This window comes from Eubalaena glacialis, chromosome 5 (genome assembly GCF_028564815.1).
Source record: "Eubalaena glacialis isolate mEubGla1 chromosome 5, mEubGla1.1.hap2.+ XY, whole genome shotgun sequence".
NCBI lineage: Eukaryota > Metazoa > Chordata > Mammalia > Artiodactyla > Balaenidae > Eubalaena > Eubalaena glacialis.
In genome coordinates this window covers 43,826,049-43,898,137 of record NC_083720.1, presented here as the reverse complement: position 1 = coordinate 43,898,137, position 72,089 = coordinate 43,826,049, and the positions used below count along the sequence as shown (strand labels likewise).

Genomic DNA, 72,089 nt, shown 5'->3' with positions numbered 1-72,089 from the left:
CTGGAAGAGGCTATTGCTATAGTTCAGGCCAGAGGTAATATGTAAGTATAAGAAAAGCAGAGATGGATGGAAAGTCAGGAGAGAAGAGAAAAATGTTGTAGATATAGATATTGAATTAGAACTTGGTGATCAACTGAGTATGAGAAAGAAGTCTGGTATAACTATGAGGTTTTAAGATTGGGTTCTGGATGGATTTCTTCTTCTGTAAGCCAGTTATATACAGTTCCCTATTCATGATGCAGCAAATGGCTTCAAATAGCCCATCTTAGCCTTATTAGTGACACAAACAACTGAATACAGATGATGGCAGAAAGCAACACAATTTTCTCTCCCAACATACAAAGAACTGTTTTCAATCATTAAAGCCCCTTGGCTTTTTCTACCCAGTGATGAATTTTCTGCTCAGGTCAGCCTAGTGCATCAGTCCTTAAGCCTAGGCTTTAAAGTTTGAAGGGGGATTATTTGCAGAGTTCTGTATTCTGAGTTTGCAGTTTCTCAGGTGAACATGCTTGTGATGTTGTGTCTTACAGAGAAGAATTCACCTTCTCCATGTGGTTTCTAATTATTAACCATACACATTTTAAAAGAGTGCTTCCCAAAGCATGGTCCAGATAAGCTGCATCAGCATCACCTGGGAACTTGTTAGCAATGCAAGTTCCTAGGCCCCAACCCTCAATGTCTGTGAGGACAACCCTCCTGAAACAGAAATTCTGGGAGTGGGGCCCAGCAATCGCATTTTAACAAGGGCTTCAGCTGACTTAATAGGTATCCATTGTCCTAGGGGAGTTTTAACAGAACATCTCTGGCTTGACAAAATTGACTCTCCCAATTCTCATCTGATATACAGAATTGATTACTGAGTTAGAGGTGGAAATTTTCTTAGGGGGCCAAGGAGCTTCCTGGGAGAACAGGGATATAGACTTGAAAACCTTCCTTTTTGAGACTCAACATCAGTAGAATGCATTTGGTGGTTGGAATGATCTTGGCTGAGCTTAAACTTCCAGTGGAGAACTCAGTATGAGAAAGTGGGAAGTCGGGCTCCAAGCTGAGGTTCCATGATAGAAAGGCTGATTCTGTCAGGTCTGTGCCTAAGACTGGAACCCCACCCGACCCCAGCATGTTGGCACCAAGATCATGCTTCTGGGGACTTGTTAATCATTTGAATTTAAACAAAAGTATTCCCACCATGGGGCCCCAAGCATGGGCCCTGTTGTCCAAGTATAACAGTAAAGAGTAGGACCCCCTTGATGAGTTACTGTAACCCAGACAAGACCATTGGGATTCTTGGATGATTGATGGAGAGAAGATTGGCTCCATAAAAGTTCCCCTTCCTGCTCTCGATAGATTACACTGGGCCTTATCACCCTCAGATTTATTCTTCACTCTGCCCTGTTCTAATCTATATCCAGGGCAGCTGACTCTTGAGGACTCCCATGTCTTCTGGCTTCTTGCTGAATTCAGTTAGTGGAGGAGTTGGTGGAGACTGGAAGGTAAGGAAAAGGGAGAAGTGGGTGCTACCATCCCACCCTCTCTACTTAGGTCAGCCTTTCCTTCAGCAGGTTTGTCATCTCTGTGACCCCCACACTTCTGCCCAAGAGGTCCATCATGGTCCCATCTCTAACCAAGTGACATGGCCCCTAGGTCCTGGTGACACATTCTCCTCCCTTTGACTTTCCAGCCTTAGGGTAGTGATGGCTTCCAGCTGTTACTCCTCTCTAGTCCCAATTTGGCTACTTGGCCTCCTTCATTACTGGTGTAATAAATCCCTCCATTAAATTCCTTCTGTTGTAAACAACTAGAACATTTTCTGTTTTCTGATTAGACCTTGATGATGTGACTAACATGGCAATTGTCACAAGAGGGTAAACTGGACTTCTCAACTGAAATATCCAGATAAAGTAGACCTAGATACCAACAGGAGTTGTGAGCCTGATGCCTCAGTCCTGAGAATTTGCAAAAGAGCAGGAGACTAAATGTTGTAAACCCCTCACAGACATTGAGGGTTGGTCTCTATAGCACACATGGCCTGGGTTCCCATGCCCTCTGGCTTTTGGTTGAGTTCAGCCAATAGGAGTTACTGACAAGATATGGAGTGCAATAGGAAGGGAGAGAGAGGGTGCTTAAGCAAGTTCCCTGAAACATAGTCACGGTGACAGTATGGTGAGGCCAGGCAGGGGTTCTAGTCTTAGCCACATACCATCCAGAATCAGCTGGTCTATCATTTCTGCTCCTTTCTTTCAGGCTGATATTTTGGCAGTGGCTGCTTTCCTCACCTATGACCAGTGTTCTTGGCATGTGGCTTCTCTCTAATGACCACAGCTCTTCCCAGGTTCCAGTTACACTCATACCTTAGGGGTGATGACAACTAGGTGCTTCACCATCCCTTATTGTTCCATGAACCCTGCCCACACCTTTGGAAATGACCCTTTTAAACTCTATTAATTGCCCTTTGAGTGTGCCATCTGTTTTCTGCTAATAAACTGGTTTATACAGGGTATACAAGGACTAGGAGTTGGAGATCAGAGGATCTGTGAAGAGGATTTCCTTTAAGAGCTGAACTGGGAATTCAGGAGGAGGGATGCCATGTGTGCCCAGGGAAGATAATGAATTAGGTTTGAAACACACACTGGAAGTTCTGAGCACAAGGGACAGGAGCAAGGGTGCTTATTGAAAGTGGGCTTCACTATGGGGTGGTCTGGCTCGGCTGTTTCATTGAGCAAACCCATGATATCTTTGGCTGGTCAAATTTATTAGAGGAGATACTTCAAATCTCTTGAATGGCAAAGCCACCCTTCAATTTTATGGTGATTGAGTGGGAAAAGAAGGGTAGGAGCAATGTCTCAGCATTTAGAATGTAAATGTTACTTAACCCTTCATTTTGTTTTTTGTATTGTACCACCTCTTTTTTTATCTGACCATTGCCACCAGTCTAGAAATCCTTTCTATTTTATCCTTTTCAGAAAGTAAATCTCCATTCCTCAAAAAACTAAAATTAGAACTACCATATGATCCAGGAATTCCACTCCTGGGAATATATCCAGAAGAAACAAAGAGGCTAATTTGAAAAGATAAATGCACCCCAATATTCCTAGTAGCACTACTTACAATAGCCAAGATAAAGAAGCAACCCCAGTGCCCATCAACAGATGAATGGACAAAGATGTGAAATATATATAGATAGATAGATAGGTAGATAGATACACACACAATGGAATATTATTCAGCCATAAAAAAAATAATGAAATTCTGCCACTTGTAGCAATGTGGATGGACCTAGAGAATATTATGCTTAATGAAATAAATCAGACAGAGAAAGACAAATGCTGTATGGCATCACATATGTGGAATCTAAAAAAAAACACAAATGAATGTAAGTGCAAAACAGAGACAGACTCACAGATATAGAAAACAAACAAGTGGCTACCAAAGGGGAGAAGGAAAGGAGGAGAAGCAAATTAGGGGTATGGGATTAGGAGATACAAACTACTATATATAAAATAGGTAAGCAACAGGATATATTGTGCAGCACAGGGAATTATAGCTATTATCTTGTAATAACTTTTAATGGAATATAATCTGCAAAAATACTGAATCACTATACTGTACATCTGAAACTAATATAATATTGTAAGTCAGATATACTTCAACTTTTTAAAAAAGAAGAAGAAAAAGAAGAAAAAAGAAACCTCCAATCATTTCCCAGGGTGGAGAGGGGTAAATACAAGGATTGAATACAGGGGTTTCAACTACTTCTTCTACAGATATTTAAGGAATCCTCTGGTCTTACACACCACTCTCGCTTTACTTCCAGAGTTATTAGTTTTCTTCAATTCCTTTTGAGGGATTGGCAGTGTCATAACAAAGTGCCACAGCCCAGGTGGCTTAAACAACAGAAATTAATTTTCTCACAATTCTTGAGGCTAGAAGTCCAAGATCAAGGTGTCAGTAGGGTTGGTTTCTCCTGAGGTCTGTTTCCTAGCTTGTGGATGGCCGTCTCCTCTCTGTGTCCTCACATGGTCTTCCTTCTGTGTGCATCTGTGTCCTAATCTCTTCTTCTTATAAAGATACTGGTCCCTATTGGATTAAGGCCCATTTTGGATGGGTCATAATGGATTCATCATATCAATCCATTACAACCATAATAGATTAAGGCCTACCCTAATGACCTCATCTTAACTTAATTACCTTTTTAAAGGCCCTATCTCCAAATACAGTCACATTCTGAGGTACTGGGGGTTAGAACTTCAACGTATGAATTTGGAGGTGAGGGAAGATACAATTCAACCCATAATAAGCAGTGTAAAATTGGATTATTTTGGCCTCCCCCTGTGCTAGCTGAGATTTAGCTTATTTGATTTGCCACATGCACTCAGCCAACTGCTTCACACTTTCGAAAATGCAGTTGCCATTACCTCTTCTCCCAAAGTCTTTATCCTGAAAGGTTTATGTCTTTCTCTAAATGTCTCACTTATTCTCATTTGGTGTGGTTTTGGTAGTCAGCAAAAGTGAATGCTTGTGTTCCATCCATCGTCTTTCAACAGATGTCTCTAGCCCACTTTATAGCTCTTAATATGGCAACACAAGAATTTTCCAAATTATTGAAAAATCTTCCTAAAGATAACTTTTATGGCTACATCACTGAATCTTTTAGTAGGAGGGTATCATGCTCTATTTATCTATTTGATCTGTGGTTATACTTTCAAGTTTTTAATAGAAATAACATGACAGTAAACATCTGGGTCAAGAATATTAATTAACTCTTTAGTAAAGTCTTTTGATATATACCTCAATTTATCAAATCTAAGACACCATCCATTGTAAGATACAGCAAAAGAGTTGAACGAGTTTGCTTCTGTAGTAGAGAAAGGGGGGTTGGTGAAGTCAAGAGACTGGTTGTTTACAAGTCTTTTAAAACATTTTGACTCTATGTGCATCTACGAAATCTGATAAAAATAAAAGCTGAAGGGAAAAATCAAGCCAGGAAATTATACCTATAGCATGGTTTTAATTATTTAAAACCAATAAAAAGTTTTCATAGAAAAATACTAAAGATCAATAGGAGTAAGTTTATAAATGAGTTTTATATTCATTGTTATCTATTTCTGGGTTTTTTAAAATTGTTAGAGGTGAGTAGCTATTTTCTAAAGAACAGAAAAGTTTACTTTTTTTTCTTTATTCTAAAAAGAAATATGATCAGAAGGAAATATACTAAGCTATAGTCCTTGAATAGTGAAACTATGGTTGTTATCTCTCCTTAGTGTTTCCAGATTTTCTCTAATAAGCATGTTTGGGGTCTTTAAGGACCCAAGAAATAATACCCTGGTTGAGAAATTAGAATTAAGACAGATGTGGAATAAATTATCACCCTTATACTTGGTAAACACTAGGTCAGATGACTTGCTTAAAAATCAGATTTTTGTGTTGGCTAGCTAATTAACCAAATTAACTGGAAATCTACCAAAAGGGACACTCCACTTCGTGCTATGAGGACCATCCAAACGTTCACTTAGAATCACTTGCTGAAGTATGACACAGCCTTTGGGATCTTTCATACTCCTAAATATCCAGGGAAACCCCAAGGAAATGTTGAGTATTCCCAGAGGTGTTATCAAAGGGTGGTTATATTTCTGTTGCTAAGTGACAATTCACAGTATTTAGCACTGGGACAATCTGAAATGGGAAATGGAAACTCTTGTTAACATGACTGATAAGTAAGTTTCATAAATGATCATTAATGCCCTAGACTGAAAATAAAATTATGGAATAAAAATGTAAATGTGTACAAAGGAAGCCTGAGTAGTTTCCAGAGTACACTCCAAGGGGTAACTAGAATTTCCTCCAGGTTTCTGGAAATCATGTCTTGCTATAAATCTGGGATTGCCTGACAGGTGGGTGTGTGCATCTTACTGGTGGAAGATGAGGGCTTTGATCTTGTAACTCAGCTTGGATGGAGCCACAGGAGAGGCCTCTCAACCTAGAGCAGGTCTTTGCCTTCTCGTCCTGTGTGATCATTGCTGTAGTTTTGCCAGAACAGAAAGCCTTCTCTTTATTTATTATTTTTTTAAATAAATTTATTTATTTTATTTTTGGCTGCATTGGGTCTTTGCTGCTGCACGCGGGCCCTCTCTAGCTGCGGTGAGAGGGGGCTACTATTTGCACAACCACGAGCGGTGCACAGACTTCTCATTGCGGTGGCCTCTAATTGTGGTGGCTTCTCTAGGCGCACAGGCTTCAGTAGTTGTGGCACGTGGGCTCAGTAGTTGTGGCTTGCAGGCTCTAGAGCACAGGCTCAGTAGTTGCGGTGCACGGGTGTAGCTGCTCCGCGGCACGTGGGATCCTCCCGGACCAGGGCTCGAACCCATTTCCCCTGCATTGGCAGGCGGATTCTCAACCACCGCGCCACCAGGGAAGCCCCTAACATACTCCTATTTAATATTCACCAAGGCAACATTCATATCTGAAGAGAACAGTGGAAAACAAATACTGGGTTATTTTTAGAACCAAGTAGCCTTTGGATGGGTGGGCCCAAAAGTGTTCTCATGTCAGCCACAGCCAGTAAAATGCACACAGGTTTTCACCTTTACCTGCTTAAATTATGACCATCTATTTAAAGCAGATAGACTGACTTCAGGACCATGGGACAATGCACACTTTTGCCAATGGTGCTTTATAATTCTAGAATTATTGCTAGAAACTGTCTCTCAGAATTTCATGGGGATTCAGATTTTTGGCCATTAGAGTCAGCCATTTATATTCCTTTAAAGTCATGTCTCATTTTTCTGTTTGTTTGAGCCCAACATGATCACTTTTCTTCAGCAAACAGGGAGTGAAAAGGCTTAACAAAAATCATGTTCACAAAGAGTATTCAAAGGAATGAGCCAGTAGCATTTGGGCTATAGCCACAAATAGAAGCCAACAATTTGAAGGGGAAACAAGTACCAACGTATTCACACCCCACTTGCTAGCATATATTGACAGAATGCAAAAGGTATTAATAAATAGAACATCCAAAGAAATAATAGCTAAGATGGACCCACAACATCCTTGGCATATGTGGCACAGCCCAGCGGGCGCTCAGATGCCCTGCAGGCCCCAGACACTCATTATTCACCTCCCCAGCTGCTAACCGTGCTGGCAGCTATTCTCAGCTGAGCCCCCTCCAGAATTGCTCCTGATGAGGAGACCCAAAGTCACGACAACCTACCTCTGATGGCTGTTCAATGTTCCGGCCCTTGCCTCCAGGACAGACCACCTGAAGGACCATCCCGGCTCCTTTTGGGATCAGCTGAGGCCTTTGCTGGGGCTGCATTGCAGCTTCGTTTCTCCTTTTGCCCAAGCCTGCTTCTTTTGCTTCCCTTCCTGGAGGGTTGATCCCAATAGCACCCCGATAAACTTTCTACTCTCAAATCTCCTTCTCTTTCTGAGTCTATTTCCCAGGGATAACCTGACCTACAACACACATATGCCTTAGGCTGGTTCAAAGATCATCCACCAACTTGTTTTAAGTCATGAAAGTATTTCCAAGGGCACTGTTTTGAAACAGAAAACTTATTCCGGCTTGTAATTTTGAGGTATATGTTAACAGATTACAAAACAGTTCACATGCTTTGATTGCAATTTTAAATATATGTAAATACATGCATTCATAATAATAAAGACTTGAGGACATAGGCAATGAACTAATACTTTTTGAGGACCTACTTTTTACCAGGGATTAAGCTTGGCATTACACCAAAAATATGAAAATGGTGATTATCTCTGAGTGATGGAATTAGAAGTGATTTTTATTTTCTTCTTCTTCTTTTTAGCATATTTCTCAAATTTTGTTTTGTAATTAGATACAAAGTTATGAAAATTATGTATCAACCTTACATAAATAAATATTCATTTTATCAAGTATTTCAATAAACATTTGCTATAATTTTTATATTACATGTAACCCCAAAATCTTCTCTCTATTCTCTGAAAAACCCAAGACCTACAAAAATAAAATGTGTCAGTCCAACGGAAGTTGAAGAGCAAGTTCTAAATTTCAAAATTTGGGATATGCTGAGTTGTCATTAATTCTCTAGTACTGAAATAGCCCTAGTGTTTTCTGAATCATTTGCATTTTGAAGCTAGAAAAGGGGACTTTTAGGTACTTCCTGATGATGTCATTACATGACATGACATTCCTGCTTACATGACAAAAAGAACATAAACTTTTCCCAGCACTGAGTCTTTGATAAAGACACCTCAGACATCAAGAAGGGCAAAGCCTGGACTTGAGAGTTTGGGACCACACCCTAAATGCCCTGATATTCTTTATCAGTCCAATCTATAATTTGTCATCCAAAAATTATATCCATTAGTTTTTCTTTGCCACATGTTTATTTAGAATACATTTTTAGCTGACTATATTTGGTCTTCGATTCAGAGAGAAAATTCAATATATTGTCACTCTAAGACTAAAAGGACAAAATGTAGGCAAAATATTTTAGATATATATTATTAATAATTATATTAATAATGTATTGCTGTATTATATAGCCTCACCAATATAGCATGTATTATATTAATAATATTCTATGTTATTATTAATATAAAATATATTCTATTATTGATAATATAGAATATATTATTAATTCTCTCCAAATCCATTTGTTTGGGGGCTTTTTGGCTCAAATAAGTATATTTTATTACACCTCTCTGGCAAAAAATTTTGACTGAATTCAAACAAGGGTACCTAAAGATTAACTGAAATGGGGACATATTTTTACATAAACTTTTCCAGTTGTTTATGAGTTTCTGCCAAGCTAAAATAAAGGGTGAGATGTAAAGATAAACTGACACTTTTCAAATTATGAGTCTGGCCAGTACGGTGACTGCATGCCAAGTCACATCCAGAGTGTCACTGTCTGATCTACTTGAACATGGTGTAACGAAGGAGACGGAAGTGGGAAGCCTGGAGAGTTGATCCCTTTAAACAGTGTCTCCGATTTTCTCTGGTCTTGGAACAAACAAGAGTATAGCAAGGACTTTGGGGAATTAGTGATATTCATGGATTTCAAGGAAGTCATTAGAGAATTGCTTAAGCTAGGCTGCCATTACTAGGGAGGGTGAGAATCATAGCTTTGAAGAATGCTAATTCCTCATCCACTCTCAACTCACTGGAGATGCCAATAATTTAGGGATTAGGTGAAAAGTAATGAGGAAAAGGATCACTGAAAGTTTACTGGACCCGCATCCTCACAAACCACCATGTTCTACTGCCCTGGTCTCCAAAGTTTCAAGGACTGGCAAGGCACTTAAAAGGGACATAACTGTGAGCTGAGATGAAACAACCCAGAGAGGAGAAGAAAGGGAGGATCTGCCTGCCTCCCTGCCCCCAATGGTCCAAGATAAGATAATTCATTCACACATTTATCACCAACAATTACTTACTGAGTCCTGCTGTGTGCCAGGAAGAGAGAAATTAATACTGACTATGACAATGAAATAGTCACTGTTTACAAAGCATTTACTCTGTGCTGGGGGCTCCACTGAGCACTGTCATTTCATTACTTCCTTTGATCCTCAGAGGGACACCATGGTAAGCGTTATTTTTAGCACGATTTCACAGTCAAAGACACTGAGCCTGGGTCAGTAAGAGGGGTGGCTGGACTTTAAAATCAGGTGGTCTAAGTTGTGAGCCCACATTTTTAGCTACTGCTCCTGTCCTTCAGGAGATAACTGTGTAGTAGAGGTACAGACATGTAAATATATCATTTCTGCTTACTCCTTCATCCATGCAGACATTCAGTAGGCATTTATTGAACCCCTACTATATGCAGGCAGTATGCTAGGCTCCAAGCATATGAAATCCAGGGAAAGGTCAGGACCCCAGAGTTGGGGGGACTGACAAACAGGTCCCTCTTCTCTGGCTCCCCACCTTGCTCCATTCACAACACTGCATTTGCTTTATTCCCTAACACATCCACAGCAGCTTGATGCCAAAGATATGTCTCACACATCTCTGTATTCACAGCCCCCAAGAATTATGCCTGGTATGCAGAAAATGCCCAGGAAATATTTGTAGGATAGAATGTAGGAAAAACCTGAAAAAGACCCAAGTCACAAAAATGATTCCCTGGTTCATTAGGCCCTGACTTGCCTGACCCAAGGAAGGAGGATTGATGATGTAGTCCATGTAAAGGTAACTTGAATGACAATATTCCCTTGTGGAGTGCTCCCTGGGTGTCCAAAAAGGAGCTCTGGGTTCCATAGTCAGCTCCCTTGATCCTGAAATCTATCAACCTTGGATCTTACCTTTATCAAATAGTAGCATTAATATCTAGAATCATGATAGAACTGTGTGAAGAGATGAATTTTGAAGTCAGACGACAGGTTTGAATGCCAGCTCTGCCCCTAATTGTTTTTGTATAAGTCATTTAACTTCTCAGAGCTTCCTCATCTGTAAGGAGTTAGTAATTGACTTCATTGGATCATGGTGAAAACTAAATGGTATGATAGCTAACTTTATGTGTCAACCTAGCTGGGTCACCTTATCCAGATTTTTGGTCAAATATTATTCTTGATGTTTCTGAGAGGCTGTTTTTTAAAAAAATGAGATTAACATTTAAATCAGTGGAGTTTAACTGAAGCAGATAACCCTTTATAATGTGGGTGAGCCTCATCCAAGAAGTTGAAGGCCTGAGTAGAACAAAGCCTGACCTTCCCTGAACAAGAGGGAATTCTGCCAGCAGGTGACCTTCAAACTTGAACTGTACCATTAGCTCTCCTGGGTCTCCAGTCTGCTGGCCCACCCTGCAGATTTTGGACTTGCTAACCTTCACAATTACATAAGCCAATTCCTTAAAATAAATCTCAATCTCTCTCTCTCTCTCCATGTGTATTTTGATAGTCTGTTTCTCTGGAGAATCCCAACTAATACAAATGGTATGATTCTTGGACATCCCTGACATAGAGCAGATGCTCAGTGGATATTAGCTTTATTCCCCCTTCCCTAGAGACTTTCAGCATCTTCATTCTATGGAAAGAAGGTGGCGGCCCAAAAAGGTACCAGGACTTGTCCACTATCCCAATGTAACCTTGAAAAGTTCTGAGATCAACCAGGCAATCAATCAGCTTTGAGCGTCACAACTTAAAGCATGGAACATCTGGTCCGTGCCTGAAGGGACCATTTCGTTTTCTACAAAGAATACCCTTGAAGGGACTTCAGAGTTTATCTGATCCAAAAATTTCTAAGGTGTTGGCCTGAGGGCCACATACGGGTTGCTTGGTTGGTTTGTTTTTCTGATACAAGTTTTTTTTTAATTATTAATTTAAGATTTGGAAAATGTCACATAAGTCTGGATTCCTGGCTTCTCTTGAGGAATTGGAAGATCAGGTGACCTCAGGCCTGAACTCCTGCCCGGCAACATTGGGCTGGAGGTGAGAGGTCACCACCACTACCATAGAGGTCACCACAAGTCATGGGGGCATTTCACTCATTTGTGTTACCTGTTGACCCCTGCAGACATTTGAGTCTGTGACTCCTTGCGTCCTGCAGCTCCTTTAATACAGAAAAGAGGAAAGAGTGACCCAGAGAGTTCTGGTGTACTTGCACAGGGTCACGGAGCTGGGTTTGGCAGAGCTGGGTCTAAAACCCCGGGTTTTTCTTCCCGGGCCCCTTAGAGTATGCTCTATGCCAAATGAGCACAAATACTTTCGTTGATGAATTAGGTGATTCCAAAGGCATTCCCCTGTGAAACTTATTTATTTCAGTAGTCAGATCAAGTTTATTGTTACAAATGAATGCAATGCTTTAAGACAGAGCTAAATTATGACCAGTCTTACTCATCTCTGTGATTATAAGAACAATTTGGGGTCACACCACACCTAAACTCTGCCATTATCATGGGCAAATTTCTCACTTTTTTTTTTTTAATTAATTAATTAATTAATTTTTTTATATTTATTTTTGGCTGTGTTGGGTCTTCGTTTCTGTGCGAGGGCTTTCTCTAGTTGCGGCGAGCGGGGGCCACTCTTCATCGCGGTGCGTGGGTCTCTCACTATCGCAGCCTCTCTTGTTGCAGAGCACAGGCTCCAGACGCGCAGGTTCAGTAGTTGTGGCTCACGGGCCTAGTTGCTCCACGGCATGTGGGATCTTCCCAGACCAGGGCTCAAACCCGTGTCCCCTGCATTGGCAGGCAGATTCTCAACCACTGCACCACCAGGGAAGCCCTCTCACCTTTTTAATAATAGTTGTACAAATCACAAAGTGCAGTGGTGAAAATTAAATGAAATATTTCATGTAAACTGCTCAGTATAGAGTCTGGAATATAGTAAGCATTCAACATATGTTGTTGAATTAGGACCTCAGAGAAATTAAAATAAATATGGCAAAATAGCAAAGTAGCTAAACAATTTTGCATCTGCAAATATGTATGAGTTCACAGTGATCCCATCAATTCAAATCCAACACCAGAGTGTTTTCTTTATCTTTTTCTCTATCTTTACCACTTTATATATTCATTCTTTGTGATATTTCGTCTACCTACAAAACATGATATATGTCAATACAAACTTATTGATTAAAGTTCACGATTTAGGGACTTCCCTGGTGGTCCAGTGGTTAAGACTCCCTGCTTCCAATGCAGGGAGCGTGAGTTCCATCCCTGGTCGGGGAACTAAGATCCCACTTGCTGCACTGCATGGCCAAAACATTAATCAATATTTTAAAATAATTTTTTTTAAAGTTCTAGATTTATTTGTGGTTATTTACATCCTTAGAATATACCCCAATAATAGTGCACAGTCAGGATGTTATGTTCAAACAAAACTTGAATTAATCCCTTATGCTTGGGTGGTTGAGTTATCAATAAGATGTACAGTTGGGTCAATTTGCTGCTGTTTGTATTGATTTTAGAATCTGTTTTATTTCATCTTTTATGATTTAATTTTGGTTTTTAATATGTTATACTTGTTTCAACCAATAAGTACTATGTTACTGGGATTAAAGTAATGAAAAAGACAGAGTGTCTGTCTTCTAAAACTTAGAGGTGGTAGAGGAAACACATATGCAAACAGACCATTACTATAAACCGTGTCTTGGAGGTAGGATGGAGAGCTGAGGGGTCGTAGTGGTTTGACTGGTAGATAATGGGGGCTTAATAAAGCTTGCTGAACGAATCAATGAATGATTGAATCAATGAACCAATTTTTCCTTTTATTTGTCCCCTCTAGACTATGAGTTCTTCAAGATGAGGACTCAACCTAATTGATCTCTGTATCCCAGGGAGGGCCAGAATTGGTCCCAATCTATGCCTTTAGAATAAAAAGCAACCATTCTAGGGCCCTGCCTTCAGCACTAGGACTAAATTAATTCCATGAATGCCATATATTTCACTTGTCAGAGTAGCTGTCCCAGTTCCTCCCGTGCTGTCCCAGCACTTTCCCGCTCTTTTCTTTTTTTTTATGGTTATTACATTTTAATATATATTAAATGTTATTATTATTTTTTAACATCTTTATTAGAGTATAATTGCTTTACAATGCTGTGTTAGTTTCTGCTGTATAACAAAGGGAATCAGCTATACGTATACATATATCCCCATATCCCCTCCCTCTTGCATCTCCCTCCCACCCTCCCTAACCCACCCCTCTATGTGGTCACAAAGCACTGAGCTGATTTCAGTCAAACTCATCACTTTCTTCACTTGTCTTCATTCTGTGGCTGGAAAACCATGTTTCGGTTTTAAAATGGGGGGTGGGGTGGGGTTAGGGAATACTATTTACTGAAAAAGAAAAAGAAGAAAATAATGGAGGGACTTGCCTGGTTGCGCAATGGTTAAGAATCCACTTGCCAATGCAGGTGACACAGGTTCGATCCCTGGTCCTGGAAGATCCCACATGCCGCAGAGCAACTAAGCCCGTGCGCCACAACTACTGAGCCTGCGCTCTAAAGCCCGTGAACCACATATACTGAGCCCACGTGCTGCAACTACTGAAGCCTGCGCACCTAGAGCCTGTGCTCCGCAACAAGAGCCAAGCTATGCATGCAGAAGCTTGTGACTTCTGTGGCCCGGGGCCAAAGTCAAAGACTCCCAGCAGCTAAGGGTGACCTGAGACCTAGTGGTTCCCAAGGGGCTTTTCTCCCTCCAGCAGTCAACTTGGATCTGATTATTCTACCCATTCCAGGAAACTCCCTGGAAGGCAGCTCTGTGGAACTGAAATGGGAGATTTCATAAAGGGAGATTTGTTCTTGCACCAAAGGCTCCAGTTAGCTACCTTATTTCTTCCCAGTCTTACCATTTTCCAATGCCCTTTCAGTACAATATTCACTGGGAGGGAACTTGTCTTTCCAGCACATTTTTTTTTTCTTCCAGCACTTTTGTCTTCTGATTTTATTCTAGCAAGGAGAGCTGCCCACCTTTACAGCCACCAGAGAAGTGTGTGGTCAGGAGAGCAGGGGCTTGGATTTGCAATGACAGCGGGGGTTGTTGAACTCTGGGTGGGCTTGAAGAATGAAAATTATAGTTCTTAGATTGATGTTTGGGGGGCGGTGGTCATGTTGATACCTTTTGTCAATATCCAGCTTGCGATGGGAGCCAGCTCTTAGTGAAAGGTCTTAGGAGGATCCCTGGTCCAGTCCTCTCAAGTGGGCAAGTATTAACCATCTAGGATGATTCAAAACTCACCTAGGATGAGAGAGAGTGTGGCTGACCCTGCTGATTGGCAAGAGGGCCATTCCCTACCCTCTTCTCCATTGCCCACAGGGTCACGGGGTCTCAGCTTCCAAACCAAGTAGGCTCGTCAAGGAATTTCCTCCAGAATAAAAACAGGTTCTAACATTTTTTTGAATTTAGAAAACTAACCTTGATGGTGCTCTATGTGTTATGCACTATTCTGAGAACTGTACATCTATTATCTCACTTAAAGCTTAAACAACCCAAAGAGATGGGCACAATTATCACCCCCATTTTACAGGTAGAGAAACTGAGCTCCGTTCTAAGCATTTTACATGTGTCAGGCCCTCGAGATCAGACGGATCTGTATGACTGTCAACGTGAGGCTAGCAGACCTGGGAGGCAGGCGCCATGCTCCATGCGCTTCCACCATGCGCCATTCACTTCAGTTATTTCTACTCCCAGAAACAACAATGGCCGCGTCTGACAGTGACAAAGCGACAGCTGAGTGCCCTTAGGGCAAGAACGACTCCTCTACCTGCCCGGTCTGTGGAGTCATCTGGGGTGCTGCTCTTGACTAAGTGGCTTCCAAGCTGCTCTCCTGCCCTCCCAGAGAACCCGTCAGCCTCTGAGATTCCGTAGAAAATGTATTTCCAGCCAGAGTTGTATTCAGCTGTTGCAGCTGAAGTCACTGGTTGATACATGTGTACAACAAGTGTTAGTTTTCTCTTCTCTGCAAGTCTGCATGGTATATCAAGATTTTAAATGTTGTTTCACACTTACATCCCTTATTAAGAATCACAAATTTCACTATGTCATCACATAGACTCTTGGAAAGTCTCAAGTGAGTTTTCTTAACAGAAAAAAGGTGTGTCATCATGTGATTCTCCAAGCTGAGATTCTTGCTGGAAAGCAAACAGCACTATTCCTTCTTTGATGTCTCCGAGGACAAAGAGGAATGGGTGAGGGTTTTCAGGTCTTCAACAGACCGTGAGTTTGGACTCCTCTGGGCATCTATTCCCGCCTCCCCCACTCACGAGACATACCCAGGATGATGATGCATCCTCTCTTCCAGTTGCCCAACTCACTTGACCTTGGGGTGGGGTAGGTGAGAGGATGTGTTGCCTTTGGAAGTCCATCTCCAGCTTGTTTAATTCTTCCTCCAAACCCATAGATAATTGTTGCAGGTTTTTTCCCAGCTTCATTGAGGTATGATTGACAAATAAATATATATTTGTCATACATATTTGTCATGCATACAATGTGATGTTTTGGTATATGTATACATTATGAAATGATTATCACAATTAAGCTAATTAACATATTCATCATCTCACATAGTTATATGTGTGTGTGTGTGTGGTGAAAAAACTTGAGATCTACTCTCTTAGAAAATTACAAATACACAACACAGTATTGTTAACCATCGTCACCATGTTGTACACTAGGTCTCCAGAACTTATTCGTCTTATAACCAAAACTTCACAACACCCTTTGACCAGCATCTCCCAGTTTCCCCCACCCGCCACGCCCTGGTAACCACCATTCTACTTGCTGTTACTATTGATATAAATTTGACTTTCTTAGATTCCACATATAAGTGAGGTCAAGCAGTATTTGCAGACACAATTGTTGTTAAAAGAATGATTCCACAAAGTCCTTTATTACTCATTTATTACTTTTACAGTATAACTCATTTATATCTGTTATAAATATATTCCAAACTGGAGATTCACAGATGTTAATGAACTTGCTCACTGGGTCACTTGTCTCTTAATGCCACTACCTTGTGCTGTTTGCACGTTGATTAAAGGACGAAAAAGACAATGTGAACCCATGTGAATCAAGTTCAAGGATAAATGCTGTCAGGGACCAATTCCAACCCTTCTGTGCTTTGTGTGTGTGATCTGAGGGCCAGCCAAACACTGCCTCTCGGGGTAGCAACTGACTCCCTGATGGATTGATAAAAAACACATATTAAAATGATGACTCATGTAGTAAAAATAAATTGCTTCCTTATTTTTAAAAAACTGTGAGAAAAACGTTAGGTTAACATTGCATTTATAAAATGCCTCTTAAAGTTATACTCTAGGTTTACTTTAACATTTTACTTCATACAATTTTAATTTGCCATACAGAATATTTATCTATATACATAAGTACTTGCCTTTTAAAAACCCACAAAAACAGAGTCATTCTGTGCAGTACAGATTCTACCTGAGATGCTCAAGTCACAGTCTTAGGAGCTGTCCTCAGGAGGAATGGGACGCCAGGAAGTAAGACAATGTGGCTCCTGCTGCATCCCTTCCATCGGGGAGTGTGCACTTCTGGGTTGAGCTTGTTTCCAACAAGAGTTAAAATGCACAGAAAGCTGTCAAGCCAAAGAAAGAATGTGTTTTGCCAAAATATTTGATATATACTTGGCTTTGTCTGCCAGGTATATAAGAGACCCAGATGTGGCATGAAACAGGTCAACATAATCAGTGACATGGGGCTAAAGAAAGACCCACTGAATGCGGCATCACTGTGGATTGAGAGACACTGTTTTTTGTAACACAAAAGTGTGTGTACACATACACACACTTATACATACATATGTATGTATGTGTATCCTTTCAAGTATCAGAACTGTATTTGAAAGTGTGCCTCAAATATTATAAGGTCATAAACCATTACAGAAGGAAAATAGAGAGCCTTTAGGAGTTGGAAAAGGGAAATTAGGTTCTGGGTCATTCCCATACTCAGCCTTTGAGTGAGTATGATGGTGGGTACAAGTTGGCATAGTAAGAGGATTTCCTAGAACAAACAAGAATAAAGTGGGGAGACAGGGCATAGCAGGTTTATGAGTAAAATATGAGGTTCATAAGCAATCAATAATTCAGTAGAGATGTCACTTATAAGAAGAGGGATATGGAGGATCTATTTAGATATGTAGGCCAGAAAGTGCTTAGGGCTAGAGGCGCATGGTCAATGGCAAAGGTGCAAAATTGGAACTACAGAGAGAGCAGAGGCAGGGATGAAACATCATGGTAATGAAGATACAAAGGTGTTGCAAGAAGAAAATAGCACCTCAGCCCCCAGCCACCTCCAGGGCTCCTCAGGGCTCTCTGCAGTATCGTGTGAAGCCTTGGGACCAGCCTCCTCTTTGGTCTCCACCAGCTTTGACCTTAAACACTTAAATGAGTCTCCTTGGGGGAAGATTCTCACAAACTGATTTTTACTAAATCCATTTCATCTTTGAAAGGGGACATAAAGAACAAAATTTTCCTAACACAGGGAGCCACTTCATGGGGTATCCTGGTGAACAGGAAGGTATGTTAAAGGATCCAGAACTCAGCAAGCAACCCCAACAATAAGGCAGAGTCTTGAGAAGAAAACAACCTGCTTACCCAGTGGATTAGCAGGGAGCTATTTCTGAAGACATTCTGCAGGTAGGCAGGAGGCAAGCCTGAACCTTAATCAGAACTGGTCCCTAGCATCCATTCTCATGTCCAGCCAAGACTACATCCCACAAGGATGTGCCTAAGAGGAGAACAGGCTGTAGCCGTAAGGGCTGCTGAAGAAAACAGGATTGTCAACCAGGGGCAGGCAGAAAGGAACCAACCTTGGTTGAGTGATTTCTTACATATGAGACACTCTGCTAGACTGTCAATTTTTGTCATCTTTTTTAGTTCTTACCACATTTTGATGAGGGTAAGTTTATAATCTTTATTTAAGTGACAAAGAAGCTGAAGTTCAGAGAGGTTAGGTACTTCATTCTAGACCACAGAATGATGCCAAAATATGAACCCAGAAATGTCTGACTCCAAAATTTATGCTGTTTTCAACAAACCTAGTGGGTTCTCTGAAGGATTCTCAAATTAGCTTATTAATTCTTCACTCAATGCATCTATATTTTAACCAAAAAAACTAGAAAATCTCCAGATGTTTAAAAATTAAGCAACACATTTTAAAATAACAATTAAATCAGAAAATATTTTTAACTAAATGATAATGAAAAGAGACATATCCAAAAATTTTAAGAGCTGCAGCTAAAGCAGCACTCAGAGAAAAATTTATAGTGCTAAAATGTACATATAAGAAAAGAAAATGCACTGAAAAATCAATGATCTAAACTTCCATCTTAAGAAGCTGAATAAAGAAACCCAAAGAGATTAGAAGGAGTATCTATATCTCTAATAATAATGAGAAAAGCAAAACCCAAATAAGTAGAAAGAGAAAATCAACAAAGTTAAAGGTTGGTTCTTCGAAAGAGTAATAAAAGTGATAATCCCCAAACAAGACTAATCAAGTAAAATTCAAGTGAGAAATAAATTGTCACATCAAGAACAAATATATATATATTTTAACTGCCTCCTACATAAATAAGACACTGAGAATGAGGAGGAGAAGGAAGAGGAAGAGGACAAAAAAGTATCTGTTTTGAAGCCGTCCAGAAAATCACATTTCAGATTCTATTGTATTTAATTTAATCCAACATGCATTTATTGGAAGAGAACATAAGGGCTGTCCGTCTGGTTTTATCAGTCTAGAAAGAGAGAGCACATGAATTTTGGAGTTGAATAAAGCTGAGTTCAAATTCATTCTCTACCTTGAACTAAATGTATGATTTTGGGAAAAGTATATAAACTTTCTGAACTTCCTTTTTCTCATTTGACAAATGGGGGATAATACTATCAACCTCATAGGGCTATTGGAAGGATTAGAGGTAAAGTACCAAGCACGTGGGTAGCTTATATCCTACAGAATATTTTTCCCAACATGACCCATAACCATGGCATTTATAGTTTATCTGTAGGAAGGGTACAAAAATATTTCCTGAGACAAGGTCATTCATTTGGAAATGTAACCTTTTCTGAAAAGTCTGGGCATTTACTTTTCTTGACCTGCCAATAAGAGGCTTGGAGTGGTCATTCTTCAACGGAAAGGATGTTACCAACATATTAATAACATAAAGCATCATATGAAAATTAAAATGAAATAATATAAAATTTCCACTCTAATTTTATACAATAATTAATTTTTCTTGACTATTAGGAGATCGAAATAAAAACTATGCCAATAACATAAGTTATTTTAAGACTTTAGAGGAAAAGGCTCCCATCTCCGGTGTTGATATTATGACAGAGAATTCCCCCGCATCCTCAGCTTTCCACCAGCGTGTCTCCTGAGTCGTGCATGTTGATGTATACTGCACGGCCTCAGCCACACAGACTGGCTCATCTGCAAGATGAATCCTTAGGCTTTTTCACACACTGAAGAAACTTGACAGAGCTATGACGAGAAAGGAAAAAAGGAGATCAAGAGGCAGTACAATACACCTATGGTCAACTCACCAATGAAAGAAGCCCCTTTGTTAACAACAAAACTATGCATGGACCACTTAGCATCCACACAAGTTTCTTTCCTGCAGTGACAACAAGGAGAAAGGTCAAGTCCAAGAGTGAATGACTGAAAGTACAGCCCAATTTAGCTTCATTTCACTTGTAAAGCCATAGAAATAAATAACTGATGTTTGATGATAATATGTGGAGATGAAAATGTCTGGCTCACACAAGTCACAGATACGCGCTATGAATGTCAGCTGATAGTCAGGAAGCAGCAGAAGCAGCAACCTAAGAGGAGGGACCTCCATATTTTCTGTTGAGGATTTGCTTTCTCTTCAAAAACTTCCTGAGGAAGTGTTGGGTCTAAGCGTCAGGCAGCAAGAGGTCATAGACTCTCTGGGAGATGGCTGGCGGCCATGAGCAAAAGGACCACAGTCCTTGGCACAGAAAGAATCCTAGATAAGTATTAGCAGGTGAATGACTCTCACTTTCATAAAAATCAAATAACAAAGCAACAGGGTCCAATGGGAGTGGTTAGCGCATGGAGGAGAGGGGTGGATAGCAGGGTAAGTGGTTCCTTAAATTGCAGCTGAATCTGATTTTGTTAAATGTGAGTCAAGAAAGAGAGCGAGAGAGCCTTAGAAGCAGCTACCAGTACCCCTGGATTTCTAGGATAGGCCATCTCAGGCTCGTCTCTAGCCAACTGTCATGACCAGTTGGGTATAGTGGCTCTAAGTAGAGAGTCAAGCCATCCTCACCAATACAGTGATCTGAGATTCCTCACATGAATACATTCTAGGAGGGAAAAGTATCTTCTTCCTTAAGGAAATAATGCTTCTGAAAAGGAATCTTCAGAGGACTATTTAGGATTTTTGAAGCCACCTTTGCTTTACAGTAAATGAAGAGAATAGGAAGACATTTCTTAATTAGTTTCTCATTTATTGGGAATTCAATTTTGGTAAAGGAGCAGCAATTGTGCTGTTAAGATAATCTCTCTCCAATAATATATAAATATCCACATCCAATGTTCCAATAAAATGGACACACTTGTGATATGTTGGATAACACATTGAGGATAGAGACAGAGTATCTTGAAATAACATAAAAGGAGAAATGCACCTTTAGGGTTTTTTAATATGCCACTAGGGCACACTAGCCAGAAGAAGCGTTCTGACTATTTGTTATTTTTAAAGTAATCCAAAAAGTAGTCTTTTAACTCCACTGGTTAAAACATATCTTAAGAAATTCTGGGGACATCCCTGGTGGCGCAATGGTTGGGAATCCGCCCGCCAATGCAGGGGGCACGTGTTCGATCCCTGGTCTGGGAAGATCCTACATGCCGCAGAGCAACTAAGCCCGTGTGCCACAACTGCTGAGCCTGCGCTCTAGAGCCCATGAACCACAACTACTGAAGCCCACGCGCCTAGAGCCCGTGCTCTGCAACAAGAGAAGCCAACGCAGTGAGAAGCCCATGCAAGGAGTGAGCCCGTGCACAGCAACGAAGACCCAGTGCAGACAAAAACTTAAAAAAGAAAAAAGAAAAAAAAAAAGAAAATCTGTGTATATTTTATAAAACTGAGTGTGTGTATGGAAAACATGACTTAAAGGAAATACAGCCATATGTTAATTGTGTTTGTCTCTGAGTAGTGGGATTTATTAAAAGGTAATAGAATCAGTAGAAGGTCTAATCCATGTAAATGTAATTACAATTCTGTTTGCTTATTAAAAAAATCACACTGAAACAGCGGGACAAATTTGGCTAAATTGGAAAGCATCTTTGGGATGGAGTGATTTAAACTACAGTCTACATCTATATCCATGACATTCACTTTGGGCTCCCCTAGAGACAAGCAGCTTGCAGAGCCACAGAACTCTTAGACACAACAAGGGCTCCTGGTAATTCAAGGAGGCATGCCGAGTATATCATGACCTTATGGTTGGAGAAAAACAACAGTGATTTCAAATATGATCCCCAAGTTTAAGGTCACATGAGCTGGTGCTCCGAGTGACAGGTGCTGGCTTACAAATCACTTCTTCCTAGGTGGGCCACTATACAAGTCCAGGTGGGAAGGTATGCTTAATTATTCTTCCCAGGTGGAGAATGAATGAGCTTACCCAGAGCCTGCAGTTTGGGCCATTCATTAAAAAATGAGGAATGCTTAATGTAAGAAAAGAGATAAAAGAGTGTTGGGGATGACTCATCTACATTCCCCAATCTTGTCCTAGGTTTTAGCATTCCATTTTCTCAATGCAAAGTATCTTTGAGTAACTTAACCTGGTCAGATGTCTGCCATGTTTCTTTTATAGTTGTTCCTTTGTTCTGTTTGTTTTCCCATCTAACTGCTGTAGAAGGCTTCTGTTATTTTCTGGCAGTTTCCAGAGAGAAGCCAGCTGACTGATGGGGAATTCAGGTCATTTGAGAGACAAAGGCCTCAGTGACTGTTCTTTGAATCTGTCCTTCCGTTTTTCTGACATGGTTGGTGGGAAAGGGAGGTGATAGGGAAGTGATGGGAAAAGTATCCTAGCGTTTCAGCTTCTACATTCTTTGAGAAAAGTTTTCTCTCTGCATCTGTCTTGTTCCAAGCTATCACATATGGGAAAATTTCCAAAGAAGCTTTTAGTAAAGATCCCTGTCTATATTAAGTATTGGCCATAACTTCTTAAAAATAGTGAGGGGAGAGGGATCCCAGTTTTGATAACAGAGTTGCAGGTGACTTTAAAAATATATACCTATCTGTAATTTAAACTTTTCTCCAATAAACATGTATTACTGGTAAGTATTTTTTTTAAGATTTTACATTTTTTCATTAGAAAAATGATAAAGCTTGGTAAACTGCCATTTGGCAACTCACCAAGTGTTAGGCATCTACACTGAGACCCAACTAAAGAAACCTCACCTGCAAAATTATGCCAAGTCACAAGGATTTTATAAATCCTTTGCATATGGCAAAACGTGCTTCTACTCCTCTGAAAGCTACGAGTTTTGGGTCAGGCCTCTCATGTGGGAAACCAGGAAAGATACCCTCAAAGTCTGGGTCAGCTTTACAGGAAAATAACTGCTTGAGTCAGGTGTGGAAGGAAGAGGAAGCGGAGGGAAGGTGGACAGCAGAAGGCCACTGGCTGGAAACACCTTCTGGGCTGAGCTGGGGGAAGAGCAGAGTTCACCATAGGTCACCACCCAGATCACCATCAAGGCCCAAGGGAAGATGCCTGTGATGGCAAGACAGCCATTTCTTCTTCAAGAAGACATCAGTTACCTGTAGTAATCCTGGCAAGTAAATTTGATATTCCTTTGCTTTATAATCAATCTCAGATCATTTATGGAGGAACCCGAGCATGAGTCACTGGGAAAAAAAAGAAGAAAGTGTTAAAATAACAGGAGCTCACAAACATTTCCTGAGTCTCTTGGTTTCTTCCAGGTAGCAGGCCCTGGTCAAGGCCCTGGGGTAAAGAGCTGAAGCAGAGGTAGTTTCTAAGAGCTCACAGGTCAGCAGGGGAGCCAAAGGTGTGAACTAGGTAGATACCTACCATGGAAATAAAATTAAGAGACTGTTGGAATGGGGTAAATGTAGAGTAAGGCCCCATTCATTTCCTGAGCCAGTCCTTTCTCAATGCATTCCTGTGACTGTGGATTCTTTCATGGACTGATTCCTGAAATAACCCTGAGAATATATGGGTACAAGGTAGTCACATATACCTGGGAAATTTTCCAAGGTCATGGATCACCCAAGCCTGTAGCGTATGAACCTTCATTGGATTCAAGTTAGGGACTTCCACGCGTCCAAAAGTGCTAAGATGGAAGAGACAAAGAACATTGTTAACCCCAGACTAAATTTTTCAGGCATCCACAGCCCCTGTGAAAAGCCAGCAGGAGGGGTGCCATTGGTTAGAACTTACCCTTTGGATATGAACCATGATTTGCATTAGAATCAGGCATCTTTACTCATTCAGTGTGACCCTAAATGAGTAAGATTCTCAAAAGAAGATTCTTCATCTGTACATTGATGTTGATTCTTTAAGTACTTGCTATTCCAAGAGTGGGCCTTAGACCAACGTAATGAGCTCATTAGACCTGCAGAATCTCTGCCCACCGCCACCTGCTGGATCAGAACCTGCAGCCGAACGATCTCCAGGTGATCTACTCACTCTCTGAGTTTGAGAAGCACATCGTTGAAAGACCCCGATGTCCTGCTCTAACCCCAGCCTTAAACTCTCCCCATTAGTCTCTACCACTTCTATTACAAGTACTTGGATCCCTAGTATCAGATTACAAAATTCTGGAATGTTAACACTTGTACCCAAAAGCCTACAAGGTTGGGGTCAGAAGAAGACAGAAGGACAAATGCTTCTTGGTGGAATTAAACATTAAAAGAGGAGAGAAGGAAAAGTAATTTGGGGCACCTGGAGTGCCTGGGGCACATTAATATATGCTCCCTCCTCTCAATCAGACTTATCCAGGGAAAGACTGAAGAAGAGAGACTGGAAAGGTAATCAACGTGGTAAAAACTGTAAGTACAGAAGGGGGTTAGAGAAGGAAGCCATGAGTGTGACCAGAGTCAGTGGTTAAAGGAGTGGATGTGGAATCTAGAAAAATGGTACAGATAAACTTATTTGCAAAGCAGAAATAGAGTCACAGAAGTAGAGAACAAACTTATGGTTACCAAGGGGGGGAAGGTGGGGGTGGGACGAACTGGGAGATTGGGACTGACATATATACACTACTATGTATAAAATAGATAACTAATGAGAACCTACTGTATAGCACAGGGAACTCTACTCAGTGCTCTGTGGTGACCTAAATGGGAAGGAAATCTAAAAAAGAGTGGGTATATTTATATGTATAACTGATTCACTTTGCTGTACAGCAGAAACTAACACAACATTGTAAAGCAACTATAGTCTAATAAAAATTAATTGAAAATATGGGATTTCCCTAGTGGCACAGTTGTTAAGAATCCGCCTGCCAATGCAGGGGACACGGGTTCGAGCCCTGGTCCGGGAAGATCCCATATGCCGCAGAGCAACTAAGCCCGTGCGCCACAACTACTGAGCCTGCGCTCTAGAGCCCACGAGCCACAGCTACTGAGCCCGCGTGCCACAACTACTGAAGCCTGCGTGCCTAGAGCCCATGCTCCGCAACAAGAGAAGCCACTGCAATGAGAAGCCTGTGCACCACAACGAAGAGTAGCCCCCGCTCGCCGCAACTAGAAAAAGCCCACGCAGCAACGAAGACCCAACGCAGCCAAAAATAAATTAAGTAATTTTTTTAAATTATTAAAAAATAAAAAACAAAGGAGAGGACAATAACTGATACCCATCCAGCACTTTCTCTGTCAGGCACAGGGCTCAGCATTTTTCATACATTATCCCAGTTTATCTTCATATCACCATCACCTCCTCAGGTACATACATACTACAGGGGCCCTGCTAAGGTCACATAGGTAAGATGTCACGACCTCTGGAGTCCCTGCTTTTAACCACTACAATAAACCGCTGACACTGTCTGCAAAGAGGTAATGAAGGTCAAACGCCCAGCAGAGCTCCTGCTGTTCCCAGTAGTAGACTTACTGCTGACTTGGGATTCACCCCGTCCAGGGAGGAGAGAGGAGTCGGGCAGATCTTCATGGATGGTGAGACTTTAGACAGTCAGAAGGAAGGAGGGGCCAGGTCATATGGGGGAGCAGTGTGAACAAGGGTGGAAAATGGGCAGGATGGAGTGTCATGGAAGAGAGAGCTGAGAAGATTATAGCAGGCGTCGTAAAGCCCAGAGGAGGAGCTGGACACGTGCAAGGACCATTAGGACTTTTGGAGGATTTTAAACAATGGAGAAACCAGACAAAAGTGTTGACTTAGAAAGACAAAGCTCTCCATAGAATACAAACATTTTACCTTTTTTTAGCCCAGATTCAGTACTGACCTTCAACATGAAAAGCATATTCTTCTAAAGATGAAGTAGCCAATAGGAGACTGTGCCAACCCTTACAAATAGGATGCAAAGGAACAAGTACCTCTTTCTATCAAAGGCGTTACTGATGGATCCATTGAGCACCACCTGGGCCACACCACAGGCATTTTCTGCAAACTTAAAAACAAAAACACCATGCCTCAGCATGCAAACTTAAGTGCCACGCCCCAGCAGCTCCATCCCAAACAGCTCTTAGCATCATCTGGTGAAGGGGGAACAGCCTGTATGGCTCTAGCTTGGTCAGGCCAGATCTGTGTCATTTTCATCCCAAGCCATTGGAGGGATTATGCTTCCCATGAGAGTTCTGGAAGCAGTTGCTCCAATCTGTGTCTGAACAATGAAGTTCAACACCATCACTGCTAAATTGGTGGTTCAGAAGGTGGAAGTTCAGGGACCTCCCTGGCAGTCCAGGGGTTAAGACTCAGTGCTTCCAGTGCAGCGGGTGTGGGTTCGATCCCTGGTCAGGGAATTAAGATCCTACGTGCCGCACAGTGCGGCCAAAAAAGAAAAAAAAAAAAAAAGGTGGAAGTCCAGATGAGTAAGAGCCGCATAAGCCCTGAAGGAGGAAGATAAGAGCACTTTCTGGGGGCCACGCACTGCAGACGCTGCACATGTCATTTAGTGGGAGCAGAGTAGACACTTAAGGAGTAAAAGAAATGAAGGAAGAAAAAAGAAAATGCCAAGAAAAAAGAAACTGTGGAGAGATGGCGACACTGAAGCCTGCAAAGGCATAAAGAGAAATGGGGAATGAATGAGTGGATATTTCTGAGCAAGGGGTTTTATTCCATGGGAATCTTCCCTAGGCACTGGGGAAAACAAGATGAACAAAAACTAAGCAATACACTCGTTTCCTCCAGGAGGCCCATCCAGATCCCTGGGACTAGCTCAGGTCTCCTTCACACAGTATACAACTATACCGCATTGTGAGGTTGAGCTTAACGTGGGGTCAGCCACCGGGACCGAGAGTTCCGTGAGAGCCGTGAGCCTGGCTATCCCGCTCGCCACTGCAGCGCTGGAGCCTCGCAGCTAGGGCACGGCCCAGAGCGGGCGCCCAGGGAAGGTCCACGGACGGAGAAGAGGGACGGAGGGAAAGAGGAGGCAAGAAGTCCAAATACTCTGCGATGGAGAGTATGGAAGAACCCGGGACAACAGAAGTCAAGTCCTGAAGGATGAATCGGGTTCTGCCTGGTAGAGGGTGAGGCAGATGCAAACCAAAAGGCCCAGGAGCTTGCGAGAGGAGTGATCCTTGGGGGAAAACTTCAGTGGACGCTGAGGCTGGGTAGATTAGTTAGTTCACAGAGGGCCATGAATGCTTTGCCAAAGAATCTGGCCTTTACTCCGCAGGAGATAAAACACGACTGAACGATTTGAAAGGGAATTGTGAAAATCCTGTGCGGTGTCTATCTTTCTCCTGGGGGTGATGAGCAGAGGACAGAGGCCCGATTACTATCAATCACAAGCGCTAACCCAACAGAATGGGTGTCAAGCATTAACCCTGCCCTATGTAAGTCCCAGCAGCCCCCGCAGAGTAAATCTTGGGTCAGTTTGCCCCAAGGTCACGTCACTTGGAAGCAAGGAAATGAGACGGGGGGTGGGGGGTGGGGGGTGGAGGGGGCAGGGGGGATCCAAACCACCAAGCAGCACTGCCTCTGGTGTCAGCAAAAGAAAAGATCAAGTCGGATGAAAGAAGCCCATTTATATCCATCTATCTATGAGAACTTGGCCAAGATAAAGGTGCAGTCCCAGGGGAGCTCACAATGGTAGAGCGCCTTCCTTCATTTTCCTGTACTCCTGGCCCCAAGGACAGTGTGAGGAACACAAGTAGGTGCTTGACACATACAAAATGTGACTTGGCTTTCAACGTTTTCAGCAACAGCACTGCCACCAAACGGATCATAGAGTGATAACATAAATAGAAACTATTCTCAGAAAAAGCAAACAAACAACGACAACCAAAAACTCTGCAGTGCCTCTGATTTTCACAGCGCATAGTAGGTACTCTACAAATATTTGTTAAAGGAATGCATTCAGGTAAACCATACCATGGTTTACCTGAATCTCCTTAAGGTAGGTGAGGCTCTCAGCTCTGCTACTCACTAGCCCATTTGAATGAGTCACTTTACCTCTTAAGTTTCCTCACCTGGAACATGGACATTTGTACCTTCTCGTGCCACCTGTTGTGATGACTAAACGAAATGACACAGGTGACACAACTGGCCCGGGACTTGTCATGAATATGCACTTAACATATGTGAGTTCTCACTTTGCCCAGGTCCTCCGATGTCTGAGTTTAATTTTGGAGAATTCTAAGTAGTGTAGTTTCATTTTCTCCCGTGTTTTCCATTCATTTCTTTTCTTTCTTCCTTTCTTTCCCTTTCTTTTCCCTAGTCCACTTACAAATAAGCAACTTACAAGAAAAATAAATATGCACAAAGGCAGCTTAGAGTGAGGTCAGAAATAGATAGTGGTGAGGATGGTATTTCCCAGCCTGGATTCTGGATCTGGAGTCAGACAATTTGGATAAACACCCAGATCTGCCACTTACTGTGTACATTTAGTAAAATGCTTATTTACCTTTACCTCCATTTTGTCACCTATAAAATGGATGTGATATTCATGGTGCCTACTTCATAGGGTTCGGTGAGGACGAAAGATTTTAATCCATGTAAAGACCTGAGGACTGTGCCTGGCACACAGTAAATGGTCTGCAAATGTAGGTTATTAAGACTGTCCCAGGAACCTAAGATTGGCCAATACCTGGATCAGAGGATTTAAAAAACCCAGAGGTGCCAGACAGCCAAAGCCAAAAAATGGGTAAGAGCAAGAAGTCTTCAAATAGAGCCCAGCAACCTTCCATGAATGCCCACAAATTACACATGAAAATATTCTGACATGTGCTTATGAACATTTTTCTGAGGAAAGAATCCTAAACTTCTGTTTCTAAAAGGATCTGTGACCCAAAGTGAGTTAAAACCAACCACTTACTGGATGACCTCTTAAGCTCTTTGGTCTCCAAGATTCTAGAATTTCACTTGTGGTACTTACCCTTTTGGACAGCAAGTCCCAGAATACAGAAACAAAGTTGTTGCTGCAGTCTTTCTTCCAGTGTGGACAAGATTGATAGTTCAATTCTAAAAGACATAGTTTACAGAAAAGTAATTAAAATGGAAAAGAAAAGGTATAATTGATCTCTGTTCTTTACAGGCTATTGGATCACAGTGGAGCTGCTTTCCAGTGGCATCACTGCCAAGATGGAGGATGGAGAATGGACACATCTCAACCCAATTTAACTAAGTGCCCCCTGAATCCCTTCCAAGTCCTTACCTTACCCTCCAAATCCCAGACAGGAACACAGTGACCAGCTTTGAGTCATCTTTCTGGGAAATTACAGCAAAAGTTCATCTAACAGAGACAAGCCCCCCGTACTATTCCCACTTCCAGGAAGAATTAGAGATAATTTCCTCTCCCACCACCTTCTGTCTCCACACCCTTAGGCTCAGATGCCCTCAGAGTCTTTCTACACTCGCCCCATCCAGACAGGCTCAGCTGTCAGTGAGGAACCACAGACATAAGGCATGAACACATAGTTTCTGTGCTACTTCTTCCAAGGATATCTGCTTTAACACGCCAGCATTTATTTATTTTTTTTATCGAGGTATAATTGACAAATAAAATTGTAAGATACTTAAATGGTACAGTGTAAAGATTTGATATGCATACACATTGTGAAAAGATTCTCCATCAAGTTAATTAATATGTCTATCACCGCATATTCTTTTTTTTTTTTTGATGAGAACTTTGAAGTTCTACTCTCTTAGCAAATTTCAATTATACAATACAGAGTTAACAGTTATAGTCACCATGTTACACCTTAGATCCTCAGAGCTTATCTGTCTTATAAATGAAAATTTGTACCCTTTTACCAACTTCTCCCTATTTCCTCCACCTTCCAGCCTCTGGAAACCACTTATCTACTCTTTTATGAGTTCCACCTTTTTTTTTCAGATTCCACATATAAGTGATACCATGCAGTATCTGTCTTTTTCTGTCTGATTTATTTCACTTAGCATAATGTCCTCCAGTTTCACAGCGTTGTCACAAATGATGGGATTTCCTTCTTTTTAAAGGTTGAATAATATTCCGTTGTGTGCGTGTGTATTTACATATATGTACATACATATATATATACCCACATATATGTACATATATATGTATATATATATATATATATATATATCACATTTGCTTTATCCATTGCATTTGACTACACAAACATTTATTGAGTGTTGGGTCCTGGAGATAGAGAGATGAATTAGATAAAGGCCCTGCCTTCAGAGGCCACATAATCTACTATAATCAAATAAATCAGAGAAAGAGCAACTTGGGTTGGGGGTGGTGTGCAGCACCATGAGGGAAGGTTGATGTTGAACTTGGTTTTGAAGGATGAATAGAAGTCTTCAGACAGATGAGCTAGAGAAAGGGGCTTCATGCCGAGAGAGCATGTGCAAAGGCACCGGGTTTAGATTTGTACTGCCAGAGTAGAAGGGATGAGGAGGGGATTGATGGAAGATGAGGCATATGAAAGACAAAGGCCAGGCCATGCCAAGGAATTCCGACTTTATCTTAGAGGCAAACAGAGCTATTTGGGTTTTAAGAGACAGAAACAATTCCATTGTGGTGGCCAGACAGAGGATGACCTGAAGGGGTCAGGGGTGAGCAGTTAGGATCTGACAACAGTCCAGCAAGAAAGGAGGGGGCGTTAGTGAGCTGGATTCAGGCAGTTGTAACAGGAAAGAAAGGATGAACTGCTAGGTAAATGACTAGGTTGGTGACAGATTGTATATGGCAGAGGAGGATGGAGTGAGAATGAAGGCAGAGTCTGGGATTGTCTCCCCTCAACTTTGCATCATCAAGCAGGTAAGAGAAGTGCGGGGTGAGAAGCCCTGAAACCCTTTCTTGTGTCCCAGAAGTCAGGCATGCGGCAGCCACCTATTTCCTCTGTGTGTATGTGTACAGCTGACCTTGCACAAATACCCATCTTTCTACTTCCACTTTGTTATAGGTTGAATCCTGTACCCCCAAAAGATATGTTGAAGTCCTAACCCCCAGTACCTGGGAATGTGATCTTTTTTTTTGGAAAAGGGTGTTTGCAGAGGTAATCAGGTCAAAATGAGATCATTAGGGTGGGTGGGTCCTAATCCAATAAGACTGCTGTCCTTATAAGAAAGGGAAGTTTGGTCACAGAGATAGACAAGCACAAAGGGAAGGCTCTGTGAAGACGCACAGGGAGAAGACAGCCATGTGAAGATGGAGGCAGGGATTGGCGTGAACCAAGGAACACCAAGGGTTGCCAGCAAACACCAGAAGCTAGAAGAGGCAAAGGACTCTCCCCTGGAGACTTCAGAGAGAGCACGGCCCAGTCAACACCTTGATCTAGGACTTCTAGCCTCCAGAACTGTGAGAAAATAAATTTCTATTGTTTTAATGCCACCCAGTATGTGGTACTTCATTACGGCAGCCACAGGAAACTAATATAACCACAGACGTGGGCTTGACTGCCAATGACCAGAAAGAAAGTTCTAGATCAGAAACACTTCCGGGGATGAGGAAGTAATCCTGGGGGTTTTTATAATAATTAAATGCATTAAAAACAAAACAGCACAAATTAGAAAAAAAATTCCATGTACAGATGTAAATAATTACTGCGGAGTCAAAAGATAAATTCGAATCATCTCCAATAGAGGCAAAAATGTTGACGATGATGAAATGAACATAATTTTGTAAGATGCTACAAGGGCGCCCCTGTTCATAGGTTTTCATGAACATAAAGCTCTTTTATCTTCACAACCATATCTGGAGAGAAGTCTCTCAGTTTCACCTCCCCTCTCCCTACCAGGATGTCTCCCCCTTGCCACCTGACCATTAAATAAAATTTGAAAGTCACAGAGAAAAAGACAAGGAGAGAAATTTTACAATAAAGTAAGAGAAATTAGGTATATAAAAAAGCAGAATAAGAAGTTAAAAAGAGAGAGATTAGAAGGTTATAACAGAAACTATGACTTTCATAATAAAACAAATAAACAAGGCAAAACTAAGGTAGAAAAAAATTAAGGAAAAAGTGTTAAGGAAATTAAGGAAATTTAAGGAAAAATAAAAATTAAGGAAAAAGCCAGACAGAACAATTAAAATATAAAAATTAGGAACCAGAAAGACAACAAATAAAATAAGGAAAAGAGGTTAAAAATCAATAAAAATTGAGGCCAAAGGAGAAGGAAGTAGACGGAATAAAACAACCTATACAGGATTCAGTTGAAAAGAAAGCAAAAATAAAGAACTCTAAAAGGTAAACTGATGAGAAATAGATTTTTTTATTTCTCCAATTTATTCTAAGAAAGAACTGACATGGTATATTGAAAAATAAAACTAAAAGCAAAGTTTATAGGAAACACATTTATAAGCTAAAAGGGTTAAATCCTTGAAAAGCTAACTTGCAATAAGGGAAATTTAAAAAGGAAAGCAAGAAATATGGCAAAAATTATAAAAGTTAACCAAAAAGAAAAAGAGTAAATGGAGAGATATATTTATATGCCATATTTCTAGGTGGAAAGAGTCTGGATTAAAGATTAATTGAAAAGTTACAAAAGAAAAACACGAGATGAAAATATAGAAAACTCTCCAATCTTGAGTAAGGAAAATCTAAGCAAAATATGAAACCCAGCAGCCAAATAGGAAAGGATAGACAGATTTATTGCATTTCTGTGTGGTAAAAGACAATATAAACAGTATTAGAAGAAAAACAGAAACTGAGAAAAATAGATTTGCCACCTTTGTGCCAGAAAACAGGCAAGATGACACGTGGTTAAGAACACGAGTTCTCCAGCCAGTAATCGTGGGTCTCTCCCAGCTCTGCCACTCACTAGCCGGCAACTTACTTAACAGCCCTGTGCCTCAGACTCCTCCTTTGTACAATGAGATCGTCACAGGGGCTGTGGAGGATTAAATGAGTGAATATTCATACAGCACATAGAACAATGGCCCATAAGTAGTAGCTACTATTGTTAATTTATATTGAACTTCTATAAATAAGAAAATAATAGACATCCCAATAAAAAGGATTAATATATACGAACTGCCAGTTTACAATAGAAATAGAAATATCCACCATTAAATATACAAATATACTCAGCTTCACAGTAAAAGAAATGCAAAAATAAGCCGAGGTATTATTTCTGTATCACAATGGCAAGACATTTTAAAGTATTAATGTCCAGTGTTGGTGAGGGTCTGGGTAAACAGATTATCTCATATATTTTGAGAGTATAAATTGTTACCACCTTTTGAATAACAATTTGTCAGTTTCCACCACAATTTATTCCACACTGAAATTCCACCTGTAGACATTTATCTTTCAGAAATACTTCCACAAGCATGCATGTGTGTGTGCACGCATGTACGTGTACAAAAGTGCTCCTTGCAACGGTGGTTGTAACAGCAAAAACATCTGAAAAACCTAAACGTCCATCAATCGGAGGTTGTTCAAATAAATTATCATATGTCCATAGAGCACTTAAGATGAGGCCTTTTAAAAAAATATGGCTGTATTTATACCTACTAATTTTAAATGAATAAAGCAAGTTGCAAAACAGTATGTGTATATTTCAAATATACAGACTGTCCCCGACTTGCGATGCTTGGGTTTAGGATTTTTCAACTTTTTGACGGTGTGAAAGCGATATGCATTCAGTAGAAAACATAATTTGAATTTTGAATTTTGATCTTTTCTCAGAGTGGTGGTATGGGGTCTGATCCTCTCTCGTGATGCTGGGCAGTGGCAGTGAGCCACAACTCCCAGTCAGCCACGCCAGCCGGCGGGTAAATAACCAAGACACATACAACCACTCTACACCCAGACAACCATTCTGCTTTTCACTTTCAGTACAGTATTCAACAAATAACATAAGCTCTTCAACACCTTATAAAATAGGCTTTGCATTAGGTGATTTTGCCCAACTATAGGCTAATGGAAGTGTTCTGAGTACATTGAAGGTAGGCTAGGCTAAGCTACAGTGTTCAGTAGGCTAGGTGGATCAAATGCATTCTTGACTTATGATATTTTCAACTTATGATGGGTTTATGGGGACATAAGGAAGATCTGTATGTATTTATATGAGCGCAGAGAAATGCAGGGTATGTACCAAATTGTTGACAACAGTCCCCCTTTGGGAAAGAGCATGAAAATTGAGGAGTGGGGGAAATGGAATTTTTACTTTTTACTTTGATGCATTTCTGTATATGCAAGTATTTTTCAATTAAGAGTACATCTTTTTTGTAATTGGAAATAATGCAAATCTGGGTTGAAGAAGCTACTACAATAAGTTTTTTTAAATAGTCAAAAGCAATAAAAATAAGAATAAAACTATATAAAGTAAAAATATCCACATTATAAATAAAAAGAGAAAGAAAAAAAGAAGTGAAATGAGCTCAGTCGGGCTTTCTTAGTAGAAAACATCTTCCCACAGTGAGGTGTTCTGGGTCTTTCTGGGCAAGGAAGGTGACCTCTGATCAATGGCAAAGCCACACACTGGCCCTAGACACAGAGAAGTCCAGCATGTGGTCCCTATGGCTGTTCTGTGGAACAAGGACTTTGGCCTGGTTCCCTCGGAGGTCTCATTCTGTTCTGGAATTATTTGGTCCTGAATGATGCCCTTATAGAAAGTAAAACACCAACAATTCAGAAGCAGGCTACTCTTGTACTCAGAAAGGAGGGAATCAGGAAGCATGAACAGCCCTAAACTCTAAAGTTAATTTTTCTAGAAAACATGAGTTGGTCTACAGAATGCTGTTTTACATGAGCCTGAGTTGTTATTAAGGGTATAGATGCCATCAGGGTGGGCACCTGTGGCTCCTTCCTCCACACTGATCTTCCGTGATCCCTAGCAGAGCTCAGGGCTCCTGCACCCTGCACGTCCCCAGGCGACCCCAAATGGACCAGATCCTCACCATAAGAGCCTGCATCTCCGCACCAGCTAAGGTCATCCGCAATGTAACCCAGCAGTGTGTCTTCCAGGGTGAACATCCCTCGCTGGACCTTCGTGTACTGATGCGCCAACTCCTTTGTTTTGCTCCAAAAGACTGTCTAAGAGAGAATAAACACAATCTATTATTGAGATCAATTTACTAAGTCAAAAAAACTCCACTGAATTTGCATCTTTTTAAATGAAATAAAACATAGGAAACATCAGAATAAATCACCTATAGTAAGAGTAAGTGTTGCGGGTTTCACGGATCTCTGTGTGTGAGAATGAGAGAGAGTACATGTGTGGAGGGTGTGTGTGTGTGTGTGTGTGTGTGTGTGTGTGTTCTCTAGGTCACGATGTAAAATGAAGTTATTATTCTGGATTGCAGGGGAAAAGTCTGAAAACCACTGATCAAAATCTTATAATAGGGCTTCCCTGGTGGCGCAGTGGTTGGGAGTCTGCCTGCCGGTGCAGGGGACACGGGTTCGAGCCCTGGTCTGGGAGGATCCCACATGTCGCGGAGCAACTAAGCCCGTGAGCCACAACTACTGAGCCTGCGCGTCTGGAGCCTGTGCTCCGCAACGGGAGAGGCCGCGACAGTGAGAGGCCCGCGCACCGCGATGAAGAGTGGCCCCCGCTTACCGCAACTAGAGAAAGCCCTCACACAGAAACGAAGACCCAGCACAGCCAAAAATAAATAAACAAAATTAAATTAAAAAAAAAGAAATCTTATAATAAACCTAAGCTCCAAACACATCTGGGGGAGGCATTAGGTAGTTCCAAATTCCTAAAGTTCTCGGCAAAACAATTTTTTCTAAGTGCTATTTTCTGGGAGAAGTGTCCTTTGATTCTTAAACAGCTCCATAACCCCTGCTTTTTTTTCCCGAAATCTCCCCTATCTCCTTACAAAAAAAGGAAAAGAACAAATACAGTGAGTTTTTGCAGGGTCCTGTGTAAAGGTGCAGAAAGTCAAATTTCAGAACAATCTCCTGCTCCATGGATCTATTCATTCTTAGTAGGAGGCAGTGGAGGTTTGAAGCCGGGGCCCTGGAGTCATGCTGCCTTATGAAACCCAGCATCACTGCTCACTGGCTGTCTGACCTTGGACAACCAAAGAATTGCTAAGCCTCACATTCCCCATCTGTAAAATGGTATCGATAATAATTGTAAGGAACTCCTGAGATGCTGAGATGAAATGAGACAATGCAAATAAGGTGCTTGTCCCGTATCTGTGGCCAGTCACTTATTCAGCCACTGTCCCCTGGTGATGATTTACCAGCAGCTACTCTGTGTAGGGCTTTGGGCTTGGTGTACCCACCGGAGCTCCATAGTCGCTCCAGCTCTAACAATGGGAGGAGACTCTGTAATTTGTGGCTGTCTTAAGGGCTTCGTGAAGATGATTTGGGGCACATTGAATTTTCACCTTAAACACTGACTTTAGAAAAGATGCACTCCATTACAGACCTTTTCCAGTATAATTAATGTATTAAAACCCAGGCCTCTCTGGCTCTAAATCTTGGGCCATTTACATTTCAACTGGTCGCTTTCAAGACCATCAAACTTGAGTAATCACTGGTCACCTAAACTTGCCAAGCCTCAGTTTTCTCTCTAGTGAAATGGGATTGCTGATGTCTGATCTACCTATTCCACAAGTTGACTGTGAAAACCTAACAGGATAAGGGTTCAGAAAGTCCTTTGTAAGCAAAAAAAGGCACTCAGCAAATGCAAAATGGCATTGTTGTTATCATCATCATCATCATCGGAGGTCAGAGAGAGTTTTGCAGTTCTATAAGGTGGATTATTTTTGTTTGGGTTGGGTTGGGTTGGGGTTTGTGTTAGGTTTGTTTTGCCTGATTTTTGGCTGACTCTCCTTTCCTCTTTCTCTGTCCCCAGTTCTCTCTCTTACCTCCAGTCCCCAGATGTTCTAAATCCCAGTGACATCCTGGTCTCCCAATGGACCCCAAGCTCCCTCCCTGCCAACCATGCCTACATCCTAATATACAGATTTTCCTCTTCCCTCATCCTGGTCAAAATGTGGTCCCATGACCTCTTCCCTTTGGCTTTTATCTTCAGTTTTTAAATCCATAACTTGACCCAGTTACCTTGTCACAAGGCACAGTTTGATGCACCAGCTTCATCAGTGGGTAGTAGTCTTCCTCTGTCACACTGCAGGGGTACTTAGAGATAAATGCATTCCTGAATGCCTCCGTGATCTTTTGGCAGTCTCTATCTCTGTGAGATAAAACATGGGAAATAAAATAAAAGATGAATAATTAGATTTCAAACATATATTTAGAGCATAATTACCCCCTAAAAAATCTGTGTGCCAAGTGGTTCATATACATCATCACGTCTCATGTGTACAACAGTTTTATGAGATAAGCATCACCCTCCCTGCCCTACAAGGTCCCTGCACTCGTGGGGCTTACTCTCTGGTTAGAGAGACAGACAATATACAAACAAGCAGATAAGCTAACGAAATAAGTATGGATTATGATAAGTATGCAGGAAATCAGTGGGGAATATTGAAGCAATGACCACTTTAGGGAGGCTGGTCTGGAGAGGGCTCCCTGAGACCAAATGTTGAGAAGGAGTGCATTCCAGACAGAGGGTGCCACAAGTGCAAAGGCCCTGAGGCAGAAAAGAACTTGCTGATTTTGAGGAAGTGCAAAAAGAACAAGGGGAGCAATGGTGAGAAATCAAAAAATAATCAGCCTTTCAGACAAGGAAACGAATTCAAATTTTACCTAATTACTGTGGGAAGGCAGTGGATAGGTTTAAGCATGGAAGTGGCCTCATCTGATTTTTGTTTTTGAAAAAGTCACTCTGAAAAACTCTGTGCCAGCCCCAAAGATGGAGCAAAGTCTTTGAAATAGGAATTCCAACCCCACGTCCTCTCCAAACAGCCCCTGGCAGTGAAAAGGCAGGCTGGCGAAGCAGCAGAGATGGAGGGGAGGGAGGGATGCTGGAGAAGATTGCAGCTGGACCTTCCCTCCTGTGTCTGTGTTAACTAGTGCACCTGAGCCCATCATTTCCTGGGGGGAAGGAAGTGGGTTTCCACTGGGAGTGCTCAGACACGGTTATCAGGACAAACTCCAGCCTTTGGACCCAGCATCCCAAGTACAGTACCAGGTCAGGCAGCTAAACCTGGGGGAGTAAAGATGAGCCCCTCATTTTCTATTCCCTCTGAGCCTGCTCTGGCCCTGCAGGGCACTAACAAAGCAGCCATTCCAGAGGGTCTTTTGCCTTCCCAACTCAGGCTGGCCAAGTCGAGTGGATTATTCCTCCTGATAAGCCAAGGAATCAGAGGATACCTGTGAGACACAGGCCCTTACACCAAAGCCACCCTGTGTATGTTGGAGACTCATCTTCTCAGTCCAAAATAGCTGCTCCAGTTCCAGCCATCATGACTACATTCCAACCAGCAGGAAAGGTTAGGGAAAAGAAAGGGGACAAGAAAGGAGGAGAAGGAAGAGAAGGGAAAAGTAACAGCAACAATGGGCATGTGCCAGCTGCCTTTTAAGGACAGGTGCCAGAAGATGTTCTTGCTATTTGCTCTTATCATGTTTGGTAAAATGTAGTCACGGGCACACTTTGCTACAAGGAAAGATGAGAAATGCAGCCTTTAATGTTGATGGCCATTCCACATCAAAAAGTACAGTTTTACCACAATGAGATATCACCTCACACCTGTCAGAATGGCTATCATCAAAAAGAACACAAACAACAAATGTTGGTGAGGATGTGGAGAAAAGGGAACCATCCTATGCTGTTGGTGGGAATGTAAATTGGTACAGTCACTGCAGAAAACAGTACGGAGGTTTCTCAAAAAACTAAAAATAGGACTACAATATGATCCAGCAATTCCACTTCTGGGGATATATCTGAAAAAAATCAAAAACACTAATTTGAAAAGATACATGCACCCCAGTGTTCACAGCAGCATTATTTACAAGTTCCAAGATATGGAAGGCCCTAAGTGTCCATCAACAGATGAATGGATAAAGAAGATGTGGTGTATACATATACAATGGAATATTACTCAGCCGTGAAAAAGAATGAAATATTGCCATTTGGAGCCATATGAATGGACTTGGAAGGCATTATGCTAAGTGAAGTAAGTCAGACAGAGAAAGACAAATACTGTATGATCTCACTTATATGTGGAATCTAAAAAATGCAACAAACGAGTGAATACAACAAAAAAGAAGCAGACCCACAGATACAGAGAATAAACTAGTGGTTACCAGTGGGGTGGAGGGACAGGCAATATAGGGGTGGGGGAGTGGGAGGTACAAATTATTGGATGTAAAGTAGACTCAAGGATGTATGGTACAACATGGGATATAGCCAATATTTTATAATAACTGTACATGGAAAGTAACCTTTAAAAATTGTATAAAAAATTAAAATAAAAAAACCCAAAAAATTTAAAATAAAAAAATGATGAAAGCACAGTTTTAATTCTAGAGGAGGGGCCGGCCTGCAGGCTCTGTCCCAGGAAGGTACTGCCATTGTCCCGTTTTACTGATAAAGAGGAAACTTTAAGGCTGTGAATTTAACCAATGTGCCCGAGGTAACATGATCAGTAAGTGGTAAAGCGGGACTGGACCCCAAATCTATGGGAGCCTCCCACATGGCTACAGCCTTACCGGGCAGGCTATTAAACTGCTCCAGCCTGGTATCCTCATCTGTAAGAGGGAGATAAGAATACTTCATGCCTGGGAAGTTTTGGAGGATTAAATGAGATGACACTTGGCATGTCCCCCGGGCCCCGGCTCTTTCATGGACGCCCCTCCCCTTCCCCAACATGCATGGGACCTTTCATCTGCATCACTGCTGGCCTGCGAAAGCTCTGCCGGGAAACCATTATCCACCTGGCTCTGCCCATACATTATATGTTTAAGAGAAAAACGTTCTTACGTTATGTACTTCGACATCAGTCCAAGTTTACGGGGCACCATCACGGGAAGTTTAGAGCAAAGGTGTTTGGCGGCTGTTTTACTTTGGAGGACCATGTTTTACTTCAATTAATGTAATGCAGTGGCCCTCTCAGGAATTTCCTGTTCTGATCCCAACTCCCTCGTAAACTCTTCTGCCTCCCTCCTCAGCCACAAAGAGTGGAAGAGGAGATACATCTCCTTGACGTGGAAGGACAAGAGAATTTTCCACCACAAAAAAGCTGGCAGTTCAGAGAAATCACCACGCGCTGGGCACCTACCATATACCAGATGCTTTCACCACCAAAAACGGGAGAACTCACAGACCTCCAAGAAGATTTTTATGCTTTTTAGGTATATAGACCCCTTCAAGACACATTACCTTAAGAATTCAAGAAACCCCAGGTTAAAAATTAAACAGAGTTCCTTGTTTAGGAGGAGCAGAGTTTAGAACATCAGAGTTGAAACAGACCTTGGAAGAGTTTATAACTCATCCATCTTCCCTTTCACTGTCTGAGACCAGAGCCTCCTACATGCCCCAAAAGTAAGAGGAAATGGGAAGTGGTGATGAGAAGGTTGGGGGCAGGCTTTATGAAGCCACTTTTCATCCTTAAAATCTGGGGGGAGGGATAAATTCGGAGTTTGGGATTAAAATATACACACTACTAGAAATAAAATAGATAACCAACAGGGACCTACTGTATAGCACAGGGGACTATACTCAATATCTTGTAATAACCTATAATGGAAAAGAATCTAAAAAAGAATATGTATCTATACATATATACATATATAAACAATCACTTTGCTGTATGGTTGATACTAACACGACATTGAAAATCAACTATATTTCAACAACAAAAAAATTTTTTTTTAACCCATTGTTTACTTTGTTTATTTATTTATTTATTTAGTTTTGGCTGTGTTGGGTCTTTGTTTCTGTGCGAGGGCTCTCTCTAGTTGTGGCAAGCGGGGGCCACTCTTCATCGCGGTGCGCGGGCCTCTCACTATCACGGCCTCTCTTGTTGCGGAGCACAGGCTCCAGACGCGCAGGCTCAGTAATTGTGGCTCACGGGCCTAGTTGCTCCGCGGCATGTGGGATCTTCCCAGACCAGGGCTTGAACCCGTGTCCCCTGAATTGGCAGGCAGATTCTCAACCACTGCGCCACCAGGGAAGCCCTCAACAAAAATTTTTTAAAAATCGAAAGTAAGCATTTCACCGTGGATGAGCAATAAGCATTTTAATTGGTAGATAGATAGAAAGAAAGATAGAGGGAATTCCCTGGCGGTCCAGTGGTTAGGACTCCACGCTTCCACTGCAGGGGGTGCGGGTTTGATCCCTGGTCAGGGAACTAAGATCCCGCATACAACGCTGCACAGCCAACAACAACAACAAAAAAAGAAATATAGATAGATAAAAATAAAAAGAAATTAGGACAGAGGGTACAGAGATGTCAGCAGTACTCATTCATACATGTCATTGCAGACATGGGCCTCAAGTTCACAAGTGTGGTTGTAAAAATGTGAGCCCTTAATTTAGTTATTTTTATTTGCAAAGCCCACAGTCCTCATTTTTGTCCCCCTGGGTAGAGCACCGTTCCATCAAATCAAATGGCTGCCAAGCAAAAGCTGTTTCGAGCAAGCAGGCTGGTTTCGAGGAAACAGAGGGCCTCAGGATCCCTGCGTCCTGCGGGGATGGAAGCAGATGTCTCTAGCTAAAGAGGCAGCGTGGGAGAAGTAAGAACCATTTCTGAGAGTTCAGTATCTTTCTTCTCTTCAGTAGCTCCTCTGTTCCAAAATTAGAGGCTTTAATTGTGATACTTCTAGGGCGGCCTGCCCTTCCCTCTGAAGGGGATCGTGAGCCCAGCGGCTGCTCCTGAGAGCTCAGGCCATGCCTGTGGGCCCTCCTCATGGTCACCTGGCCCAGAAGGGTTGTTGGACATCACCGGGTCCTGTGAGCTCTGGCCACACATGAGGATCCCCTGGAGAGCTTTGGGAAACACACAGTGCCTGGCTCTGGACCAACTGAGGCAGGATGAGGGAAGGGGAAGAGAGCAGAACCAGCAATTTTCCAAAAGCTTCCCATTCCCACCTCCTCCCAGGCCCCTGGAAACAGCCCTCCTACTTCCTGTCTCAATGAATTTGAAGACTGTAGTTATCTCCTATAAGTGGACTCAAACAATATCTTTCTTTCTGTGACTGGCTTATTTCACTGAGCATAATTACCTCACGGTCTGTTCATGTTGTAACATGTGTCAGAATGTCCTTCTTTTTCCAGGCTGAATAACATTTCATCGTAGGTATTCACCACAGTTTGTTTATCTCTTCACCCATCATGGGCACTTGGGTTACTTCCTCCACCCATCCTTTCATTCCACAGATACTTACCGAGGGCCTACTGCTAGCTTCACAACAGACACAGGGCTAAAAAGATAAATACACACCATTTCTATCTTCAAGACACTCATGTCAAGGTCTAGAGCAGACAAAGAACAAAACTCATTACAACTAAAGCACTGGTGGCTTGCCCAAGGCACTAAAATTTGCAAACACAATAGAGAGTAGAACATTTTCTCATTTTCTACTACCAAGGATAGAAACAGATTTAAAAAAGAAAAACAAAAACTTGATTAAATGTGAATCAGTATCCTCATTTTGAGAATGATTTTTCTTTGTTTTCTCCCCCAATTGTTGTGACACACACAAAATTGATATATGTTTATAACCTCGGTGGGTTTCTCTTTGACCACCTGCTGGCTTTGCTTTCTTTGGTGGATTCCAGAGTAATTAGTGATTTGTACCCAACAAAAAGGAGATGCTTTATAGGGCGCCTGTACTCAGCGAAATATAAAGCAGTCTTTGAACAAAGTTTTTATACAGAGCTTGGAATAGTTTGGGTGATGTTTATTTTACATTAAGTGGGAAAAGTAGGCCTAAACTTAGAGAAATAGAAAAAGAATGGGATCAAACTGATCACTGGAGTTGTCTCTGGGAAGAGAAATAAAGGGGAATTTTCGCTTTCATCCTATATTTTTCTGTTGGCTTACAACAGAAATGGATTCTTGAATTATGCAAGTAACCTAGAAAAGAAGAGGTTAAATTTTTTTAACTGAAGATCCGGTATGATTACAATCAATTTTTAAAAAGTGGGAAAAAACCCCACAGTAATCAAACCATGTCTTAAAAATAGTAATATCTAGTTGCTAGGAGTATAAGGGTTGCTTTGTGACCTTTTCTTCCCTATATTTTGAATGTTTCTATAATAAGCATATATCACAATGGGAGGCATGGCAAAACTTTCATTTTCTTTTCAAGTTGCTTGAGCTGTTAGACCAAGCATTTGAGACTCTTGGAAGGTCTTAGAACATGGGAACAGCTCAGGTCCAAACCCCCGTGGTCACCACCTACCATTTCTGTGCCGTCTCCCACATCTCTGGCCCAAAAGATGACATTTCTCATTCCTCATCTAGTTCAGTTCAACACCAGGCGAGACTTAGTGTTGGTGACCCAGACCCATTTCTCAAGACCTAATGACATGAAATACGGGGTGAGGTGAGGGCTAGAGCCATGCACCTCTTCCAGGGCATCTTTCTTTCCACTTTAAAGACTTCCTTGCATCCTTAAGCAAAATCGGGTTGTCAGATCACACTCTCACTTATCCCAGATTGCACCCAGAATCAAACTTTGTGAATAATGTCAAGGAGACGGGTCATTGAGAAGCTCAGACAAAGCAAGGACAGGTCGCGGCATCCTGTATAGCCCCCAGGGTCCATTCTGTCCTCCTTCCTGGCCCAGAATGATAGATGAAGTTACCAAATGAGGTTTTGCAAGGTTCCTCACACAGCCAGAAGGACTGAAGTGATGAGGCATCTCCATTTTATTCTCTGGAGAACTCTACAGCTTCCATGATTTTTCAGGGACCCACACCTCACAGATACTGCATTTATTTTCTATCAGTGATCCTTTAACCAAGGACATCCTGCTGAGGGCATTCAAGAGATAAAAGTCTCTTCATTCTAACGAATATCACTAGTGTATCTGCCCAGACGGCCAGTTGTCAAGGAGATCCCAGCAGCTCACTTGCCTTCCTTTAATTCCCTCAGGGGCATCACTCTTCCTAAATAAGTAAATTTAACTACTTTAGCTCCTTCCTCCCTGGGTCCCAGAGTGCACCAGGTTGTATGTGTGTGGAGACGGTGGTGATAAAAAAGAGAAACTCAGCCCTTGACACGTGGGAGCTGGCCTGGCAATGGTAGGAAGGCCTTGGTGTTCTCCTGTGGACCACAACTCCAGGACAGTGACATCAGGTAAGGCCACTGTGTGACCATGACAGCACGCCATGTGAACAGACAAAAGCAACGTCCAAACCTCACACACACAAATAAAGTGACCCAATATCCATTCATTGTAGCTCATATGAGTGACTGCTGCTTCTTTACCAGTTACAGCTTCAGCTTTGCTTCATTCTTCCAGCCTGATAGATTAGATTTATTAAGATTCCCTATCACAGAATTACCCCCTTCCCCTCTGCTTCCTGGCAGCACCCAGGCAAAGCCAGCCTCCTCGAACCTTTGCCAAATCTCATAAAATAAGCCTGAGTCTTACAAGTCCTTTCTATCATCCTCAGACAGAGCCCTCCCCTGCCCCTGTGGGTCCCTATGGTGAGCGCTCAGTCTTCTTGCAAACAGCGATACACCCACCTTGTTCAACCACAGTGTAGTGGGTGGTCTTGGGGCTTGGGGGAGGTATTGACGGTAACCCGCAGTCTGAATGGGACATTAAAGAATCGAAAGGCCTGTAAAAATCATCACACCTTCATCAGTGTTTATGCCTGACAAGCTCCAGGAGCAGCTTCTGAAAGACATGATTTGTTAATAAGCAACTTTCCGTGTTGAGCTGGACTCTCAATCTGATAGCTGTTTTCTGTTGGCCTCCTTAACTGGTGACCTGGAGGCTCAATGCATGCAGGCTGGGCACAGATGCCAGGATTCAAGGTCACTGGGATGTCCTGCCCCTTCCTTCCACTCAGCTCCTTCCAGCAGATGCCATTACCCATCCCCCGAGAGTATTCCCTCTTGTTCACTTCTCACCCCTTCTCCCTACCTCTGACCCACCTAGGTAGGTTGTCTCCCGTGCCCAGAAGTCATGCTAGAAGGAGGAAGGAGGGGGCACGAACACCACAGAGCACTCACCATGTGCCAGGCGCTGAGCTCGGTGCTCACCTGTATGCATCCAATTTAACTCTCACACCAGCCCCACGGGGGGCAGGGGTACAATCCCCTGCTACTGTGGTTCAGAGCTTAGTAACTTGCCCAAAGCCAGTCAGCAAGTGGCACAGCTGCCTTATGTCCAAACCCTGCTCTTCCTGCTAAACAATGCTGCGTCCCACAGGAAATGTTAAATCATGTCCCTACCTATCCCCGGAACGAAGTGGGTCCTAACAGAAAGGAGGACCCAAGACCCCAGAGGGGTTGTCGTTTCCCTGTAGGTCACATGAGAATTTGAAGACCAGAATAGGAACAGAAAGTAAGTGGAGTAGGAGGGGATGGGGCAGAAAGTGTTAAAGTCTTATGCTAAAGTGAAGAAAACAAACAAACAAACAAACAAAAAAGATATATTTGGTGGTTAAATCCATTTTGTATGTTGTCAGCCTACTTGAGGCTTTATAACTCTGTAATGTCACCTCTCTCTAAACCTATATCCTTCCCATAAGTGACAATTATATTTCAAAGTCCCCATCAATGCAGCAACATCACCTTCATAATGTGTTGCTCCCTGGGGACAGTGCTCACATCCCAAATCCTCTTCCCTAAAAGCACTTGAATCTCAAGGGGTAATTACACTCAGTCTGTGAATTGTCCTGCTGTTATGTCCTGCAGGGCAGCTTGTCTTGGACCAAAGAAAACGTGCAGGTTAACTCAGCTATGAAGTCTCAAATTTGAGGCGACTGGAAGCCTGCATTGAAGGTGAAGACTGCCACCTAGTGGAAGAAGAGAGTAATGGTCAGCGTTCACTGAGGCAATTAGGACTTCCCTAAGTAGGGTCTTAAAATCAGACTCTTCCGGCTGAAGGAAAGCTCAGAAATCATTAATTCATCAATCTGGCAAATATTTATTGAGCATATACTATGTTCCAGGCGCATTTATCAGTAAGTAAGATACACCACTGAACAAAATACACAAGAGTCTCTGTCCTGTGAGAATTCCATTCTACCAGAGCAAAACTGACAATAAACCAATTTTCAGCAAGACTGACAATAAAGATAATTAATGTTATAGAGTATACTAGAAATTTATAAATTCTATGAAAAAAAAGGAAAAATAGAATGGGATAAGGGTGTCAGAGGTTATGGGGGAGGAGGTGTCTGGTTTTGGCATTAAACAAGGAGGATAGTAGATGACCTTTCAGCAAAGAATTGAAGGAAGCAAAGAACTTAGTCATACAGACATCCAAGCGAACAGCGTTCTGGGCAGAAGGAAAAACCTTCCCAACAGCCCGAGTGCCTGGTGTGTTCAAGAAACAGTAGAGAAGCCAGTGTGGCTGGAGCAGAGTGAGCAAGGTGGGCAGTAGATAGAAATGAGGTCAGAAAGGTGATGTTGCCCCACTGAGCAGAGTTTCATAAGCTTCTACTCACTGAGGAGCCATAGAAGATACTGAACTGAGGAGCCATAGAGGATACTGAGCACAAGAGGTACATGATATTACTTAAGTTTCAAAAGATTTCTCTGACTGCTTTGTTGAATATAGTCTGAAAGAGGGAACAGGCAGAGAACGGTAGACCAGTAATCCGGGCAAGTGCCCATGGTGATTTGGACCAGGGTGGTAGCAGTGGTGATGGTGAGAAGTGATAGATTCTTGATTCATTGTAAATTTCCTAACAGATAGGATGCATGGTGTTAGAGAAATAAGGAGTCAATGATAATTCCAGGGTTTGGGGCCTGACACACTGGAAGGATGGGGTTACCATTAACTGAGATGGAGAAGGCTTTGGGTCGAGGTATTGATCAGGATACATAATATACTATGTAGTATATATTAAACATATGCTATATATGAATTACTACATATTATATACTATATATTAAAATTATATTCTACATATTATATCAAAGTAGGATATATACATATATATAATTATAGGAATGCAAAAATGGGAAATATTGAGCCATAAATTTAACAAAATATATGCAAGACTTGTACTCTGAAAACAAAACATTGCTGAGAGAAATTTTTAAATAACTAAGGAAATAGAGAGATATCCCATATTCATGGGTTGGAAGGCTCAATATTAAGATGTTACCAAATCACAAATCAAAATTTCAGCATGCTTTGTTAAAAATATTGGCAAGTTGATTCTAAAATTTATGTGAAAATACAAGCTAGCCAAAGCAATCAAAGGAGAAAAGCTGGAGGACTTATATTATTTGGCTTCAAGACTTGCTAAAGAGCTTCAGTGATCTAGACAATATAAGAGTTGTGAAAGGATAGCTATAGATCAAGGAAATAGAACAGAGAGTTCAGAATATACATGGTACTGTAGAGTGAATTTTGTGTCCCCCAAAATTTGTAAGTTGAAATCTGTTTCCCAAGGTGATAGCATTTGGAGATGAGGCATTTGGGGTAATTAGGTTATGAGAGTGGAGCCATCATGAATGGGATTAGCATCCTTATAAAAGAGACCCAGAGAGCTCCCTCCTCCCTTCCTCCATGTGAAGACCCAGAGAGAAGGTGGCCATCTTTGAACTAGGAAGTAGGTTCTCAGCAGACACTGAATCTGCTGGCATCTTGATCTTGGACTTTCAGCCTCCAGAACTGTGAGAAATAAATTTCTGTTGTTCATTAGCCACCCAGTCTGTGGTGTTCTGTTATGGCACCTGGAATTGACTCAGACATGGTCAACTGACTTTCAGGAAAGGAGTCAAAGAGATTCAGTGGGGAAGAGAAAGCTTTTTCAATAAATGATAGTACAGCAAATAGGTTTTTCATATGTGAAAAAAATGAAATTGACCCTTATTTCACACCATACACAAAATTAACTGGAAATGGATCAAAGACCTAAAGCACAGTTATATAAGAAAAAATGAACAAGTTGGACCGTATAAGGATTTAAAAAACAAACTTTGCTTTTTAAAAGACTCCATTTAAGAAGATGAAAAGGCAAGTCATAAAGTGGAAGTAAATATTTTCAGGATACATCTGATAAAGGACTTGTATTCAGAATACATAAACCACCTACAACTCAATGATAAGAACAAAAACCTAATTTTTTAAAGACTGGGAAAAGATTTGAATACATACTTCAATAAGCCCATGAGATAATGTTCAACATCACTAGCCATGAGGAAAATGCAAATTAAAACCACCATTGAAATACCATTGCAAACCCATCAGAACACTTCTAGCAGGGAAGTGTAACAACTAGAATATTCATACCCTGATGATGAACACATAAAACTATACAATTACCTTGTGAAACAGTTTAGTAGTTTCTTAAATAGCTAAACTACATGGTTCAGCTATTTCATTTTTGGACGTTTACCCAGGAAAAATGAAACCACGTGTCCACACAGTAACTTGTATACTAATATTCATAGGAGCTTTATTCATAATACTGTATCCAAAAAGTGAATACAAGCCAAATGCCCATCAACAGATGAACGGATAAACAACTTGTGGTATATACACACAATGGACTACTATTCAGCAATAAAAGGGAAGGAACTATTAATACATACAACAACATGGGTGAATTCAAAAATATTATGCCAAAACCATGAAAGAAGCCAGAGACAAAAGAGTATGTAGTATGTGATTCTGTTTATATAAACTTCCAAAAAACTGTAAACTAATGTCTACTAACAGAATGTAGAGGTACCCTACTCAATGTCAAGACATCAGTAATTTAAACAATGTGGAGTGGTATAGAGAAAAATAGATCATAAAACAGATTAGAGCCCAGAAATGAACTGATAAACCTGATATGCAGCAGAAATGGCATTATAAAGCCCTTGATAAAGGATGGATTATTTGATAATTAGTACTCACACAACTGACTATCCATCTGTAGGGAAAAAAATGAAATTAGGTTCCTACTTTATACCACACACAAAAATATATTCCATATGGATAAAACGCTTAATGAAAATCAAACAAATTTTTAGATTATATGTGACACTTTTGTGACCTCTGGTAGAAAATAAGTTCTTAAATAACACACAAAAGGCACAACTATAAAAGATAAACATGATTACATTAAAATCTTCTTTAAGACAAAGGACCCAACAAATAAAGTCAAGAGTCAAACCACAGATTGGGAGAACATATTTGCAATCCACATAACTGACAAAAAATTAGAATCCTGAACGTATAAAGAAGAAAAACAATTCAATACAAAAAAAGGCAAAAGACAAAAATAGGCATTTCACAGAAGAAACCAGAATACCAATAAACGCATTAAAAAAATGATCAATTATGTTAGTAATCAGGGAAACAAAAATTAGAGCCACAAAGAGATGAGCAAAATTGTTTGACAATTCCAAGTGCTGGTGAGGATGTATAGTAACAAGTAAATTCACACTGCTTTTGTGAAAGGAAATTGATACCACAAATTTGGAGACCTGTTTGGCCATATGTAATGTGACAGACACTGTTGCTTCCCAACCCAAATAGATATTCCTCACCCTTCTTCCCTACTGGCAAAGCATGTCTCCTATCATAGTGATTCCAAATATCAAATACTCACTTCGCAAGCCTCCTCTACAGTTTGGGCAGCCATGTGAGCCAATTCTGGCTAATGAGATTCATGGGGAAGCACAGAGGCAGTTGAGGAAGGGCTTCTGGGAAAGATGCTATTTCCTGATAAAGAGACTTGCAAGGAGGGCACTCTTGCCCATCCTCCTGCTCTCTGTTCCTGGGTATCACTCTCTAAGGACATATTGCCTGGAACTGCAGATGCCATCTTGTGACAAGAAGCTCAAGGATGAAAGCCACCCTAGGGAGATGGAGGAGTGAAAGGTCCTGGACCATCAGTGAGCTGCTGAACCTACCCAAGGACCATCCCACTTCTGATATCTTGTTTTGTGTATATATAAAAAATCTCTTGCTTTAAACCTCTTATAGTTGAGTATTCTTTTACTTGCAGCCAAAAGCATCTTAATTGGTACACCCATTGTTATGGGCTAAATTGTGTCCCCTAAAAGATGTTGAAGTCCTAACTCCCAGTCCCTCAGAATGTGACCTTATTTGGAAATAAGATCTTTGCAGAAGATCAAGTTAAGGTGAGAGTAAGGGTGACCCTTAATCCAATATGACCAGGGTCCTTAGAAAAGGAGGAAACTTGGACCCGGAGACAGACACACACAGAAGGAAGAACACGTGAAGACACAGAGAGAACATCATCTGCTAAGCAAGGAATGCCCAAGGCTTCTAGAAATGAGAGAGTCAGGTAACAGAGTCTTCCTCACAGCCCTCAGAAAGAGCCAACACTTCTGACACCTTGATTTCAGACTTCTGGCCTCCAGAACTGTGAGACAATAAATTCCCACTGTTTAAGCCACCCAGTTTGTGGTACTTTGTTGTGGCAGCTCTAGCAAATTAATACACCCAGTAAAGGTGAAAATGACATACTCTATGAATTAGAATTATGAATTCTGCCTCTAGGTAAACATCTTAGAAAAAAATCATAAGCACAAGTAGACATGTATGTTTTAGCATTGTTTATGTCAGCAAAAACTGAGAATAAGGGAATCTATTAATAAGTAGGATACGGTCATTCAGCAGGGTACTATACAGCAGTTAAAATTAATGAACTAGTGCTCATATAGCAACATGAATAAATCTCTAAAATAATGTAATCAAAATCACCAAAACATATTGGTAAGTGGAAAAAGCAAAGTTTATTCTACAGGGCAAAAACACAAAATCAATACAAATTAAAATTAAAATTCAGTAACATCTTCCCTTATCAGATTGGCAAACATCAGAAAGTTTGAAAACATCCTGTGTAGTGAATGTATGAGGAAATAAACTCTCATTGCCTCATGAAGAGAATTGCCTCATAAAGAGATATCTGGCTACGTTTTCAAAATGTAAAATGGCATATTTTTTGACTTAGTGATTTTGCTTCTAGGATTCTATCTTACATCTCCAAGTATTTTATTGCAGCATGGTTTGAAATATATTGCAAAAGTTTTAAAACAACCTAAATGTCCATTAGTACAAGTCTAGAATATGGTAAATCTATACAGTGGAATATTATTAGAATGAGACAGAACTACACTGATAATCAAGATAAACTGTTAAGTGAAAAAAAAGTGAGACAGAGAAGAGAGGATGTGTATAGAAAAAAAGAATATATGAATATACGCTTATACAGTCAGAGAACATTTCTAGAAAGATACAAGTGAAACAAGTAGTATTTGCCTCTGAGAAAGAAGAAAAGAAAATTGAGGGGAGAGGTATTTTGATTTTTATCTATAGCATGCTATTTCTTTAAAAACTAGGGAATGAAAGATCTGACAGAAATATGACAAAAGTTTTATTGTCTGTTAATTCTGCACAATGTGTAAATGGCTAGTTGTAACATTGTTCCATGAATATTTCAGTGCATTTAACATTTTCATAATTTAACACATTTAATTTGTTTAAAGAAAAGAATGGAGAGGAGATATGAAGTGGGGAATAAGGAATATTGAAGAAGGAGAAAGTGGTCCCTTGAATAGGAAGAATGAAGAAAACTAGACCTGTCAAATACAAAAAGTACAATTTTTAGCTGTAAAGGGATATGTTCATAACCTTGGTTTCCAAAGCACCTTTTAAAATTTTTACCAAGAAGTATTAAAACATGAAATCAGATCCCCAAAATGCGATTAATTGTCTTTCATCTAAGTCTCACATATTCCTTTGTAGTTTTAAATCTCTCCCAGTTTCAACTGTACGTCTTCCGTCTTTCTTTACTCTTAAAGAATCCCCAAGGAGATTTCATTACTGCTCTAGACAACTTAATTCATAAACAGATGTTTACTCCTAGAAACCAAGATAATGCAGGAAGCAATTTTATTATGAATTTCACAATATTTACACCATGAGGTACCAAAACCAGAAATGACTTTATAACATTGGCTTATTAGTCATAATAAGAGAAAACAAACCTTTGAACTATATCAAGACAAATATGGACCATGGCCAAGTAACTGTGTTGGGGGAATTGTTAATATCTCTTCAAATCAAGCTTTACTAATTGCTTCAAAACATCCAAAGACTAAAGATGTAGGCAGCTTTCTGCTATGTGGATACGTCATGTTTGATACAGCAGGTAAGAAGTGGAGAACTAAATTTAGCAATTCTTGAAATGCCTCATTGTAGAAGAAATAAAACTAATAAGCTGAAGCCATTCATTTAAGCAGGTATATAGCTTTCTTTTGTGAAGCTCCTTACTTTTTTTTTTTAAACGTGGTATGCCCCACTATTTAGAATTCCACTTGGGGGGGTAAGTGATTTTGTATTCTTCGCTATATTTTAAAAGTATTTTTCCAAGTATTCTAAAATGGGCATGTTTTACTTTTATAATTAGAAAAAAATGTCATTGGAAGAAAAAAGAATGTCATTCTCACGCTCAATTTATTCTTCAAGTTTCTGACCTCAGTTTTCACTTTCTTTTTTGTCTTTAAAAGCAAGATTCTCATCATCCCCCCACTTCCAGAGCAGGTATTTACTAGTGATATTTTTTTGAAAAAGATGAGCCCTTATTCCCCACTCATATCAACTATGAAAACTCGTGAATATAATCAATCCTTCCCTTCCAAGCCCTTAGTCTTTGAAACACACACACACACACACACACACACAAACACACAGGAAAACAATTCTTGATTCATCTCTCATTCGGTTTCCTGTTTTCTTCTCACCATCTTGCATCTGTTCTTTCCACCACAGCTCATTTAAAGAAAATTTTGTCCTGGTTGTTTTCTAACCTGATCTAGGTCTAAGGCAAGAAATAGATCTTTAACGGCAAGAAAAAATGCATGACCACTTCTAAATTCATTTATTGCAAAAAATCTCTTTACTGACCAGTATTTAACTGAACCACTTTCTGTTCTCTCTGTACAAGTTGCCTATCTTCTACACAATTAATAGGCTACTTCTAGTATCCCCAAGAACTTTCATTTTCACTCACTTGGTTGTTTATTTACCTATTCTTGAATATGTTTATGCTTGTTGTTTTTGTTTTAATTATATGCTTTCATTAAATTGTTCATAAATAAATTGGATAAGTGGAAAAAGAAAAAAACATGTTTTCTATGAAAACTAAGTTGAATTTTTTGGTAAAAATGACCCAGGTGAGTCACTTTAAAAATGTTGCTGAATTTGATATTGGTAGGACAATTGTCAAAGACCTTAGGAAACTGTAGAAATCTAGAAGCATTCCTTTTTATATATATATAAATGTATTTATTTTATTTTTGGCTGCGTTGGGTCTTCATTGTCACATGCAGGCTTTCTCTAGATGGTCCTTCTCTAGTTGCTGTGAGCGGGGGCTACTCTTCGTTGTGGTGCGCGGGCTTCTTATCACGGTGGCTTCCCTTGTTGAGGAGCAAGGGCTCTAGGCGCACGGGCTTCAGTAGCTGTGGCACGCGGGCTTAGTAGTTGTGGCTTGCGGGCTCTAGAGCGCAGGCTCGGTAGTTGTGGTACAGGGGCTTAGTTGCTCTGCAGCATGTGGGATCTTCCCGGACCAGAGCTCGAACCCATGTCTGCTGCCCTGGTAGGCAGATTCCTAACCACTGCATCACCAGGGAAGCCCAGGAAGCATTCTTTACTTAGACAACTTCTCAGTGGACTTTAAAGAAGCTGGCTCTCAAGCCCCAATTTCTTCCATCTTGAATCCCTCCTTATCCATCCAACCAGCACACTATTTCTGCTCTCCTTTCCAGCAAGACCCTTGGCGAGAGCTGTCTATGTACAGTCTCCAATTCCTCTCTTCCCATCTTTTTCTTGAATCCATTCCAGGCAGGCTTTCACCATGACCACTCTTCTAAAACTGATCTTGTCAAAGTCATCAATCCATTGGTCAATTTTCAGTTTTCATCTTACTTAACCAGTCGGAATCACTTGAATAAGACAATTAACACTTCCTCCTTATGAAACATCTGCTTGAATTTCTATGCACAGTTGACCTCCACATTTATATCTCCAGCCCAGACCTCTCCCTAGTACCCTAGACTCATAGAAACCAGCTTCCTATTCAATATCTGCACTTGAATGACAATGGACATTGCAAAACTAATATGTACAAAGCCAAACCGGTGGTTCCTTTCCCAACTTGCTTCATCCCTGTCTTTCTCTTTCTGACAAAAGGGAAAGGGAAGTTCATTTTTCTGGTAACTCAGCCCACAAATCTTGGAGTTTTTGTTGTTTCTTCTTTTTCTCTAACATCCCATATACAAGTCCATAGCAAATCACATGGAATCTACTTTCAAAATGTATCCAGAATATTTCTCCTTCTCATCACCATCCATCACTATCCAAGTCGCAATCACCTCTCACCTGAACTGCTACAAGAACTCTAAATGGCCTCCATGCTTCTGTCCTTGCCCCACTACCATCTATTTTCAACCCCGCAGCCAGAAGGATCCCTTAAATAAGGTGTCAGACAGTGGTACATGCTCTATACATCACTATTCATCACTAGTGGATATATCTTATATCCTAAGGACAAAAAGAACCATAAAGACATTTAGACATTTTGTTAGTAATAATAATAATAATAATACATACCTATAATTATTTGTATATATGAAAGCGAATACATAATTATATTAATGTCATTAGGAACCAAGCTTTTTAGTGTCAGAGAAAAGAGATACAAACATAAAATTTAGGAACTCCCTGATGCGTCTCAGGGCTCATCCCCTGGGATCGCGGGTGTTTGGAGGCGGAACTGATCTCAGGCACACAGATGAAAATCGCGGCTCCCCTGCCCGCCTTTGGCAGCCTGAGAAGCAACTTTTTACTTCCCAGCTTATTCTGCTTTATGTACAACTTCGAAAAATGAGTTTTCCGGGTGAAACCAAGCCCTGAGAACGGAAGTCAAGAAAGCGGTTCACTATGGGGAGAGATTAGAAGCTAGGTGGGAGAGGGCCCGAGGAACCTTCCGGAAAGGTTCCGTAGACTGATGTGGGTGGTGTTTGTAGGGTCTGAACGGATTCATTAAGCAGATGCGCTTTACCGTGTATTTTATCTTTAAAAAATTTTTAAGTTGTTACAGCTTTGTTTTGCTTTGTTTTTGGATGCTGTGGTCACATTCATTTCAGGGCCACAAAAAGAATCGGGATGCTGTTTTATAGTAATGAATGAAACTAATTTCAGTGATCAGGCCCTTCAGACACCATCCTCCCACCTCAGGCTCCGCAAGCCACTTCACCAGCTGTCTGTAACTGTCCGGGGCACTTTTGGGTCAGAGATGGCGAACGCAAACCCCGTGAAATGTAGGAAACGCCAGCAACTCCCCGGCTTCCTGGCCGAGTGGGGCTGCGGTCCCAAACGGGGCCGGGGTCCGGGCGTCTCTGACAAGTGTCCACCAGTTGAGCGGAAGGGCCAAGGAGCAGCGCGCTCGCCACCGCCCGCCTGCACCTCTGGGTACCGGCGCGCGGAGTCGCGAGCCCGGACTCCCTACTCAGCACTGCCCCGCGGGCTCTCAGCTGGCTCGCAACAGTCGATGCTTTGTTTCAGGCAATCCAGACGGCTACTCGGAGCGCCCTGTGCGGCTGTGCCCAGCTGTGCCCAGCCACCACCGCGCGCGGTGCCCCGCCATGCGCCAAAGACGCCAACTCACCTGAGCGCCGGCTGCACCAACCGCATGTAGTTGTAGCATCGCTCCAGGATGATTTCTTGAAAATGGGCAGTGCTGCCCGTCCCATTCCACTTCATGTGCTCGGACGAGTGGCGCCACATCCGGATTCCGACCACCACCGCGATGACCCCCGCCACCAGAAGACATAGAAACATGCAGAGACAGATCTTGGCTTTCTTGGGTCTGGGGTCGGCCATGGGGTCCAACGCGGGTCGCCCGGGCGAAGTTGGAGAAGAGGCTGCTGGAGGCTGGGCAGGCAGGGAGGAGAGAGCTAGCCCGGTTCTGAAACTGCACTTCCCCTTTATCTCTTACTTGCCTTTTCTCCGCTTCCTTTCCCACCCCTATCCCCTCCTTCAAAGTTCTTCGATCGCGGTCGCTCGACCAACAAGGATTTCAAGGTCTTAAAAAGCCTTCAGCACCTACTACAGCCGTTCACTTCCCGACTCCTGAGCAGAGAGCCACCACCTTGACCTTACTTGGCAGGCGCTCAAAGAACAGAGAGAGTACAGCCTTATACTCCTCAGTTGGCTCCCTTGATCAAGCCGCACTTCACACTTTACCCACACCTGCTTCCTGGACAGTGTCAAGGCGACTGTCTGCCTCCGCACCTGTGTACATGCAATGCCTTCTGCCCGCAAAGGAAGGCTCTACCTCTACTTATAACGTTGAGGAAGACCTGCTCAGCCCCCTGTAAAGGCTCTACTTAAGCCTTATGCCTTCTCTCCATCGGCATCAGATTAAGCTATGGGTTCAAACTGAGCTCTGGCTGGGTGATGTGGGGTAAGTTACTTGACCTCTCTGTGCTTCAGATGTAAAGTGGACACCATAGCAGTACTCACTTCATGGGGTTGTTATGAGGATTAAATGAGCTCATATTTATGAAGTGTTTAGCCTGGCACGTGGTAAGCACGCACTAAGTGTTAGCTATTCCTACCTGCTCCCTGAGGCTGCGGAGGGGATGCAGTTTTGTAATCCATGAGGTGTTGCTTGGAAGTGTCTGGCATGCAGTAAGTACTCAAAGTAGTGGTTCAATAAATAATCCAGTAGCTTTTCCCAGATGCCCCCCTGCATCTCCTCTCTCAAGGTTTCCTAGCACTAGGAGCATCTGTGACATTTCAGCAGAGACCTAAGGCAAGTGGAAGATCAAGCCAAGAGACTTCTTGGGACAAACAATTTCCAGACAGAGGGGAGAGCAGGTGCAAATACCCTGAGGCAGAAAAGCCCTTGGCCTGTTCCAGGAGCAGCAAGCATGCCATTGGAGCTGGAATGCAAGAGTGAGCGAGGCAGAGCAGGAGAGAAGTTCAGAGGGTAGGAGGAGGCCAGGTCACCCATGGCCCTGTAGGACAAGATAGGACTTCTTGGACTGTGAATTTTATTTTTAACCTATTCAAGGTCACTGAGTGACTTGATCAGGCATGACATTTTAAAGGCTCAATCTGGCTTCTGCATTGAGGATAAAATGTGGGAAAGCAAGGATAGAAAGATGGAGACCAGTTATGATGACTTTAACCAGGAGAGTAATAATAAGAGCAACAAAGAAAAAAGGAAGTTGGATTCTTGATGTAGTTTGAAAGCATAAGCAATGGCATTTACCGATGAGTTGGATGTGGGGTTTACCAGAAAGAGAGGGGTCTAAGATGATTTCAGGAATTTTGGCTTGAGTAACTGACCAGAGAAAGGACAGCATTGCCATGTATAGCAAAGAGAGAATTAGGGGTGAAATAGATTTGGTTTGGGGGAAAAGGCATGAAGCAAGAATTTGGTTTTGGAGGTGTTAAGTTTGAGATGCCTATTAGATCCCCAAGAGGAGACACTGAGTAGCTAATTGGGTATAAGTATCTGGTATTCAGGCAAGAGGTCAGCCCTGGAGACATAAATAAGGGAGCCTTTCACATATAGTTAGTTTTTAAAGCCAAGAGGATAAATGAGATCATGTAGAGAGTGTCTGTGGACACAGAAGGAAAGGGTTCCACCATGGGGCATGCGTGTAGAGAGGTCAGAAAGATGAGGAGAGCTCCTGCAAAGAGAACTGGGCAGAGCAACCCCTGACACCAGAGGGAGGGCCACTTGGGAGTTACTGGTGCAGTTGGCAAGAGCAGTTTTAGAGGAATGTCAAGGACAAAGCCGGATGCGAGTAGGTTGATGAGAGTATGTGAGAAGAGAAGGTGGCTTCAGTAAGTTGGTTGACTTTTTTTGGAAGAGCCTTTTTTGTCGAAAGGAACTGAGGACATGATATTGAGCAGAGACCTGTATAATGTGTTTGTAGGATGACAGTATAACCCAGTGAACAGGCAACTGATAATGCAGGAGAGGGGAAATTGCTGGAGCAGAAAAGCTCGCGTGTAGGTGAGAGGAATCCCAGGCATGAGCTGGTGTGGCAGGTGCTCCACCCTCACGGAAGGAAGCTAGAGGACATGGCTTTACGGGAGGAGGGCTGGTGGATTTGCTGACAGCGACGACGCGTGGACAGTCGCTTTTGACTGCTTCTCAGTGAATAGAGAAAGTCACCTGCTGAGAGTGGGTGGGGCCGGTGCAGCTCAGGAGACCAGGAGGGAGGATGGGGTGGGGACATCAGAGGTTCCCAGGGTGTTGTTAAGGGGTCAGGAATCTAAAAAGAGGCCAGTCAGCGAGGGTTTCCTTCTTTTAAGCCACGCTTTGTGAAGATGTAGCTTTTGAAACCTAACTCTGTTTACTTTACCCACACCAACTCCCCGCTTGCTCTAGACACAGAAAGCAGGCATGGAAGCCTCCAGCCTCCAGGGGCACCTTGCCCCCCCAGCCCCTATGGCACTCCAGTCCTGGGGCCCTTCTCTCTGTCTCCAACCAACCCAAGCTCTTCCCTGATGCTGGGCCTTCACAGATGCCATTACCTCCGCAACTCGTCCCCACCCCTACCCAACCCCTGCTGATCTCCTTCAATATGACTTCCTCAGAAAGCCTTTCCTGACCCCATTGAGCTCCCAAACTGAGTTAGGTCTCCAAGTTGTACACTTTCCTAGCAGAAGAACACAGATGCCAGTGGATCTCCTGGGACAATACAGAACCCAAAAGCTCTGGTGTGGATCACCCAGACCAGAGAATTTCTTCAATGTGTCCTCTCCAACTAGACCAGGGTTTGCTTGAGACTAGGTCTGCAGGAATTAAGACATAGAAAACAAAACTTATGGTTACCAAAGGGGAAAGGGAGGGGGGAGAGATAAATTAGGAGTATGGGATTAACAGATACATACTGTTACAGATTAACAGATACATACTTACGTATATATAAAATAGATAAGCAATGAGGATTAACCATTAACACAAGGAACAATATTCAATACCTTGGAATAACCTATAATGGAAAATAATCTGAAAGAAATACATATACATAACCGAATCACTTTGCTATACACCTGAAACTAACACAAAATTGTAAATCAACTGTATTTCAATTTAAAAAAAAGCCTCAACATATTTCCCGAAGTGGAAATTTAATTGCCCATATTCTTCAACCATAATGTTATAACAATAGAAATAATGATCAAAAAGTTAATTTTATAAAAAGAAAAAAAGAACACAGTCTCTCTGATCAGGTAGACCTGAGCAATCCCTGCCACATGGGCAAGTAACAAAACTTCTCTGAAGGACAAGTTCCTCTTCTATAGAGTTGGCTTAAAAATATCTGCGGGCATCACTGAATTATTTTGAGCATTGAATCAGGTAACATATAGAGAGAATAGCTGAGTGACCTCTTAGCAAGTATTCAACAAAGAAGCACTAATAATGGGGGAGCTGCGTGCGGACAGGAAGGATGGCGGTGAGTCAGAGTAGATATTCGGAAGGCTTTGGAGAGACAGTGACACTAGATGAGGCTGTGGGAGGGCAAGGAAGGTTTGCAAAAGGGGGAGAGACATGGAAACAGAGCTGTAGGGTGAACTGGGGGCAGACGTTGGGATGTCTGGGGCACCAGAGGAGTGACCACCCCCAGGCCACACACCTGGTTAGTGGAAGTGCTGGTCCTAGAATGTGGGTTTCAAGCTCTTTTTTTCCTTGGGCAGATTCATTAGTTGTTTTTAAATCATGCAAGTAATACAATCACATTTTAAAAATTGGAAATAGAGAAAAGAAGAACATTGCCTCTACTCCCATTCCAAAACCCTAACCCAACTACCATTAGCATTTTGGTATTTCTCCTTCCAGCCTTTTTTACTAATCTCTGACAGCTTTAAAAGTAGTTATAATATATAATATTATATATATATTTATTTATTTATTTAAATTTCTTCTCTTTCCTCCTCACTGTGCAAATGTGGTCCCTGCCAGGCCATATATCCTTTCCCAAAACACTAAGCCCAGGCTCAAATCCCAACTCTCCATCCCTAGGTAGCTCTTTGAGCTGTGCATCTTATCCGGTACTCTCCCAGTGTTCAGCTAGCTGTAAGAACCTGGGAGTATACGCATAAAGCAAAGAGCAGCCAACTTCCACGCGGTACAGCCTCTAGAAAAGGGGCTTCCTCCTCTCCCCATGCCTCTCACCAGAAGCCCAGCTCCACAAGAGCCCATGTTTTGTCCTAGCACCAGGACAATGCCTAGTATGCAGTTGGCACTCAAGCAATGCCTGCAAAATGAACAACTCCCTCTCCATCAGATTCACCAGCTAAAACCCACCCATCAGTGGGCATCTGTTGTTATCTGAGAAGTAAAGTGCCGTGTTGAAGGGAGGGGAGGGGAGAGGCTATGATTAATTACATAATTCTTCTTTTTCCTCCTTCAGTAATAATTACCAACATCAATTAGTGTCGAATACTTTGTGTACAATAGCCTACAGTATTGTCATCATGTAAATATTTTATTATTCCCATATTGCAGATGAGGAATCGGAGCCTTAGAAAGGTATGCAATTTGGCCAAAGTTAGTTAAGCAAGAAGAGTTTTGAACCGAGACAATCTCATTTCAAGCCTGTCCTACCAACCCCACCTCTACGTCCTTAGGCAGCAGATAGTTAATGGGTTCTCACTCTGTGCTGGCCCAGAGTTGACGGACTCAACTTGTTCTCACAGAGGATTTGTGGTCCAGCGTGAGAACGTCTGGAAACATGTTCTTGGGCATGCATCCATGGCAGCCATGAGGCTCTGAGCATCACCGGGGAGCTCAGGGTGGACTTGTTTTCCTAGGAAGGCGTTTGTCTCCCTAACGTGTTTTCAAGTCAGAAGAAGGGTGAATAGATGCTGAATATCAAAAACAGAAACGCCCACTCATTGATGTCAAACACAGCACAGCCTGTCATCTGGGTTTTTTTTCTTCTCGTAGTCTTGCGAAAAGGAAAGCTGCATGATTTCTCCTCCCATATCTTGAAACATAACAAGGCCACGTCATTCACTCTTTATTCTGTATTTTCAATGAAACGGATTTAATAGGACTTGGCAGAATGCCTTGGATTGCTTTTAATTCACTTGAGCTGTCTGCTCTTCTTGTAGTGCCCTGGCTTGCTTGTTTTGATAAATCAACACAGCCGCTTCCTCAGTTAGGGCTAACCTTAGCCTAACAGATTCGGCAGCTTCTCAGCTCTCCCCACACTCCACCTCCTTCATCTAGTTCCTTGCTGTTTCCTGAACTTTCAGATGACAGCTTACACACCCCATGTCTAGAGTCTTTTACAAGCTCTCGCATTCCTGTCATGAGTTTCCATATGCACCCTATACTTCCTGGTTGTTTTTTCTGTTCATTTGTTTGTTTTTGGTCAGTTGCCTCATTCCTCTTGCCCTACACTAGACTTTAATTCGAAGCAGTCTTTTTCTCAGGTATGATCCCAATGACTAGCAAGTCTCTGAGGCCTAGTAGACACTACAAAACTGCGTGATGATGAATATCACACTTCAATGCAAATCTTTCTTCGTTCATTCATATATTCATCCATTCATGCATTAAATATTCACCGAGCACCTACTATGTTCCATGAACTGTTTCATTTTTTTAACCTCTTTTCCCCAGTTTTATTGAGAAATAATTGACATACATCACTGTATACGTTGAAGGCATTTCCATGAACTGTTTGAGGTACTGGGTATACAGCAGTTTAAAAAATTCAATCCTTATGGAACTTATATTCTAACGGGAGGGGGCAGACATATAATGGACAAAATCTGTAAGTAAACCATAGGGCATGTGAGGTAACGATGAGAGCTAGGAAACAAAATAATCAGGGAATGAGATAAGGACAAGGGAGGTGGGAAGAAGGATTGCAACATTGGAATGATGACTAAGGAAAGTCTCACTGAGAAGATGACATTTGAGTAAGGATCTGAAGAAGGTGGGGTAGCCACCTGATATGGGGGGAAACAGGGTCCCAGCAGAGGGAAGAAAAGAGCAAGGTCAGATAAGAGGTGCCAGGTGCAGAGAGAGCAAGATGGGAGGAAGTGGGAGAAGAGGCTGGAGATGTGATGGCATGTGTGTGGGGTAGGGGGGTAGATGGACACTCACGGTGCAGAAGAGTGACATTATCTGACTTGGTTTTATCAGGCTTACTCTGGCTGCTTGTTGAGAATAAACTAAAGTGGGTGAGAGCAGAAGCAGGGAGAACGTTTAGGAGGCTATGGTGCCGTAATCCAGACGGGAGATGATGGTGGCTTGAACCAGGTTGACTTCAGCGGATGTTGGTTGAATTGTGGATATATTTTGAAGGCAGAACTGAGAATTGTTTATGGAGTAAAGAGACGAAGAGAGGGACTTCCTTGGTAGTCCAGTGGTTAAGACTCCGCACTTCCACTGCAGGGGTTACAGGTTTGATCCCTGGTCAGGGAACTAAGATCCCACATGCCGTGCAGTGCAGCCGAAAAAAAAAAAGAGAGAGAGAGAAAAAGAGAGAGGTCAAAGACAACTCCAAGGATTCTTGGCTTGAGCAGCAGGAAGGCTGGAGATGTCATTCACTGAGCTGCAGAAGACAATGAAAGAAGAATTCATTTGGAGAGTGTTAAATTTGAGATGCCCATCACATGCCCAAGTGAAAACATCAAGGAGACAAACATCATGCCAGGCTTTACAAATATTAACCCATTCAATCCCCGTAACAATCCATGAGATAGGGAGCATTCTTGGCCCCATTTTACAGGGGAAGGCTGAGACTCAGAAAGAATGAGTGACTTACCCAAGGTCACCAAGCCAGTGGGTAGTGGAACTGGGCAACTGGGATTCAAACCCAAGCCATGGGGTGCAAAATGCATGCTCTTCTACACCATACTGCCTCTTAGCTGAGAAAACACACACACACACACATACACACATACACACACACACACACATCCCTCATTCCAATCACTTAAGAAAATCCTTGCCATTAGCTCTGAGCTGATCACTGTGGCCAGGGCCTGGCATGCTCTTATTAGACTAGGTCTGAATCTCCTGCTGCCTGAACTGGGGGGGTAGAGCCCCACATGAGGGGAAGTTCTCCACAGGACAATCAGGATATCATCCCCAGAAGAAGGGTGAATAGATGCTGAATTTCAAAGACAACAGGAAAGCACACTCATTGGTGTCAAATTTAGCCCACTCATAGCAACTTGGGCAAAGTTTGTACATTAGTCATTCCGCATATGCATTTCAAACCACCCAGAACACCCCAAAAGTCATGCCAAAATTTTCTCAATGGATTTTCTTATAAGATGTTTACTTGATTCCCTGGGACACTTGTGCTTTCCATTCTTATATTCCAACACAGAGAGGCTAAAGGTCAAATATCTCAGCTGGGAGGAGGAACACATTCTTGAATATCTAAGAGGCAACTGTGAAATGATGTTTTCTCAATCTAGCATTTTTCAGAGCAGGCTAAAAACAAAATAAACAAAACACTCAAAAGAAAGCACCAAATAGAATTCATTGAAAGTAAGGGTACTGAAAATCATTCACTGATTTTCTAATTTTGTTTTGTTTTGTTTTAATAAATGAGTCTTTAGAGCCGTTTTAGATTCACAGCAAAACTGAGCAGAAAAGAATGAGTTCCCATATACCCCCTTCTCCCACACATCCACTGTCTTGCCCACCCTCAACCTCCACCACCAGTGTGACACATTTGTTACAACCCAGAAACCTACATTGACACATTATAATCACCCAAAGGCCATTGTTTACATTAAGATTGATCCTTGGTGTTGTATACTGAACAGGTTTTGACAAATACATGACATGTAACCACCATCATAGTGTCATACAGAATAATTTCACTGCTCTAAAAATCCTCTGTGCTCCCCTATTCATCATTCCTTTCCCCCTAACCTCTGGCAACCACTTATCTTTTTACTGTCTCCATAGTTTTCTCTTCTCCATAATGCCATATAGTTGGAATCATACAGCTTATAGCCTTTTCAGATTTTTTTTTTTTTCCACTTAATAACCTCCATTTAAGTTGCCTCCATGTCTTCTCATGGCTTGATAGCTCATTTGCTTTTAGCACTGAATAATATTCCATTGTCCGGATGTACCACAGTTTATTTTTCCATTCCACTACTGAAGAACATCTTGGTTGTTTTGTTTTCTGAGACTATATTTATTTCAACCTAATAAATTGTAAAATTCTGATTATTTTACTTAATAATTAGTAGTCTAAGCAAAGTTCAAATTTATCTTTTAGAAAGTATCCCTTCTTGAAAAGTAACAGCTCTACAAATAATCTTTTTTATAATATCAACTTTGTGCTCATATGTAATTTTCTAAATTAAGACTACAAAGACAAAAATAAAATTACTCATAACTTCACTCAGAAATAAATATCATTAATATTAACAATTTGTTGTTATATATATGTATACATATATATATATGATTTTCCTAACATTTATACCCTAGGATTTTAACACAGATACTTTACCCTCTTTAAAAATTCTTCAGGGAATTCCCTGGCGGTCCAGTGGTGAGGACTCTGCATTCTCACTGCCAAGGGCGTGGGTTCGATCCCTGGTCAGGGAACTGAGATCCCCTCAAGCCGTGCAGTGCGGCCACAAAATTAAAAACAATAAAAATAAAACCAAAAATTCTTCATAAGTAGTATTTCTAATAATGCATAGTCTTCCATAGTATTGTCCTACCATAGTTTATTTGATCATTATCTCAATTTCAACTATTTCCAATCTTTTGCTATGCTATGATAAAAAAAAGTCCTCTGGGCACCTCTCTTAAGATTTTCTTACAATAACTTCTGGAATTTGAATAAAATATTATTCTTGATGTTAGAAGATAAAGGACAAAAATCCGAAGAACTGGGAATGACAACATATTTTAAACATATAATCATTAAAACTGGTTGGAAGAAATTTTCCCATATCAAGGTATGAGGAAGTCATTCTGGCTTATACACGATTTAACTTAAACTTTATACTAACTAGAACAGCCTGTTTTGTGGCCTATTATAACATACATTGTACATTTGCTTTAACCATTAAAGAAAAGAATGCATTTAAAAATCAAAATGGAATAACTGTGGTCCAGGCATCCAAAATGAAGCCTGGTGGCCACTGTGGTTTCAGACACAGTCCTGCAACACTGAGAACTGAATTTTCTGAACTGAATCAGACTCAAGGACACCACCAACTATTCTCAAAACAACGTCTGCTGCCAGCTGCCAACTGCAAATTTATGATCTCAAGGTCTCCCCTTGTAACTATGCAACCATTTCAGACCCCAACCAATCCTTACTTATCAAGCATCCTTACTTCTTGCCAGCTCCAATTATGATTCTTGACAAATGACATGTAATTTGGGGAGGCTTGCCTTTATAAGACTCCCCCATTTTGCAGTCCAATGGAACACAATTCAACTACTTCTTGAGCCTGAGTCTCCTGGGCTATAGTCCTCAGTTTGGCTCAAATAAGACTCTTTTCTATTCCTATTATAGATTGTTTATTGCTTACTTCTATAGACATTGTTTGATATAGTCTGCTGCTTATCAGAAAAACTCACTTGGAGTCTACTTTGGTACCAAGCATGGGCCCCTTGTGAGCACCCCTGCCCCTCCTACCCCCAGCTTCACATGACTCTTCAGGTGCTTCAGTGAAGTTTTCCTGATATCTGGATCTCCTTGTATTGGGTAATGTTCCAAAACTTTTATTTGAGCTATTATCTTAAGACTTGGAGTCTTAAGGGGGTACCAGTATATTTCCTAGGTGAAAGGGACCTAGGGGGAATTTCCTAAGCAGAGGACCTAGAGGGGAGTTCCTAGCAGGGGACCTCAGAGGAAGTTCTTAGGCAGAGGACGTAAAGGGAATTTCTAAGCAAGGAACCTAGAGGGCATTTCTAGGCAGGAAAGACCTAGAGGGTACTTTGGAGTGAACTGAGTTGGCTAATCCTTTTTAATGTGGCTTAAAATTGGAAGGATTTGTACTTTACAGCAAAATGAAACTGAAAGAAAATGGAAAATTGTGTTTCTAAAGCCTACCATCTCCCAGCCACCCACTGGAACGCCAGATGAATTCATGTACAATTGAGATGGACCTAATACTTGTAAGTACAATAATTCTCTCACCCTGAAATGGCCAAGATGGGGCTCTTTTGATATTCCCAAACTGGTTTTTGTGTATGCAGTTAGAGAAAGTTAGCTTGATAAAACAGTTTTTCAAACTTCTCACCCTGAGAGAACAAAACTATTCCTAGGCGAAAGATTAAAGCTGTAACTCTTTTATCATGTCCTTGAAATGTAAACACATCCCACACTGCCTGAGACTATGGCTTTGACTCAATTAGTAGAACCTAAAACTAAAAGAAAAAAAGGCGGGGGTGAGGGGAGGCCTTTGAAAACTCAAGCAAGTAAACTTATTCTTACTATTCTTTATGAGCAAATGAGTTTTATATTGTAAAGCATGATTCATGACTAAGTTTTAAAATGAAAACTATGTGATCTCTATGTCTATCTAGATGTCTGTATGTAGGTTACAAATACATGTTTCTACCTCTGGATGGTAAAAGAGCTGTATTTGATTGAATGAAAAACAAGTGCTTACGAATTAAATATTTCTAAATGTAACATGAAGTAGCCTAATTTTTTTTAAGGATCACAAGATGAGAAGAAGGCGACAGCAGTAGTAGACAGCTGTAACCCAAGAATCTGGGCCAGGCCTGTATGATCCATCCTACTAGTTCAGTTGAACTGTTTACCAAATGTTTGTCTCCCTATCAAAATTGAAAGCTGTTGTTTTACTTCTAGCTAACTCTTGCCCCAATATACAGGATGGAAAGAAAATTCTTTAGTAACGTTGTCACAAAGTATAGCTACTGAGGGCAGTCTAACCAATTGTTGGATCTGTCATCAAATTCCCAGGTCAATACAAGACTGATATAAGCCTCTCATAATACCTGTCACCAAATTTTCAGGTCTTCCTAATGTTACCATGCACCTAGACCGACCTCCCTAACCTTTCAGGTTCAAATTTTTCAACAGATTAATATGTCCAGTCCTTGTCTGATACTATCCCCAATCCTTAGAGACCAAGCACAATAATCCCAGACTACTTTGTTCTTTCACTTACTTAAACTGAATAAAGTCTTAAAGAGTAAAACGTGAGTAAATTATGCCAGCAACTCCCACATGTTAAATACCACACAAATGACTTTTGGAAAGCTTGCAAGAGAAATGACCCATGGTTTGATGTTGTGTTGACAAAACTTCCAATAAGAGCACTTTGGGAGGGGTCACTGCACTTCCCCAGATTTTGTCTTCACATGTGATACTGAAATTGACACACCTTCCCAAGGATGGGCACATAAATGTCTTCATAGCTGGAAAATAGAAGGTTTATTTTTATTGGGTTAATGTTATGCATTGTCTGTATATAAGGAAACAGATTAACCTCCTTTTTCTCTTCATTACAGAGTCAAGAGATCCATGTTAGCAGGACACCAAGATACCTGGTGGCAAAGTCTTTTGGGAATCTTGGTTCCTAGTGCAGGAGTATGTGTAAAGAAAAATATGATTAGAAATCTATCATCACCATTGGTCAAATAGCCAAGAAGACTGCAAAAAGCATTGCAGCACAACAGACATGCCTAAACTCCTTAGCCCAAGTAATATTAGATAACAGGGTTGCCTTAGGTTCTATGCTGGCTGAACAAGGAGTTGTTTGTGTTATTGCTCATACTACTTGTTGCATTTGTATCAATACCTCTGGAGAAGTTGAAATTCACCTATAAAAAATTTCCCAAAAGATAAAATGGTTACAAGATGTAAGACAAACTGACCCTTTAAATGATCTGTTCAGTTAGCTCCCCTCAGGAATAGACAATTTTTTCTGCTTTGCTTTATAGATGATTGTCATTGTCATAGTATGTATTACTATCTTTTCCTAGCTATTAAACTACTTATGACATGTATCACTGCTTGCTTTAAGTCTTCTGCTAAAAGTACAGGTACAATCATATATATATTGCGCAGATTGTACATATGTTTTTGTATATATGATGCAGACAAAATATATACAGTTGTATATATACACACACATATATATAAATGCATAGTTAATTAAGTCTGAAAACGATTCACAAAAAAGAAAATGGTCTATAAACACTAAAGTTAATGTCACAAAAATTTACTTGTTCATTCATGTTCACACTTCAAAACTATGCATTGAACCTACTCTATGCACCTGGCTGTGGACTATATTCTAAGAATATAAAGACTTTAAAGCCAAGGTGTCTGCCCTGTACAGGTCTATATTCTATTCTGGAGAAAGAATTCTTATTAACTAAGGATAATTGATTGTTATGCACATCATGATACAAGCTCATTGACAGAAGTGTAGTAGCAGGAGTGAGTGAATAGTGAATAAACTAAAATTAGAATTTCACTAGGTCCTCATTCATAAATTATTTTATCATATTTTACATACAGTCCTAGAGCTTGGTTTTCCAGCTACCAGCTATGAACAGCCTAAAGGTAAGAGTAAAGAAACTACCTCCGTTTTTTTTTTAGCACTTTAATGTGTGCCTATATTATCCCATATGTGCATTATTATATGCAGTATTATCTCATTTAAATTTCACACTCAGTTAATTGTTTTTCCTTTTAGAATGATAGGGTGGCACACTGGACACCAAAATAAAGCTCTCGCTCAGAATTACAGAAGCCAGAGTGGAATTTCAAAATCCCATTTTTTTTCAGTGTGTTTGTCTTAATTTTTCCCAGTTTTATTGAGATATAATTGGCATACATCACTGTATACATTTAAGGTGTACAACATAATGGTTTGACTTACATATATTACAGAATGACTGCCACTAACTAATAAGTTTAGTTAGCTTCCATCATCTCATATAGATACAAAAAAAAGAGAGAGAAAGCAAAAAGAGAAAAAAAAATTTCCTCATGATGAGAACTCTTAGGAGCTTCATGTATATCATACAGCAGTGCTAACTATTGTCATCATGCTGTACATTACATCCCTAGTATAGTTGACACTTGAACAATGTGGAGGTTAGGGATCAACTGCCATGTAGTCAAAAAACCACATACTGCTATCTCTGAAGTAAAACAAATGAACTGAAAAAAGACTCACCCAATGGCAGGAAGCTGAAATAGTTTGGATAGAATCAGCACTCAAACCCTGGTTCTTTCTATTCTCCATACCGTGGTCTCTGAACACAAATTTTCCCCATACGTAGTTAATTTAAAGATCTGTAAAATGAAAATATAGGTACTATATTTATTGAAAAAAATCTGCATATAAGTGGACCCTCACAGTTCAAACCCGTGCTGTTCAAGGGTCAACTGTACTTATTTACCTTGTAACTGGAATTTTGTACCTTTTGACCACATTTCTCCAATTCCCTCTCCCCCCAAACCCTGCCTCTAGTAACCATAAATCTAATCTCTTTTTCTATGAGTATATTATTTTTGTTTTTAGATTCCACATACAAGTGAAATCATTTTAAATTGGATTATTTGATTTTTTTTTTTGCTGTTGAGTTGTATGACTTATTTATACATTTTAGATATTAGCCCCTTATCAGATATATGGTTTGCCAATATTTTTTCCCATTCCATAGGGTTTTTTGTCACTTTGTTGATTGATTCTTTTGCTGTGCAGAAGCTTTTTAGTTTGATGTAGCTGCATTTGCTTATTTTTGTTGTTGTTGCTTGTGCTTTAGGTACTATATCCAAAATATCGTTGCCAAGACACATGTCAAGGAGCCCTTTTCCTACGTTTTCTTCTAGGCGCTTCATGGTTTCAGGTCTTACACTTAAGTTTTTAATCTATTTTGAGTTAATTTTTGTGAGTAGTGTAAGATAGGGGTCTTTTTTTTCAGTAAGAAAGAAAGAGAGTGAGACAGAGAGACAGAAAGAGAGGAGGGAAGGAAGGAAGGAAGGAAGGAAGGAAGGGAAAGAAGAAAGAAACTGTATGCCATATTTAATGTTCAAACAAAAATATTTTATGCATGCTTACTATATAAGGAAAACTTATGTCTTCATCAGACAACTATTAATTCATTTTTTCAATTTGCTTAATTAATACCTGTGTTGAGTTTACCATATGCCAGCACTACTATATCAGCAGTGAACAAACCAGATGAAAATCCCTGCCCAGCCAATGTTCATAGCAGCATTATCATAATAACCAAAAAGTAGAAACAACCCAAATGTCCATCAACTAATGAATGTATAAACAAAATGTGATGTACCTGATGCTGAAAACTTGGTCTCTGTGCACTGGTGCCAAATCGAATCTTGGAGACAAAGTTTGGGTGAAGGAGAAAAGAATACCTTTATTGCTTTGCCAGGCAAAGAGGGACACCGAAGACTCGTGCCCCTCAAAATTGTGTGTCCCAACCCGGGAGGATTTGGTGAGGAGTTTTATAGCAGTTGTTCAAGGGTGGGGTTGCTGATCAGGATTAGGGTGTGTGCAGGGTGTGCACTCCTTTAATCTGGCCTCAGGTGGTCTTCTCCGGAATGAAGAATGCTAACATCTTCCATTTGTTGAGGGTTTTAGTTCTGTAAAGAGCTCAAAGATACTGCTATGTGTATCCCTTGAGGCGGAACCAGGACCCTGCCCCAAGGCTGCACTATTGTTTCGTGGCTGCTCCTCCCTTATCTCTGCATCCCCTCCCTTCCCTGGTTAGCAACTGTTTGGACCTGCCCTATGAACTCCGGGAAGGTCATGGAGGCTGAAGGCTGTTCCCTACAAACAAGAAATGGGGGACACAGAAAGGCTTCTATGCCCAGGAGTCCCACAGTGTCCTGTTCGGTTTCATACCCATGCAATGGGATAATGTTCAGCCATAAAAAGGAATGAAGTACTAACACATGCTATAACATTGTTGAACCCTGAAAACATTATGCTAAGTGAAAAAAGCCAGTCACAAAAGACCATATATTGTATAATTCCATTTATATGAAATGTCCAGAACAAGCAAATCTATAGAAACAGAAAGTAGATTAGTGGTTGTGTTACCAAACGCCAGTTTGTGTGCCCCACGCTCAGTGAGGCCAAACAAACCAAGACGTCAGAGTTTGGAGCAGAAAAAGGTTTATTGCAGGGCCAAGCAAGGTGAAAAGGTGGCTCATGCTCAAATAACCTGAACTCTCTGATGGTTTTCAGGGAGAAGTTTTTATAGACAAAATTTGGGGTGAGGGCTGCAGGGTAGTGACTTTCTTCTGATTGGTTGGTAGGGAGGTAACAGGGTGGTGGTCCAGGAATCTTGTGTTCAGCCTGAAGTCACCATCCTCCACCTGGGTGGGGGCCTTGTTTCCAGCAGAAGAACTCAAAGGTATTGTTAGACACATCCCTTGAGGAGGAACCAGGACCCTGCCCCAAGGTTGTACTATTTTTTCTTGACTGTTCCTCCCTTGTTTCTGCATTCCTTCCCTTCCCTGATTAGCAACTATTTGAATCCGCCCTTTGGAACTCAGGGAAGGTCAAGGAGGCTGAATGAAGCCTATTTCCTACAAACAAGAGACAGGGGACATGGAAAGGATTTGTACCAGGGAGGGCCCCGCAGGGTCGTGCTTCATTTCAGTTGCTTAGGGCTGGATTGTAGGGGCAATGGGGAGTGACTGCCAATGGGTATGAGGTTTCTTTTGGGGCTGATAAAAATGTTCTAAACTTAGATTGTGAGGTTGCTGCAAAACTGTGAATATACTAAAAATATACATTGAATTGTATACTTTAGAAGGATTAATTTTATGATATGTGAATTATATCTCAATAAAAATGTTTAAAAAAAACCCTGCCCCCCATGGCATTTACATTCTCTAGTGCAGCTTCCTCCCATTGCTCCTGGATCTGATATGAAGCCAGCCCATTTCATACCTCATGGTCCAGGTTTCAGTTCCTTTGTGCAGAAATCTGGGCAGTAAGCTCTCTACTGGACCAGTGGTGTAATCTGGATATTA

At 41.3% G+C, this 72,089-nt stretch overlaps 1 protein-coding gene across 1 annotated transcript; it reads right to left on the bottom strand.

Moving 5' to 3' along the window:
- Positions 1-19,590: 19,590 nt before the first annotated feature.
- CD38 (CD38 molecule) lies at positions 19,591-55,941 on the bottom strand. The gene is made up of 8 exons (XM_061191254.1): positions 55,727-55,941; positions 37,060-37,189; positions 34,941-35,076; positions 28,986-29,071; positions 25,984-26,057; positions 23,673-23,765; positions 23,233-23,319; positions 19,591-19,922 (listed from the first exon to the last, which is right to left on the bottom strand). The coding sequence occupies exons 1-8, from the start codon at positions 55,939-55,941 to the stop codon at positions 19,868-19,870; spliced, it is 876 nt and encodes a 291-aa protein (XP_061047237.1). The 3' UTR covers positions 19,591-19,867.
- Between the last annotated feature and the right edge of the window lie 16,148 nt (positions 55,942-72,089).

Bases quoted from the DNA above. Each gene is read 5' to 3' on its own strand.
- CD38 (XM_061191254.1), bottom strand. From the start codon at position 55,941: ATGGCCGACCCCAGACCCAAGAAAGCCAAGATCTGTCTCTGCATGTTT. The intron at 29,072-34,940 runs GTGAGGATCTGG...TATGTCTTTTAG, and splicing joins CGGAGATGCAGGCTCTTATG to AATTGAACTATCAATCTTGT. The intron at 23,766-25,983 runs GTACTTGTTCCT...CTTCCATCTTAG, and splicing joins AACGCCTTTGATAGAAAGAG to CACTTTTGGACGCGTGGAAG.